The 62,125-nt window shown below is 37.1% G+C and overlaps 9 protein-coding genes and 1 pseudogene across 11 annotated transcripts in view; 4 read left to right on the top strand and 6 right to left on the bottom strand.

Moving 5' to 3' along the window:
* The window catches only part of LOC18591153 (carbohydrate esterase, putative (DUF303)), a 1,977-nt gene extending 602 nt beyond the window's left edge, over positions 1 to 1,375 (top strand). Inside the window, exons 1-2 of the mRNA XM_018125626.2 lie at positions 1 to 202; positions 908 to 1,375. The exon at positions 1 to 202 is cut by the window's left edge and continues 602 nt beyond it. Of these exons, the coding sequence (XP_017981115.1) occupies positions 1 to 202; positions 908 to 1,210 (505 nt within the window). The 3' untranslated portion in view covers positions 1,211 to 1,375. The remainder of the gene's footprint in view (positions 203 to 907) is intronic.
* Positions 1,376 to 2,454: 1,079 nt separating this feature from the next.
* LOC18591152 (putative carbohydrate esterase At4g34215) lies at positions 2,455 to 4,685 on the top strand. Its single transcript, XM_018125454.2, has 2 exons — positions 2,455 to 3,252; positions 4,302 to 4,685. Exons 1-2 carry the CDS (start codon positions 2,656 to 2,658, stop codon positions 4,500 to 4,502), a joined length of 798 nt encoding a protein of 265 aa, XP_017980943.1. The 5' UTR covers positions 2,455 to 2,655; the 3' UTR covers positions 4,503 to 4,685.
* A 4,088-nt stretch (positions 4,686 to 8,773) lies between these two features.
* On the bottom strand, positions 8,774 to 9,838 carry LOC18591130 (uncharacterized). Its single transcript, XM_018125456.1, has 2 exons — positions 9,705 to 9,838; positions 8,774 to 9,656 (listed from the first exon to the last, which is right to left on the bottom strand). The coding sequence occupies exons 1-2, from the start codon at positions 9,836 to 9,838 to the stop codon at positions 8,774 to 8,776; spliced, it is 1,017 nt and encodes a 338-aa protein (XP_017980945.1).
* A 1,711-nt stretch (positions 9,839 to 11,549) lies between these two features.
* Positions 11,550 to 14,221, top strand: LOC18591131 (D-3-phosphoglycerate dehydrogenase 3, chloroplastic-like; annotated as a pseudogene). The gene is made up of 6 exons (XR_016027820.1): positions 11,550 to 12,102; positions 12,436 to 12,812; positions 12,878 to 13,018; positions 13,053 to 13,120; position 13,205; positions 13,337 to 14,221. The product of XR_016027820.1 is annotated as a D-3-phosphoglycerate dehydrogenase 3, chloroplastic-like (transcript).
* Positions 14,222 to 15,516: 1,295 nt separating this feature from the next.
* ASPGB1 (N-terminal nucleophile aminohydrolases (Ntn hydrolases) superfamily protein) lies at positions 15,517 to 17,517 on the bottom strand. Its single transcript, XM_007017076.3, has 4 exons — positions 17,100 to 17,517; positions 16,588 to 16,821; positions 16,327 to 16,413; positions 15,517 to 16,231 (listed from the first exon to the last, which is right to left on the bottom strand). Exons 1-4 carry the CDS (start codon positions 17,259 to 17,261, stop codon positions 15,737 to 15,739), a joined length of 978 nt encoding a protein of 325 aa, XP_007017138.1. The 5' UTR covers positions 17,262 to 17,517; the 3' UTR covers positions 15,517 to 15,736.
* Positions 17,518 to 30,056: 12,539 nt separating this feature from the next.
* On the bottom strand, positions 30,057 to 32,074 carry LOC18591134 (cyclin-D3-3-like). Of its 2 annotated transcripts, none has more exons than XM_018125972.2 (4): positions 31,289 to 32,074; positions 30,996 to 31,197; positions 30,703 to 30,833; positions 30,057 to 30,595 (listed from the first exon to the last, which is right to left on the bottom strand). In XM_018125972.2, the coding sequence occupies exons 1-4, from the start codon at positions 31,772 to 31,774 to the stop codon at positions 30,317 to 30,319; spliced, it is 1,098 nt and encodes a 365-aa protein (XP_017981461.1). In that variant the 5' UTR covers positions 31,775 to 32,074; the 3' UTR covers positions 30,057 to 30,316. The 2 variants fall into 2 exon arrangements, with proteins under 2 accessions (XP_017981461.1, XP_017981462.1); XM_018125973.2 differs by having other exon boundaries at positions 30,057 to 30,592; positions 31,289 to 32,059.
* A 5,060-nt stretch (positions 32,075 to 37,134) lies between these two features.
* Positions 37,135 to 42,655, bottom strand: LOC18591136 (DCL-like protein). Its single transcript, XM_007017082.3, has 3 exons — positions 42,289 to 42,655; positions 40,938 to 41,052; positions 37,135 to 37,470 (listed from the first exon to the last, which is right to left on the bottom strand). The coding sequence occupies exons 1-3, from the start codon at positions 42,594 to 42,596 to the stop codon at positions 37,300 to 37,302; spliced, it is 594 nt and encodes a 197-aa protein (XP_007017144.2). The 5' UTR covers positions 42,597 to 42,655; the 3' UTR covers positions 37,135 to 37,299.
* Positions 42,656 to 44,751: 2,096 nt separating this feature from the next.
* On the top strand, positions 44,752 to 46,677 carry LOC18591137 (F-box protein At1g47056-like). The gene has a single exon (XM_007017083.3). The coding sequence runs from the start codon at positions 44,892 to 44,894 to the stop codon at positions 46,491 to 46,493; it is 1,602 nt and encodes a 533-aa protein (XP_007017145.2). The 5' UTR covers positions 44,752 to 44,891; the 3' UTR covers positions 46,494 to 46,677.
* A 2,837-nt stretch (positions 46,678 to 49,514) lies between these two features.
* On the bottom strand, positions 49,515 to 53,355 carry LOC18591138 (Mannose-P-dolichol utilization defect 1 protein). The gene is made up of 8 exons (XM_007017084.3): positions 53,067 to 53,355; positions 52,576 to 52,729; positions 51,760 to 51,832; positions 51,565 to 51,631; positions 51,289 to 51,348; positions 50,425 to 50,485; positions 50,268 to 50,309; positions 49,515 to 49,837 (listed from the first exon to the last, which is right to left on the bottom strand). The coding sequence occupies exons 1-8, from the start codon at positions 53,211 to 53,213 to the stop codon at positions 49,734 to 49,736; spliced, it is 708 nt and encodes a 235-aa protein (XP_007017146.2). The 5' UTR covers positions 53,214 to 53,355; the 3' UTR covers positions 49,515 to 49,733.
* A 601-nt stretch (positions 53,356 to 53,956) lies between these two features.
* LOC18591139 (elicitor-responsive protein 3-like) lies at positions 53,957 to 55,771 on the bottom strand. Its single transcript, XM_007017086.3, has 7 exons — positions 55,612 to 55,771; positions 55,416 to 55,520; positions 55,177 to 55,303; positions 55,004 to 55,075; positions 54,874 to 54,919; positions 54,483 to 54,768; positions 53,957 to 54,234 (listed from the first exon to the last, which is right to left on the bottom strand). Exons 1-7 carry the CDS (start codon positions 55,652 to 55,654, stop codon positions 54,200 to 54,202), a joined length of 714 nt encoding a protein of 237 aa, XP_007017148.1. The 5' UTR covers positions 55,655 to 55,771; the 3' UTR covers positions 53,957 to 54,199.
* Between the last annotated feature and the right edge of the window lie 6,354 nt (positions 55,772 to 62,125).

Raw genomic sequence — 62,125 nt, forward strand, 5'->3', positions numbered from 1 at the left:
AGGGCAGTTTCTGTATGAGCAGCTGGTGAAGAGGGCTCAGATGGCCCTGCAAAGCGGAGGAGTATACAGAGCGATGCTCTGGTATCAAGGGGAGACTGACACATTTAGTCAAGAAGATGTTGAATTATATAAAGGTAGATTGAAAAGGTTTTTCAATGATCTACGCTCTGATCTTCAGGCACCTATGCTCCCAATATTCCAGGTACCATTTGTGTGATTGTTTTTTCCTTCATTAATTTGATTTTCTTTGATTTTGTCTCGTAGAATAATGAAATCTTATTTTGCTTTTGCTGTTTCAATGATCAGTTTTATTGAAAACTGAGTCAAAAGTTTTGATTAGATCCTAGATGGGATTGCTTCGATACCTTGTTCGGTATCATCTCTATATAAAAATGCCTCTCAGTAGTCAGAATTGCTATCATACGTTTGCACAAAGTTCAGGGAATTGGGTGGTTTTCCTAGCTTCTTAGAAGTTTAAAATCTTATACTAGTTGGCAACACTACGTGATGGACCCTAGATCTTTCCTTTTTTTGGTATCAGTTTTGGAGCATTGGAAAAAAAAACATTATTATTGACTTGAATTTGACCTAAACATTGAATCATGATTTGTATATTCTCCTACAACAAGCATTTCAGATCTGAGGTTGAAGGAAAGTCCGAAGAATCCAGGCAGAGTGGCTTATGCGATAGAGACAGGACTCTGCTATGTAAGCAACATATAAATAACTCATAAAGGCCACTACCCAACTGCTTCAGATAATTAAAACTATACAGAAGAGTTGGAGGGTATATACAATTAAGTTGCATATTGCTACAACAAACCTAAGGCTGATCATGATTAAGAAAACAAATTTCTCTTTGGTAAATAAGTAAACATATGACTAATATTGGTAGTTGCTTTGGTAGGTGGCTCTAGCATCAGGAGAAGGACCTTACATTGAAGAAGTGAGAGAAGCCCAGTTAGGAATAGGGCTTCCGAATGTGAAATGCGTGGACGCTAAGGGACTGCCACTCGGACCAGATGGTCTACATCTCACCACTCTGTCCCAGGTGAGACTTGGGGAGATGTTGGCTAATGCATTCCTTCGGTTCACATCCAGCCCATTATGCTGCAACGATGCTCCAACCAATTTTTCAAGTTTCGTTCCTTATTTTTTAATATTTGCTCAATTTTTAAGATGTCTTTGGATGATCCTTAATTTCATATAGGGATAGGTTCTAAATTTTTTATTGTTCTCTCTGTTCATATTTAGGATAAGAATAAAAAGGAATTATATATGAACTGAGAATCTGAGATTCAGCAATGGCTGCTGGAATCAATCTGATGGTGTTAAAATTGCCAGTTACCTTAACTTATTCAGCAACAGTGATTGTTCGATGTGAATAACCTGACCATTGACAGACTGACAACCAACTTCAGATAACATCATTTTGCACCAAACACATTATTTTTTGTCCGGAACTTACCAGAGAATTCGTAAGTGATGGGACTGGTGTTTTAAATTTTTTTTCCAGTGGAGGTCAAGTGCATCTAAATTTCAATCTCTTAATTTGTTTGTTTGTATCTTTGAGATTGGGTCCTAGAAATTTGGCTCTTCACGGAACTTCAGATAGACAATTCGCAATGTCTTTTAGTATCCTCACTTAAGACTTACTATTATCCTTATTTTTTTAATTACTAGTATCGTTTCAGAGGGAATCACACATAGCAAGAACTTTATCTTTAATTATATTTCGTCTGTGAATTGAAATCTTTTAATGCCCTGATTCAAAAAATAAATGTATTAGAAAAAACCTGTCCATATTTCAATCTTACTTTAAACAATAATGCAACAAAATTTTTAATTTTTAAATATCAATATTTATATTAAAAATTAGTAAACATGTCAGCCTTTTGTTTCACTTTAAACAATAATAAAAGAAATTTCATCATTTTATGATTCAAAAGTCCCCTATAAATTTCAGGAACCTGAATATAAAAAATGTATATGTTATTGGACTCAGAGTTAGCCTTTTATAAATTTGAGGGGATGACCTCAATCTATACAGACTCAATTCGAACTCAAGTTTGGGTTCAAATGTCTCAATATTACTCAATCCACTTGCATCTCAAGTTATATTCGGCAAGCTAGTCATGCTACTCCACCTCACATGCCATCTTCAACTTAAATCCAGGTATTATATATTATGTTTCCTTATAAAACATTTAAGTATTAATTATTGATGTATAAGAACTTATAATTACTAGTTAAGTTTCTTTTTTCGTTAATTAATGTGGCATTTAATGAATTATTAGCTTAAATAGGTTTAGTAAAAAAACTATAAAATGCCTCGACTGGTTTTAGGTTTTGCATATGAAAACTAGTTTTAGGTTATGGGAATCCATTCTGAAGCTTCACAATCATAATCAAGGGAAATAGTCCAAGTTGCAACTTTCTCTATCATTGTGCGAAACTGCCTCACTCAACTGACCAAAGTGTCACATTAGGCAATACCTATCCATCTTTAATTCAAAGCTCCTCGAACTTATTACTACTATTAAGTAAAAACCTACATTTTTGAGTACCTTCACTGTATATACGTTAGCACCAGCAAGAAATCAGTGTCATAATTCTACTCCTAGACTAAAGATATCAGGGAAAAGAAGAAGTGTAATGGTTGTCCTTTCAAGCAACATGTTCAAGTTGGTATCATTGTTCTCTATGTTGCTTCTTGCCCGTTCAATTTTAGGGGATAACCCTGCTCAGGACGTCTTTATCCTAGCAGGACAGAGCAACATGGCAGGCCGGGGTGGCGTTGCCAGTGGCAAGTGGGACGGAAGTGTCCCGCCACAGTGCCAACCCAACCCTTCCATTCTCCGACTCACTGCTAACCTCACTTGGGAAGAAGCACGCGACCCCCTCCATGATGACATTGATGTGGGAAGAATTTGTGGGGTTGGACCCGGGATGGCATTTGCTAATGAGCTTCGAACTCGTGGCTCGGGGATTGGCGTGTTGGGTCTGGTCCCTTGTGCTGTTGGTGGGACTGCCATAAGCAAATGGGCAAGAGGGAGTCATTTGTATAATCAATTGGTGACGCGTGCCAATGAGTCAGTGAAGGATGGTGGAGCGATTCGGGCCATTTTGTGGTATCAAGGAGAGAGTGATGCTGGTACTAAAGAGAATGCTGAGGCATATAAAGGGAAGTTGGAGAAGCTCATTCAGGACTTGCGCTCTGATCTAAACCTACCGTCTCTCCCATTTATCCAGGTTTTTACTTAATTTGTTCTCTCCAGTTGTTTACTTAGATTTGTCGCTAGTTTCGTTTAGTTGTACTTTTTCGAATTCTTAGCTGTGTTTTTGAAGTTATAGAAAACATTGATGCTCAATGAATTAAGATTTCTCATCTACCAGCAACATCTCTTTCGGGTTGTTGCCATGCATCCAGAGATAGTTGGCCATAAATTTTACGGAACAACTCTTTTAATTCTGTGAAGGTTTCCATTTCAGTATAAATGCTGCAAGCACAAAACATGTGGATTAATTTGCATTTTAACTGTGCAAACCATATCTCTTGGCCTTTGCCAGTAGCACTAGCAGCATTTATTGCTTGAGAAATAGAAGGTCTTTGTTGGTCCATATTTGACTTGTAAAACAAATTCACACATATATATATGCTGCGACAATTTATTTTCCAGATTGGGGGCTTTGGTTGTTTGATTTGAACAAAGGTATAATTTGGTGAAGCTTTAATTCTATTTGATAAATTTTCTTGCCACTTGTTTGTGTATGTGAACGATGTCCATAGCAGACTATACACGACAGATCATATCTATATGTATCGGAGAAATCAGATAGAGACAGCAGTCTAATTTTGTTCAAGTGTTACTTCGTATAACCAAATATTTTAGCCATCAAAAGTTGAACTAGTGCAGTTTTTATTCGCCTAACAAAAAGATTGCTGCAATACTTTTGAAACAATATCAAGTATTCACTTAAGTTTATTCTTAAGTTTTGCTCTTGATTCAGTACTTAAAGGAAAAAAATATATATATACTTCTAATGTGGACTTGATAGATCAATTCCAGATATTGCTCTCAATAATTTAGGGTTGTAGAACAAGTATTTCACTACAAAATTTTGAGTAGAGAACATTAATTGAATAAGGTACGTGATTCTCCGTTTGGCCTAACAGTTGTCTAAGTTTTGATTTCAGAAATTATTGATAAAGATATCCTTATTTGATAGAATAAGCATTTCACTAAAAATTCTTAAGCAGAAAACCTTGAACTTTAATAATGTTGTGCATCAACTTTCAGGTGGCACTTGCATCTGGAGAAGCATTTGTAGAGATAGTGAGAAAAGCTCAGATGGAGATCAACCTGCCCATTGTCAAGTGTGTGGACGCCAAGGGATTACCTCTTAAAGCAGATAATCTTCACCTTACAACAATGGGTGAGGTCAAGGTGGGTCTGAAGTTGGCTCATGCCTTTCTCGATTCCTTTGTCCATTTGCGCTAAATTAATCAAATCAGCGGAAAAAGATGAATGTTATATCATGTTACTATAAAGGAAACCAATTATCCGATATTGTGGAAAATTTTGCTACATGCATCTTTAATTAACGAGGAAGGAAAAAAAAGATAGGACGTCTAGAGGGTTTAATTTGTTTCAAGCTTCAATTGTACGGTATGTGACTTTAATTTGGTTCCTTATTTTAGATAAAATCTTTCCTTTATTAAAGAAAAAAGAACCTTAATTTAATCAATTTCTTTGCTTATATTGTGTCACTGGTTATACCTTGAAATGTTATTGGCTAGTAAATAATCCACCCAATGGGGCTTGAGAAGATCTATAAATTAGGAGTGTGATGATCACTTGGAAAACATAAAGGTAGTTAAATATTAGATTTGGTGTATGAATCTTGAATATATTTAAATTGATTGATTTGAAAGTTGAAGTTCGTGTTCAAAAGAATGAATTTAAAAAAATATTGAAACTTAATCAAGCCGAGAGAAAAACATGAAAACAAAGACACAATGTTCTTTTTTCATTGAGCATATATTTCCGGTAGTTACAAAACAGTGAGAACAAACAAAAACAAAAGATGAAAAAGGGAGAAGAAGAATCGGGAATGTCCCCTGAATTTCATTTCTCTATAAAGTTACTTTTACAATTGTTTTTCACACTATTTATATACAGACACTACAACGAAATAACAGCATGCTAACTAAACTAACTTTAATAATCTATTTACAATATAAACATGATTAATTTATACTTAAGACTCCCCCTCAATATGAGTGTGTATGTTATGCATACTCATCTTGCCAGAGAGTGAAGAAAAAGGACCAGGTTGGAGAGCCTTGGTCAATAAGTCTGCCTACTGCAACTTGGTATGAACATATGTAGGAGAGATGATACTTGATAAAACTTTCTCCCTTATGAAATGGCAATCTATTTCTATGTGTTTGGTTCGCTCATGAAAAATTGGGTTCTTACAAAGATGTAGTGCAAACTGATTATCACAATGCAAAGAAACAGCTTGCATATGATTAATGCCCAAATCTTTTAGTAAACACAGTAACCAAATTACTTCACAGGTAGTGGCTGCCATTGCACGGTACTTTGCCTCAGTAGAGCTGCGAGCAACAACCATTTGTTTCTTGGATTTCCAACTTATCAAAGAATCACCAAGGAAGACACAAAAACCTGTGACAGACCTCCTAGTATCAGGACACCCTCCCCAATCACTGTCACTATTTGCTTTTAATTGTAAAGAAGATCGAGAAGAAAGTAAGATGCCTTTCCTAGGAGCACCTTTGATATACTTGAGAACTCGAAAAGCAGCATGTAAATGACTTTGAGTGGGTTTATCCATATATTGGGATAATATATGAACAGCATAAGAAATGTCGGGCCGAGAAAAGGTCAAATATAGAAGCTTACCAACAAGCTGCCTGTAATTAGTTGCATTAGCCAACTGATCAGTGTCTGTAGCTTTATTTAACCTATGATTGTAATCAATAGGTGTAGTGATAGGCTTGCAACCAAGAACTCCATATTCTGCTAACAAATCAAAAGCATATTTACGTTGACAAATAGAGATGCCAGCTTCAGATTGGGCAACTTCCAAACCAAGGAAATACTTTAATTTGCCAAGATCTTTAAGCCTAAATTTGGACTTTAAGAACTCTATAATTTGCTCAGTAGCATTGGAAGAGGAGCTGGAAATAATGATATCATCAACATACACCAGAAGGACTAGTATCTCATCATCAATTGTCTTTTTAAAGAACAGGGAATAATCAGCTAAAGATTGACAAAAGCCAAACTCCAATAAAACACTTGTGAATTCTGCATTCCACTATCGAGAAGATTGTTTTAGCCCATATAAAGACTTGTGTAGCTTGCAAACTAACTTAACATTAGAAGGAAACTCCCCTTAATTTGATATCCTTGTGGCAAAGTCATATAAAATATCCTCATCAAGATCGCCATTAAGAAATGCATTATCAATATCTAATTGGGTAAGAGTCCATCCTTTGATGGCAGTTAAGGCTAAAAGCACACGAACAGTTGATTATTTAGCAACAGGGCTAAATGTCTCTTTACAGTCAAGACCCTCCTTTTGATTATAACCCTTTGCCACAAGCCTAGCTTTATATCTTTCTACTGTGCCATTAGCATTGAGTTTAACTTTATAAACCCATTTACACCCAATTGTATGTGCACCATGAGGTAAAGGTACAACTGTCCATGTCCCATTGGCTTCCAAAGCATCTAATTCAAATTTGCATTGCATTGATCCATTGATCATACTGAATGGCTTGATGATAATGATTTGGTTCTGGAATTTTAGTTAGTAAGGTGGTAAAGGCTTTATGGGAATGTGAGAGTTGCTGTGGTGATAAGTATTGGGAGATGGGATGGTTTGTGACACTGTTAGCATGAGAAGGTAATTGACAATCATAAGCTTCAAGGTATTTGGGTCGTTTAATGACTCTAGGACTTTTCCTAAGAGCAGGATTTTGATTTGCAAAAGAAATTTCAGAGTCACAGTTTGGAATAGGATCAATAGAGATAGTGTCATGGTTGGTTTCAAATTCAATATTAGTTGTTGAATTGGAGGAAACAGGTGCTGAAATATCAGAAGAAAAACTGGTGGAAGAATTTTGAACAGAAGCAATATTACTAGGATCAAAAGAAAAATCAACAGAGGACAAAGTATCACAATGTAAAATACAAGGATCATTAAAAGAAGAATGCATAGATTCAGATGATGATTTGCCCTTTTGAAAAGGAAAAATGGACTCATGAAATACAACATCTCTGGATATGAATGTTTGATGGGTTTCCAGATCATATACCTTGTATCCCTTGATTCCTATAGGGTAACCTATGAAGATGCATTTTTTAGATCTGGAATCAAACTTAGTTCTATCTCTTTTGAGGGTGGAAACAAAGCATAAACAACCAAAAACCCTCAAATGTGAATAAACTGATGATTTGTTGTAAAGCAATTCATATGGAGATTTATTTCCTATAATGGAAAATGGTATTCTATTGATGATATGAGCTGCAGCAAGGACTGAATCTCCCCAGAATTCTAAGGGTAAGGATGATTGAAAAAGAAGTGCTCTAGCAACAATCAAAAGGTGTTGATGTTTTCTCTCAACTACCCTATTTTGTTGGGGTGTATCTACACAAGATAAGTGATGCACAATACCCTTAGCAGAATAAAATTCATTAAGTTGGAACTCAAGTCCATTATCAGATCTGATCTGTTTGATTGATTTATTGAACTGGGCGTAAATAAGGTTGTAAAATGCTGGAATGATGGTTTTGACATCTGATTTAGCACGCATTAAAAAAATCCATGTGAATCTACTAAAGTCATCAACAACTGTTAAAAAATAATGGTGACCAAACAAAGAAGTAGTAGAATAAGGTCTCCATATATCCATGTGAATCAATTCAAAAGAAGAAACAGTAGTTTGAATATGAATAGGAAAAGGTAAACGTTTTTGCCTTGCCTTTGGACACGTTTCACAACATAAACTTTCAACAGAGGAAACATCAGCACAATTTTCATGAATAAGTTTGATTCTATTCAAAGGAGCATGGCCTAACCTAAAGTGCCATAAATCAAAATTTTTAGGCAAACTTTTACAAGTATTGGAAAACAACTTGGAAGGAAAGGAAATAAACTGTTCAACTTTAGCTTGACTAAGAGTATATGCATCCCACTTGTCCTGCATAAAGTATAGTCTAGAAATGGCTTTAGCAAGCCCAATCATTGTCCATGAACTTAGTTCCTGGACAATACAATATGAATCAGTAATCAACAGTAAGATATTTTTGGACTTGGTAAGTTCAGTAACTGAGATCAAATTGAATTTAAAGGAAGGCACCAACAGAACATTCTTTAGTATGAGTGATGAGGAAAGCTTGACTTTGCCTATATGTGAAACTAATGCCTTTGTTTCATTTGGTAACTGAATGTACATGTTATGTACGGGTTTAGAGGAAATAAATTTATCTAGAGAACAAGCTATATGATCTATAGCCCCTATATCCATAATCCAAGATGTATTACAAACATTTGGGATTGCTCTAGAAAAAGAAAATGCACTGTGTGCATTAGATGAATAATTGTTGCTATGACAAGAATAAGAATGTAATGCAGCAAACAGACAACCTAATGACTCAATGGGCAAATTATCGGAAGAAATATATAAAGGGTTTAGGATTATACCAGATAATGTTGAATTCACGAGAGAAGTTTTCACTTAGGGTGGATTTGTTGGTTCTTCATTCTCACCATCAGCAATATGATCATTGATCAATGACATTAGCTTTTGAATTTGATGCTTAGAAAGAGTCAGTGAAGACAAAGATTCAGTTGATTCATCACATTCTTCCTTCGATGTAACAGGGCCAACATTATTAATAGACCATACATTTCCTTTCTTAAGAGGTGATTTTCCCTTTAAAAACTTGAAATCTGGTGGGAATCCGATCAATCTATAACACTTGTCCTTAGTATGTCCCTTCTTATGACAGTAAGAACAAACAACATCCACCTTAGACTTAACCTTTCCTTCTGTCATTGTGGCCATGGCAGAGGACTCTATGATAGGCATAGTATGCAGATATAAATTCCTTTGTGACTCATCCCTAATCACCAGATTGTATGCCTTATTCAATGAAGGAAAGGGTTTCATCATCAAAATTTGAGATCGAAGAGCAGAGAATGACTCATTTAGTCCATTCAAAAATCTAAATACCGAATCCTTTTGATATTGATCTATATAAGTTTGAAAGCAAGCTGAGTTACATATGCCACAACTACAATGTGGGAGCGGTCTGTAAATCCTAAGTTCTTCCCAAATGCAATTTAACTCAGTGAAATATGCATCAACAGATCTTGTACCTTGGGAGATGTTGTAGAGATTAAACTGGAGATTGCAAATTCTTGCATCGTCTGGTTGAGAGAAGCGTTCCTTCAGAGTTTCCCAAACCTCATATGCTTTTCTGATGTAGAATACCGTAGAGGCTATAGGTGGTGAGATTGATTCAAGAAGCCAGGCAAGGATGAGGCTATTGCATCTTGTACATGGCACAAAGAGTTTATCTGATACATCAGGTTCTGGAATCGAGCCATCTATGAACCTAGATTTGTTTTGAATGGAGAGTGCTAGCAAGAAAGATCTGCTCTACGATGAGTAGTTATTTGATGTCAGCTTAGGAGTGATGATGATGGAGCCATGGTGGTCTGAGCGGTGGAGATAAAACGGTGACAATGGATCTTCAATGGGTGAAGTTGACGATCGAAGGTCAGAGGTGGAAGACATTGAATCTGTCATGAGGCTTGAGAAATTTGCAGAAATTGTAATGGGTATTTGGAAGGAATATGAATGATCAAGAAAAGAAATCTAAAGAATCTCAAGAGATATGAACCTGGCTTTGATTCCATAAAAAAGGGAGAAGAAGAATCAGGAATGTCCCCTGAATTTCATTTCTCTAGAAAGTTACTTTTACAATTGTTTTTCACACTATTTATATACAGACACTACAACGAAATAACAGCATGCTAACTAAACTAACTTTAATAATCTATTTATAATATAAACATGATTAATTTATACTTAAGAAAAGACCAATACATAACTAAACAATAAAACCACCAATAACTGTTTTTCTGTAGCATGATATTAGTGGTTGAAATCCTAATATTCACAACTCAACATGGTAAATTCATGTTGCTAAATTGACATAATACTGAAGACAAAAAACTGAAAATAACCAATACATAAACTGCTACTTTAGACTAGTCACATGCTGTTGCCCGTGACCTCATTTCCACCCATTCAAAGCATCATCAAGCCATCATCCATTGAAGTTGAGATATATTCTAGTTTTAACAGTGCAGCTGATATAAGTAGTACGTATACAAAAAGACGGCATATTGTTTTTTATGGTATAATTCAACTAACACCTGTTTGTTTAATGTAAAGATGAAAAGCGCAGAAGACGGAAGAAAAGATAGAGAAAAATTGGGTCTTAGCTTTGAAAATTTTTTAAAGCACTAGTTTGGAGCAAGATTGATTGATTAGAAAAATAAAAAAAGGTAAACTGGGTAATTCAAAGGACAGCTTACCTACCCAACGTGTTGTGGTCCAAGATTCCAATCTTGTGTGGAATCATAATACTTTAGCAGCCGACATGATGAAAAGTGTCCTTTACTTCGCCCGCATTCAAACTAAAAGTCTACTAGGATTAGGATGTCTGTTGAAGACAACGGCAAGAAAAATACAGTATTTGCTCAGACTCCTTGATACATCTTTTCGGGAAAAAGCTGTGGACAAATTAAAGTAGAAATTAGGGCGGCTTAAAAAAAGGAATATCGCATTCATCAAGCACTTCAAAGAAATTAAGTCATTAATTCCAAAACTCAAATTATTATCATTCACATAATTAATTCATCTTTTATATTGACATTATTTGACCAATTAAAATACTGCTTATCTTGAATTTATATCCAAATTCATTTTGTTCAACCTCGACAAAAGTAGAATATATAATAAGAGAAGACTATTTTTCTTATGCATGGAATTTTTCATCCATCTTAAAATAAAATCCTATAACTCCAAACAAAACGAGATATAAAAATCAATTTCTAATTATAATGTTTAATTTCGATTTATTTGATTCCCAAATCAAACCACCGTGCATAATCCTCATTGGTAGGAATTATATATACAAGTATAGAAAGATGTTAAGTATCAAGGAACTTTTTTGGTTTATTAGACCAAAAAATAATTTAATACATTATTGGACCATCTTGTATTTGATTCTCGGGAACAATCAATCATGAATTCTTAACATATCTTTACAGAATATACAAATTTTAATCACAATAATTAAGTGAATGCCAAACTTTTTTCTTTTTTTTTACCTGCTATTGATTTTTCTTTTCAGTTTGACTTAAACCTCATTAAAAATTGACACACAAAGTTTTATCTATACTGTAAACAAGACCGTCAACGTGTGAGAGAAAGCCAGCGAGACAGAGAGCCACCAAAGCCATGTCCGCAGTATCTTCATGGAACCTCACGCTCTCTCCCAACAAAAATATCTCTCTCTCCTCTCTCGTGGCGCCCGTCTCTTCACTCTCGCGCCATCTTTCCTCGCTGCCAAAAACCCAGAACCCTCATAGTCGTGGCCACAATCTTGAAGGCCAAACCCACCGTCCTCGTGGCCGAAAAGCTTGGTGACGCAGGTATTCAACTACTTAAAGCTTTCGCCAATGTGGACTGCTCTTACAACTTAAGCCCGGAAGAGCTTTGCACCAAGATTTCGCTTTGCGATGCTTTAATAGTGAGAAGTGGAACCAAGGTTACTCTGGAAGTGTTTGAGTCATCAGGCGGGAGGGTCAAGGTTGTGGGTAGAGCTGGTGTTGGGATTGATAATGTCGACTTACCGGCTGCTACGGAACAAGGGTGTCTCCTGGTTAATGCGCCTACAGCCAATACCATTGCGGCTGCGGAGCATGGGATTGCTTTGCTCACTGCTATGGCCAGGAATGTTGCCCAAGCTGATGCTTCTGTTAAAGCTGGTTTGTTGTTTCTATAAATTGCATTGCGTCTCTTTTTTTGGATTGGTTTATCGGGGGTTTGTTGTTTTTTTAATGTCATTTAGGCATTTCTTCAAGCGTATTTGGGTGTTGCTATCAACAGAAAAAAATGTTTGGAAAGTTTAAATCTGAAAATGAAAATACAAGAAAGAACGAATGACTTGAAAGTTAAAAATTTTGCTTTGTTCTTTTTTTTTTTCTAATATGAGTAAGTTGAGCGGTGAATTGAGTTTGTGGTGATACGAAGTTGAAGGCTTTAATTTCAGTGTTGCTAATTTGACTTCTTAATGCTAAGTAGAAGTTTGGTCTGTCCAGGGAAGTGGCAGAGAAATAAGTATGTAGGGGTATCCGTCGTGGGGAAAACACTGGCTGTAATGGGGTTTGGGAAAGTTGGTTCAGAAGTAGCTAGGCGTGCTATGGGACTTGGCATGCATGTAATTGCACATGATCATTATGCTCCGGCAGGCCGTGCTCGTGCAATTGGAGTGGAGCTGGTTACCTTTGAAGAAGCATTGTTAACTGCAGATTTTATCTGCATGCACATGCCTCTCACCCCTGCTACATCAAAAATGTTCAATGATGACGCTTTTTCTCGAATGAAGAGAGGGGCTCGAATTGTCAATGTTGCTCGTGGTGGAGTTATTGATGAGGAAGCTCTACTACGGGCCTTGGATTCTGGGATTGTTGCTCAGGTTTGTGCGTATAGTCAGTTATATACTACATAGTTGGCGAGTAAATTAATGTTGGTTTTGTGCAGGCAGCACTTGATGTGTTCACAGAAGAGCCCCCTCCAAAAGAAAGTAAGTTGGTACAGCATGAAACTGTGACTGTAACTCCTCATCTTGGTGCTAGTACCACGGAGGCTTCGGTATATGCTTGGCCATCTATTTTGGCCTCTGTCCTTTTACTTCATCATATCTTTGGCTTTACAGCCTTATGATGATTGTGTGATCAGGAAGGTTGCTGCTACAGCTGTAAATGCCCCCATGGTCCCTGTTCAGTACCATCTGAAATTTTAAGTTATTCTTGTATATACTTTCTATTTGGATAATGATGGTAATTGGGCTACCCTGTCTGATTTCAGAGTGTTGATAATTGATCTTACTAACATAATGCAATCATTGATAACTTGATGGAGCTAGTCAACAATTTTCTTGGATGTTAATCTTTGTTTGGCAATCATGTGCATTTCAACGTTTCTTGTTTTAATTCACAGGTTCAGTCAGAACTAGCACCATTTGTTGCACTCACTGAGAAGCTGGGCAGATTGGCTGTGCAGTTGGTTGCTGGTGGAAGCGGTTTGAAGTTTGTCAAGGTGACTTATGCATCTGCTAGAGGTCCAGAAGATCTTTGATACTCGGCTGCTACGAGCTACGGTTACCAAGGGTCTGATTGAGCCTATTTCTGGTGTTTTTGTCAACTTAGTCAACGCTGACTTCACTGCTAAAAAGAGAGGACTTAATTTAACGGAAGAGCGTATTGTGTTGGATGGTTCACCTGAGAATCCACTCGAGTTCATTCAGGTTCAAATTGCCAATGTGGAATCTAAATTTGCTGGTGCAATTTCTGACTCTGGTGAGATTACAGTGGAAGGAGGAGTGAAGGATGGAAAACCCCATCTGACCAAGGTTGGATCCTTTGGTGTCTGTGTAAGCCTGGAAGGCAGTCTTATTCTCTGCAGGCAGATTGATCAACCTGGTATGATTGGAAGGGTGGGCAGTATACTAGGTGAAGAATTGCACCCAGGAAACAAGCTGTAATGACCATTGGTGTGGATAAGGAGCCCAGCGTAGACGCATTAAAGAAAATAGGAGAAATTCCAGCAATTGAAGAGTTTGCCTTCCTAAAGTTGTTATATAGTCGATACCATCATGCTCGGGTCTGTTTATTACTAATTTGGGCACTGTTCTGATTGAATTCCAACCGCTTTATTGGTTGGATTGTCAAATACCTGAAATTGCAGGTAGGTGCCTTGAAATGTTCCCTTTTCACTTAAATTAATATTTCTCCTACGCTTGTTGAGTAGTGTGCTCTGGAGTTCATGAGGAGCACAATGTGGAACACGTCTATCAAAATTTACTGTCAGGAAGTTCAGCATGGATTTTGTTGCTTTATCAAGATTTTACATGCATATTGCAGATGTGCAACTCACATTACGCAAGCCTAAACCCAAGTTCTAAGGTACTGTAGAAGCAACTAGCACAATCTTTGACTAAATTTGGAATCTCGAGTTTCTATTCCCTAGGCTCTTTTGGTAGCTGTCCTTTTAGCGTGTGGAATCTGGACACAGTCATATGTGGCAAATTTGAATCTTCGATTAAGATATAATTTCTTTTCTTTTGTTTCGTTTGTTGGATTCGATAGATGCAATGCAAGCAACGGGTGGAACAGGGGCACTCAAGACGCGCCAGAGTAAGAAACGAGGCACGTGTCCAACAATTTGGCACAAATTGCCACCGCATGTCGCACATGAACGTGTCCCAAATGAACATTGAACGGGCTATTCCAGTAAATAGCAACCTTTGGGCAGCAGAGAGTCCATATTCATCCTTGTGTTTGACATCTTGTTTCAAATTAAAGCTTGCAACATGGAAACAAAGGTATATAATTGGCTCCCCTTCTTTAGTTTTCCTTTGGTTGATAGATACTCAGGCTCTCAGCCAGCATACATTTTTAGCAGGGAACCAAAGAGATCAATGAACAAGGAGCAGTAGAAACCAGGGTGGAGACTGCAGATATACAAGCACCGCCGGGGGAAAACAAAGAACCCAGGATGAAGGACATGGAAGTGGTACACTTGACTCGCAATTCTGGCAACGAGGGTGGTGTCTTGGCTGGTTTAGCTGAGGCAGTAGCAAACGCCTTTCACTCCGCCAAGGATGCCATTTCAGGCCGTAGTCACGGTAGTAACAAATGAGTGATTACATGTTTCCACCCGGGATCATCAATTATGTATGCCTTTGAGGTAATAAATAAACAAGTTTCAGTACATGGAAATGACCATAGAAGGGGGTAAATTTTAGTGGTTTCAACTTTCAATTTTGAATACAATATGATAATATTAACCAAGGGGTCATAATTGACGCATGAGAGAAATTAATATCTCACTACTTCACATGGCCATTCGTTTGTCATGTGAGGTCGGCCATTTGAAGGGGATGGGTATTTCTAAGTGGCCGTTTTCCTTGGACTACAGCTGACAGAACCAGAATACAATTAGGGTAACTTTCGAAGGCAAGACGAATATTTAAGGTACATTTTTGGCTGTCCCACTCAAGATTCCCTCCAAGATTTAAGTCCATTTCCCTTCATTTTAAGGTAAAAAAGAATTGCTACTTTAAAGGAAAAAAATGTCTCGTACGCACAAGGATCTGATGGCAATAGTAGACAAAAGTCTAAAGCACCAACATGTCATGATTGATTGATATATGATACTAGCAAATTACAGTCCCAAAAGATTGGTCCTAATTGATTATTATTCGGGCATTTCAGTTACACAGTGCTTCACTTAATTTTGACCAAACAAGAGATACTGAGGAGTACATGAGCAAAATCACGGAAAGCAAATTCCCCTTGGGCCGCCTACTGCTAAAGGTTTAGCGCAAGCCGAGGACATTTACCACACACCAACCTCCATGAACCCATCCTCAGTGGCGCAGCCTCTGAACATCCCAGTGGTGTTAAACCCACAAGCTACCTCACCATTCTTTGACACAGCAATCAGCCCAGCTTTTCCTTCATCCAACCTATTTTTTATCACATAATCCACCGCCTCATGCAGATTCAACCCTTTGTATTCCATCACTGCCGCTACTTCCCTAGCCAGGGTGCTGCGGATGATCGCCTCTCCTTCCCCAGTGCATGACACCCCACACAAGTCGCATGCGTAGGTTCCCGAGCCTATGAGGGGCGAGTCACCGATCCTTCCCGTCATCTTGTTCATGAGTCCACCAGTGGAGGTGGCTGCAGCACACCGGCCTTCCTTGTCAACGACCACGCACCCAACCGTCTCTGGAGCATAAACGCTGATCGGAAGCCCGTTCATCTGCAAGGGACTGTCCATAGCTGCGCCGGCGCCGCAAGTGCCAATAGTTGGGATACGGTAATCAAACTGGTCAAAGGACAAAACCGAGTAAGACATGGTCCCACCACGTGACTTGCTGCATCAATGTCATTTCATGGAAATTAATGGGAAATCAAACGTACCAGGATTGAGTTTGCCTCTTTTGCCAACTTAAGCATCCCCACATTGTCTTCCGTAATGAAGTATTCATTGTCCACCAACTCCACGCCCTGCACAAAATCCAACCCATTAATTAAAAATATAAAGAGCAAAAGAGAAGAATCTAAACTTTCCTGTCACGCGTCAGAACATGAAAGCGTGTGGCTAAGCTATTCAACACGTGGATAACGGAATCCAAGATTCCGTGGGTTTGGACAATAAGGGCTAAACTGGTAAACTCAAACCTGATTCCTAGCGAACTCCTCGGCACCCGAGAAGGCCAGATAAGAATGTGGTGATTTATCCATGACAAGTCGGGCAAGAGAGACAGGATTCTTCACCGTAGTTAAACCCGACACAGCACCACATCTCCTCTTTGGTCCGTCCATAATGCTGGCTTCCATCTCCACGGTTCCATTCTCCGTGAGAGCAGATCCACGCCCGGAGTTGAACAAAGGATCTGTTTCCAGTTCTCTCACCTAAACCAAAACAGAAGCCAATTTTATCATTCCAGAAGAAAACGACATCAACAAAATAATCTCTCCCATTAACATATAAACTAATATCGTCACCATCATCGTTTTTCTCCAATAAAAAATAAAGTGAAAAACGATGTCTTTGCGTTTTCTTCATATTTAATACGGTAAACATGATCAAAGCAAAAAATATTACGACATTAGAATTTCATTAACTGAATATACAAGGGATGGAAAAATAATGAAACGAAAGGAATTGAAAATAAGAAAAAGGGACATACGACGAGTTCTACGACGTCAATGGCGGGGAGATTAGAGCGGAGAGCAGAGATGCCAATATTAAGACAACGTGTGAGGAGTCTTTTAGCCTCCTCTTGCCTTTCTTTAGGGAGGTTTGGGTCCACACCAGCGCCACCATGCACTGCGATAGCCCAGGCTCCCATTTTTCTCTCCGTCTCTTTTAACTCTCTGCCTCTCGCTCTCGCTCTCGCTCGCTTCTATGAGCCCACCTTACTACCCTAAAACTAACACCTTGGTCCCTTTTTATAGACTCTCACGGACTTGAACCCTCTTAGAGTTGAATTTTAATGTAAATTTCAAGTTCAGTTGTAGAATCAGGGTAGGAGGAATCTATCTCTTTTTCTGGTCTCTTCCCTCTATTTCTCTTCTCTCTATTCCGCTTGTTTTCGAGGAGAGCAAGGTCATTTATGAGGTTTTGTCAATAATAGAAGCATGGGACACACAACCCTTTTTATAAGGTGTTTCTTAAATTTTTACTATTCTGACTTTTAGGAATTTACCATCTTGCCACTTTAATTTTTTTTTCTTTTGTTCTTATTTGAAGTAAATACGACAGCATAATAAATAATTTAACTCCAACACCTAATAAAAACAAAGTAAAAGGATGCGAGAGAGAAAGAGAGAGAGATAATATATTAAATTATTTAAAATTGGGTTTTAGATTGTCCTATACTTTGATATGATTTTTTTGAATAGATTCTTGTATAGAGAGTTGGGGAAGACAAAAGAAAATTGTATCGAGTTCCTCCCAAAACTTGTCTACATCGCTTATAATTAATCATTTCTAGCCACATACCAGGGGAAAAAAAATTAAAGCTACTCCTATTTGCAAGGATTAAGATGTCTAATTAATTTGAGAAGCACTCATTTCCATGAGGTTGTCCATTAGACTAACTAATGATTTTTGCTTTTTTATGTGGGATTTGCATCACTTCAAGGTTGGAAGTGAGAAGGATATGACAGAGAATACCTAGTTTTCAGAATAGTTATGGGAATTGGGAATACAAGGAAGAAGCTACAATACAAAAATTGATGATTCCACCTTTGATTCATCACGCCATTTAAATCACCCAATACCAGCAAGATTTAGCATTAATTGCCTTTAATTTGAATTTATGACTCCTAAAAAATATTCCCATTTAGGAGGGACTTACGTGCATGTATCGGTTCTTTGTTGGTATACGAAGTGTGTAATAATTTGGTTGAATGAAAAAGGACAATCATCATTAAAAATAAATCAATTTTAATTTATCACATTTAATTAATTAATTAATTGAATTTCAACTTGTACTTATTTGTCTGCCTTAGAGTTCTTGTTTAGAATAAGTACCATTTAAAGAAAAGTTAATCTATGAGGTTTAATAAAAATGTAAAACCATGTAAATAAGAGTTCTAATAAGATCATAAGAACTTAGGTCCGCGACTTCTACAACAATACTTTTTTAAAAAATTTGACATGAGCAAAATTTTAATATTTTAAAGACATCTTGACAGCTAATGTATAACTAGTGTATAGTATTTTTATTTTCAATAAAAAAAAAAAACGTTTTCCATCAAGCCAAAATTTGAGCAGGCTTGATAGGGTTCGTGCATTGCTTAAGCGAGTTTGCTACTTCTAACTCCAATCTTCCTAATTTGAATAAAGCTGACTACTTTAATTATTGATGATAATAAGTAAAAAAATTAAATAAGAAAAGCCGAGGGAAAGGGCGGCCATTTGGCTTTAGCAGGGTTTGAAAACAGAGAGGCCAACAAACAAGCAGAGAAAAGCCCTGGTTTTAGGTTCAAACTTTCAAGTGGTCTAGCTGACCTTACCCCACGTTCTCTAATTATATAAAAGCCAACCTGCTAGGTTCAGGGTGGCTGGGTATAGGCGGCGGAAAAGTAAAAGTCTTGCGGGTCCCATGGTGGCTGGCTCCTGAGAGTGGGGGTTTCTATTCTAATGCGAATAAATAAATCATACTCATCACCATTATCATCATCATCATCATCATAATAATATGATAACAAAGATAAGATTGGTGATTGGTTAGATTTGCTTAAGATTGATGACTAATTTATTATATCATCGGATATGTGCATAGACCGTACACATACCTAATTCAAACGTTACTCAAAACAAAAGGAAATCAAATACAGATCAAAGCGTACATTTGACAGCCCAGAAAACTGTAACAGAAAGGGACGGCACGTCAGCTACACGATGTCTCAGTGTTCAGCTTCCTGACTAAACGCAGACGATAGACATCAAATTTTAGACTTGATTTGGTTCCTTTGCACGTAATAGATTAAATTCTAGGACTTATGGTTGGAATTCTTTATTCTGTTTTACAAGTAATATAAGGTTTGTTATGCGAAAATTATTACAATTTGGTGTAATTAATGAATATGTGAACAGGGATAGGCGGAGATCGTACAGCAAGTATGCCGGAATATTTTGCTCCTAATTCTGACCGCCTGAGGAAGGTCCGTTGAAAGATCAGTTTCACATGCCCTTTTTGAGTATGCCATTTTGGCATTTTTGTCTTTTCCTTTTGTTTTCCGCTTTATGGAATATAATACGAATGCACACTACCTTATAATTACAACCAGAATTTTAGCTACTCTGCATGGATGGCAGGAATATGTGAAAATGGATGGTATCCACTTTGTGGTGTGTATATGAATGCAATCTACTAATCTAGTTAAGGATGAGGTTCTAAATTTGTAGTGTTCATATCCTTATCCAAATCCGAGAGAAAGAGTAAATTTGTTATCCATTTGTAATAAAAAAAAAAAAGGTGTACAGTCTATAATCAACATAATATATATAAGGTCATATTTCACCATGAGGGGCCAAAAAATAGTCGTTTATTTGTCATAAAATCTAGCCATTGACCAACACAAACTCTCTCTCCATCATCTCCTCAATGTATAAGGTCTCCTAGTTGCCCACCTGCCCCAAATTTGGAAATCTCCAATGAACCCAAACTGTTCATGATCAGTTGTCTTGTCGTTGAAACTTGAAGCACTTGGAAATCTCACAGCCCATGTTTCCGTGAATTGTGACCAATTTTCATGTTGGAGAAAATTTCGAAGTGGCATACTATATATAAATCATCACCCATTGACGAGTAGTGCATTAACCAAGCTAAGCCAAAACCGACCACATAAATCCTATAATTGGAAACTAGCATATTGGAGTGTGGCGTGAAATTTGAGTCCCTAGTGGCACACAACTGTTTTTGTAGTAATAGTCAATGGAGCATCAAGGGGTGACTCAAAGCACAGTAAAGTTTCTTGGATGTTTGAAGTTCACGTGGGCCATCAAACTCAAGAACATTAGGACCTCAAGAACACGGCCATGTTCTTCTTCTTTCTTTTTTATATATAGCACGTTCCAGTTTTTTTTTTTCTTTTTTCTGCGAAGAATCTCTAGTTCTACAGCTATTCCAAGAGAATTTACTACATGTCAAAACTTAAAATTAATTTAGCCACACTGTCAACTTCAAAAGATACGTTAAAGACGCAATCTTGGGCTAAAACTTGATGCAAAGGTCGTTGTGTGGAGTGATGAGGAGCCCATGGCACCAAAAGAGGTGATTTATTAGGAAAATGATATGCAACAGTTGAAATGCATTGAATTGGGAAAAAGATAGTGGCAGCCACAAGTGTAAAGTTTGATAGCGATTTGTACTGAACATCCATGTACTCCCTTTGATCTAAGACCTCAAAACGACTTTGCCTGTTCTCCGTAGTCAATAGTTACGCAAGCGGTAAAAAGGAACAAAACCACACAATTGAATAATGGAGTTAAAACCGTAAAAGTAGCATTGTTGATGCTTGCATGAACGTAAGAAAAAGCATGAGGTCCAAGTTTGAGTTGATTAAAATCAACAATGGGTTACTATGCAGATCGCATAACCAAAAACTTTTTTGACAGAGAGCCAGAGCCAATGATACAGAGGCGTGCTGCATGGTGATGGCCAAACAAAGGAGGGCAAACCCGTCAAAAAGGGATATGGTGGCCGTCACATCTTGCCACAAGCTCTTGGAATCTTCAAGATTCTTTCTTTCTCTCTCTCTCTCCAATGGAAAGGACACAGCATTGTGCGCTCCAAAAGATTCGCATCACGGGTTGGTGTCAGTCGGGATCTCCACTTCTCCCGCTTGGGACATTGCCTGCAAAATCACTCAAACTTCATAATGTACTTTTGACTCTTTTGTACCAGTCAGCAGGAGTAGTTGATAAGACTTGTAGGGAGGCAACATTTTCTTTTTAATTTTGGGTCATTTGGTACTCGTCTTATTAGATTTGTGAAAAATTAAGAATAATTGATGACACTAGTCAATAACAACCCTAACCTTGTGGACGTGAGTATAATTAACAAAGCCATTATCTATAATATTTTACTCACAAATCAATGACATGCGTTTTTATTTCCTTTTTATTCATAAATCAATTATGATTTAAAAGTCTTTTTTTCTTTTGTCAGGCCGATTTTCAGGCCAACGGGAGTCGTGGATAATTTTAGCTCGAGACTTTCGCTGACATATCGGTAGTACGGTCAATAAAATCCATCTCTCAAAAAAAAATCTTTTAGAATAATTCCTAAATCACAACAAAATTAAAATTTTCATTGATAGTATAATCCTCCACAAAAGAAATAAACCCACTTAAATTGAACACAGAAACAATCGAAAAGGAAACCACAACCAAAATTGAGGTAAAGCGAGTTGACTCACTTACTCAAATTAATGCAATTACCCTAAAATCAAACAATTAATGAGACTCTCCAAGGATTGCAGCTCATAACAGCAATATCACAAACACATCAAATGCACAATCATAAAACTACTCGCCCATGTTTCCATATCTCTCCTCTTTCCGACTTTGATGAATTGTTTTGTTTCCCCTCAACCAACATACAACGCATCCTAATGTTATCACTTGGTCATTCTCAATGTTAAAAAGTTCTAGTGAAGATCGAATTACTCGGTATACATACGTAAGCTGTCATAAAACGGGACATAGTGATATAAATAAGTAAAAGCAAATGTGTTAGGAAGTGGTGGAGAGAAAGATTGAAACAATTGGTAGGTGCTGTGGCAGATGATGACAAAATGTAGAGCATAGGGGAATGGCAAAGTAAGACGAAGAATAAGACGAGGAAAGACCTCAGTAGGAGAGAATTTGAGAAAAGATGATTGGAGAGGATGTTGTCCATTTGAGCAAAAAAACGTCTCCAAATGAATTGACAAAACTTCTATATAAACTAAGTAGGAGCAGTTATTCCGTAACACTTACTGAAAAAAAAAAAAAACACACTCCAATGCGCATAATGAGGGGTAGGAGTTTTCTAATAGATATGTTGAGGTCACTAATGGTAATGTGTGTCACTTGTTTTTTAGGGGAGGGAAAAAGCAAAAACCACTCATAGTTTAAACAAAAAAAAAATTAAATTGAAGAATTTTTAACTATTTTCATATTTGAATCATCAAATCAAAATCTTATAAATTTTTTAAAATAAAATTAATTCATGAATTTTGACATACATTTGCCTGGATTTCCTTTCATTGTTTTCATGATAATATAATTATACATTTTACTCATTTTGATGGCTTTCAATATAAAAATATAATTTATAAATAATTTTATATAATGTTAAGAAAATAATAAGTTAATAATAAAAAATAATGTATTTGAAATAATAAACCAAATCATATGCTAGTTTGTCCGTTCTAAAATATTCTATCACCGAATCTCTAACAACCAAGAAACACTTGTGCAAAGGTAAAAGTGTTGGCTCATTTCTGATGGCATAAATTTCAAAAGACAATATATGCCCTCAATGAATCCTCCGAGAAACAGCCTCGTACCGCGAAAAGCAAATTCTGAGCATCGACAAGTGGCTTGGTTGTGATCCATATATTTGCAGGGAACCAAATGTGGATTTTAAATTGATGGATCACATTGGGTGTCTGAAAGGTAGCCCACCACTAGTACCAGAATGGTTTATGGATGGAAAAGAGACGGTTCTTATTGCATTGGTTTTCAAGAATATTCAAGTTTTCAATGTGTGAAATTCGTGATTGAAAAATGCTGTACATGCAGCATGCTTTTAATTTTAAGGTGACCCAAGAAAATGCTGTGGTTGTCACGTTTTGTCTGCATGAGTTATTATTCAAAAATTAAAATTAAATATGGAGGTCCCCATGGTACGGGAGCTAACGTTCGTGATTGTGATCAATCCATCTTTCGTGAGTTGTCACAGTTGTACATGTTGGGATATTTTAATCCCCCTGTTTCTGGTTACAAGCTTTTTGTCCATAACAAGACTCTTCTGTAATACTCACAAGGCTAATGTGTTATCAAAGTAACGAAGTAATCGTCTTACATAATTAATAAAATAAAATAAAAATATATCTACATTTACAAAATGCATAAATAATCGTTTTCAATTCAAACGGTTAAGTTTTTATACTCACATATAATGACAGAGGTATACTAGTCTTATTAAATTAGTATACTTTAATTTTACTGGTTTACAATGACAACATATATCTTAATCTAAAATTAAAATATCTTTATTCTAGTCTAACTAGAATTAAAATTAAAAATTATACTTAGACTCATTTTCCCATCTCTCCAATTACGTTAATTGGGGGACATGCTTAGCATTTTTTTTAACTAATCTCTCCAAATTTTTATATAAATACTAGATGTTGACGATCACATGTTACGATTTTATTAAATTGTTAATACCAGTCCACGAATTCAATGAAGGGAATTTATCAACCGTTTATAAAACCAACTACGAACTACACATGATATTTCTATCACACACATTAAACGTTTTCTTTTTTCTTCTCTATTCAAGTTTCTCTAAATCATTATCAAAAGTCTAAATCCCAAATGTTTAGCTCAACGATATCAGTAACTTAAAACATAAAACAACTCAGATGAAGAGAAAATCTTATATGACGTAAAACTGTATTGTTACATAAGTAAATGATATATATATATATATATATATATATATATATATATAAAGTTAATTTTATTTATAGTTTAATTTAAATTAATTAATAATATTGTAATATAACCCTTAACTGTTATTATAGTCTAACAATGTAATAGTAGTGATATTTTATATAATTATCTTAACATTGCTAAAAGTGTTAAAAATTTACAAAAATATTTTGTATACAACCAATGGTGTTGCTATGATAAAAATTTGTTTAGAATACAAAGCTGTAATACCAGAATTTGGGGAAGCAAATTCGTTGTTTTCTTAAAAAAAGAATCCACTACTTATGAACCAATTACAACAATACATTTATATATATATAATTTGTTGACGGTCACACATATTTAACACTTTTTTTTTTAAGTCAAATTTCTCTCTGCCATTTCTTACCTCAATTCTAAAGATATACAAAATCGGTAGCGCTAAAAGTTTCAAAGTTTTAACAAAATATTTTGCATACAAGCGCATGGTGTTGTTTTAGTAAGTTTTTTTTTTGTCAGAAGTGTGATTTTATAATTTTTTTTAAATTAAAATTTGGAATATCAATGAAACGAGTTTGACTTTGATAAATTATGCTTATAATACCAGTAAACCATCCATGACTTGCATGAAGGAAATGCACAATTTTTTTTTTAATTAAAAAAAATGAATCGTTGTTTACAAAGCAAAGCATATTAAAACATATATATAATAAACCAGTATTAATTTGGTTGACACGGAAAAAAGAAAAAAGATATGGGTGATTAATCCTGGATATTTCCTTTTGTTGCTATCACTATCATTACTATATTTTTGGATCTGTTCATAGTCTTCAATAAGAAAAATGGTAAAACCAGGTAAACAACGAGAATTATCAAAGTAAGCCACTGTTAGCTTATTAGGCAGTAAAAACGTTAACTAAATAGAAAATATAAAGAGAGAAATGCTAAAAAAATTTCTATCCGATGGAATGTGACACATACATTCCATCTTTATCTAAAAATTTATATATATGGATATATTATTTACATGAAATGTCATATATGGATATATTATTTACATGAAATGTCACTACTTATTTCTCCACTTTCAAACATGTCTTTTTTTATATATATATTTGAAAAAGAAAATTCATATTGCTAGACTTATGATCACAATTATATAAAAATACTTTTATCACATATAGAAGCTTAATGTATGGAGTAGTTATATATTGATAAATATAACCCACATGTCCTACTACTAACTAAGGTTGAGTTTGGTATCAGCTTTATCGATCATAACCAACCTACTTTATTGTTGAGGAAAGAAACACAATTTCTTCCGCTCCCTTTCAACCAAGAAAATGCCGAATAACTCGTATTTCTGCTTTTTTAAGAAACTTTTGAAATGTCTAAATGTTATGATTTCAAATACATAAAAAGCATTTACAGATTTCAGTATAAAGCACCGTAAGCACAGTGCAATTTGTTTCCTTGTTGGTGTTGGGGTCGAATTCTTTCGTTCTGGATTACCCCTGGCTTTGGGCTGCTCTGCTCTAATTTTCAGCAAAGCTGCAACCAACCTATTTGTAGGCCACCCAACTAATCGGACCCAACCTCTATTTAGGTTGGGCTTGGGGGAAAAGCTTGTAACCTTAGAATTGAGTTTTTCTTTTACATCATGATGAAATGATACTTGATAATTTAATTAACTTGGATGGCAGTTTACATCATGAGGAACCCAGCCCATTCCGTCCTCTAGTTCAGGCTTGTGGAAGCAAGTAGCAACTCAAAGTTTTCTATGTTATGAGTTGAGATGCAGATGCTAGGTATGCCACTTGGGCCACAAGTTGAGCAAGTTATCGGTGGGATGGATATTTGGAACTTATTGTGATCCTGGCTCAAGTGCGACGAAAATACAATCATCAACTCTGAAGGGAGTTATTGGCAGTATTAAATGGTTTTGGGCCTGATCAGAATCACCTAAAAATCTACCAGTGTCTCTTTCTTTCTTTCTTTCTGCCTGTATCGAATCATTCTCACATACTGCTTGTCTTAGCTATAACCGTAAATAGCTTGAATTAGCTATAATTAACGCTCATCTCGTAAGACCCCACTGCGAATTTTGCAGGACCACTGTACGCCATTCACCGTAATGTCACAATCTGTCTAACACTAGATGTCTCCCGTTTGGCTTTTCTTTTGATGTTTTCCTCACTAGAGTGAGTGTTAGTCATTAATTTTAATTGCCCCAATTAGAAAAAAAAATATTTAAGAGAAATGTTACATTGTTCCAACTTCAAATCATCTATCTCATCTACATCTCTCTTTCATAAAAGTAAAAGCTCATCTTCTAATTTTAATCTACTTTCTCACATTTACCTTCTCGTCTCGGATAGATGACAGAGGGAAAAGATGTCCCCAATGGACCCCGTGTACGAGCCTGGCCCAATGGGTTGGCCAGAAATAATATAGATTGTCTTACCATATTATCTGTCCCCTCCATGCAGCACAGAATACAGATGGTTGATTAACATACAAAAAAACCTAAATGCAGTGCTGTCTTTTACCGTCAGAAGATTGATGAATGTTAAGTTTGGCATTACCTGAGATGGTGACACCAAAAATCAGACAGCCACAGCCACAGCCCATCGGATACTCATGCCGTGGTGCCCTCCACTTATCAACTTTCTTTCTCTCTTTCAGCTTTCTCTAGGGAAACCAAAAATAACAACCTTCAAAGAAAAACGAAAATAAAATATGTAAATCCCAAGTCTCTAGTTCAGGATAGAATTGTCAAGCATCCTCCACAATTACACCAGTCACGCATGGAATGTGCATCCCCTGGCTAGAGTGTTCCATTCCATTCCCCAACTCTCATTCGAATCTAGGCAAAACTAACATCCCACTAGAGTGGGCCTGCTCCACCAATATATACCCTGCCGGTCCCTAGTTATTTATTTGTTTGTTCGCTTTCTTTAAAGGGAGGTTATGAATATTTTCCCTGATTTCAAAACATTGCCTCAGTCATTACTGATACAAATTCTTGATTATTTTTTAATGCTGTCTACAGACTACAGCATGATAATGATTTAACATTTAAGTTTTGGCGCCAGTGGTTAATGTGTCCATTTCTTATCTTGTCTACATTAGTGTTTGATTCCAGGACTTTCGATATTGGTTCATCCAACAATACTCGCCAAGGTTTTGAGGTCCCCCAAGTTCGACCATATCCTGAAAAATTATGCACATTTTACATAAAGGGTCGAAAGAATTAGGTCTTATGTTAAGTATCGACACACTAATGGTAACTACTTACACAGTAACTGGCTTAAATCATTGTGACCTTTTGTTTGCAATGATTTCTGCAAATAATGAAATAATGAGCCGTCTACTTTAAGACTTTGTTCTAGTATAATCGACATATATGGTGAATTATTGACTTGCAATGGAACAGGAAAAAAGGCAAAAATTAATTGCAGAAAACAGAGAGAGCCAAAGTCTAGAATTGACAAACTTCTTTTACGGGACTGATAAGAACAGTAGATGCTGGCTGCATGTGCTTGCGGGTTTGCAGTTTACTCCAGCCTTCTTGAGGCCATCAAGGTCAGAATCCAATTTTTCTAGTCATTTTTTTTGGGTGGGGGGGGGGGGGGCGGGGGCGGGGAAGGGGGTTGGTGTGGTGGGGTGGGGGGTGGTGCTGCATTTTTCTGAGCCTAACCATACGGCATTAAATATTAGAATTAACAAAGTCTACCAACAAATTGTTTCTTTTAAAGTATAAATGAAAGGCTGTGCAGCATAGCCCCACTAGCATGCATGGTCTGAAAATGACCATAATCTTTACCCAGGCAAAACGCAGAGGAGTGATGAGTCAATGTCTATGCTTTGATGGAGGGGATGATCAGTTTACCTAACATGGAAGTGAAGCTGCTTCCGCAGTGAATAAAGCCCGGTTTGTTTAAGGTTTTAAAAATTAACACATTAATGCTGAATAGGTCAAAAGGATGAGCTTTGGGGGTTTAAAAGATACACAGTAAATGACAATGTCCATAAAAGAAGAGAAGATGTTCACTGGCACCAATTTTCTCACTCTTTTTTAATGATCACTAAACCATATCTTATCATTTGTCTCTCTATTTTTTATTTTTTATTTAAAAAAAAAACACTCCTTTTTCTTTTTGGGTGGAAATACTACTCCACAATTCTACACTGCTAACTACCAAAAGCAAAGAACAAAAGATCAACAAAGACATAACAAACAAAATCAAAAGATATTGTCCCCCAATTTCAACATTCTCCACCTTTCACCTTTTTGCCCCTTTTTTTGAGTGTGTTTTTGGTGGATCTAATCGTGTATCTAAACACCTTTTAGTCTTCTGTTTTTGATGGGGGCTAAATCCCTGTAATTCCTTTCTAGCTGATCCCCTTCTTTACCTAATTCCTCCGTACGCGGCCTTGCATTCTCCATTGCAACCCTGGCTCCAACCGTGTATCACGCCTCATAAATATATGTACATGCATATTAGGTCACATTATAAACACCTAAAAAAATGATTAGTCACAGTCACCATCGAATTTCCATGAAATTGACACACTTTGATGGTCCATAAATCTACAAAATCTCAACACTATAGTTTATCATTTTGTTATGACTTGTCTCAACAAGATTAGGAAAAAATGAAAAAAAGAACCAAGTTTAAGTATGATTTGTTGTAAGAGAAACGCAAATTGTTATTAGGGGCACCAATACACGCGAGCAAGAACTAATGATACGGTCAATATGTGCGGAAATGAACCAACTTTACATTATATATAACCCCGACATTCGCGGTGCATAGTATATATATATATATTGCTAGATCTCATGATATAACTCAGTTTTAAGCAATTTAGTAAGAAATCTAGAGAGCTGTGAATATTGTAAGTTTGAGATTAAAGCCAAGTCATGATTCCCCCTTTAGTTTAAAGTGGTAGAAAGCACATGCAAAACCTTGTTGCTGCTGTCTTTTCTGCATCTTCAACAACTTTGAACCATGATAGGTTTAGTCCATTGAGAAAGATGGAGGGAATTCGCAAGACTTTGGGTGGGAAAAATCTTAAAAGTAAATGATACAAATTGATCATGGAAATGCTCTACTAGTTTCACTCTCTTCTTTTTCAAGGTTATCAGGACATGTATGCTCATGGACATGCCTTTCGTTGTCAAAAGGGTAGCTCTCATTGACTTTGCCCATTCCATCTGCCCCTGCTGAATATTCAAACTTACGCTTTAGGTGAGGTCGCAAAGTTCCTCTTACCATCTCCATTTGCTGACCAAATTGATGCTGGATGGAACAGAATCACTTTTATGCAAGCCCTTCAAACTTTCTACTCCACTGGCAAACAAGGAGCAGCTTATTTTTGCTCCTTTTTCAATGCAAAAGAAAATTAACAACCATGGTTTAGGGTATTACTATTTACTATTTTACAGAATATCAGAATGGACAGTGTTACAGCTGTTGGCTCTCCAGCCCTACTCAGGTGGTCACCAGGGCTAAATTTCAAAACAAAATGAGCTCTTCCAACGAGGTCAAACCCCAAAATTATTTAGTCACAAAATTTACCCTCACAAACTGCCAGTGGCCGACAGCATGTTCCTCCCTTCACATGTACAAACAAAAACTCTTCCCATGTACTTTCAATCCTCCCGCTCTTTGTTTCAGCCCTCCACTCAACCATTTTGATTTCCCCAGCGTATTTAAATCCAAAGATATACCTACACATGTAGTAGTATGTATGCGCATGAATAAGCAGCTCCGTATGTATTTCAATCATGTGTAAGAAATAAGACCAATGAGGGCATAGTTTATTAGAAATGTGACATTTTATGTTTTGATTTATTTTGAACTAGTGAAATTAACATTATGTTCATAAAACAAAAAGGCCTAACATTATAATGCAAGGACTCTGCATTGCTATGTTCATATTTGTTTTTTTTTTTTTTCTACTTTCACCCTGATAAAATGCAAACCATCTCTGCTTCCAAATCTCCGCACCAATCACCCTAAAGAGACGACCAAGAATCAGAAACTGAAGATCTGACTCAATTGGGGGTTTCTGAATTGGAAAATGCAGAGATGGTAAGCAATTTAACTTGCATCATAAAAAAGAACAGCAATATTATTACATAAGACTATTTATAGTCCAGGAGAGGTAAAAAAAGAAGCGAGGACTTGAAGAGGGAAATTAGCGAGGAATGCTGAGAAAGTCTGAAGGATCATGGCTTAGCCTTCGCAAAAGCTGCTCTTGTTGAGATCTGCTCTTCTTGGACACAGGCTCAGGTGAGGAAGACACAGATGATGCCGCTGCCCAGGAGTCGTTTGAGCTATCAGAACTAAACGACAAATCCATTACGCCATTTGGGCTTCCTGGAATGGAGCTAAACCTGCGCTTGTTTGATTGGTTGCCTTGGACTCTTGTTGCCAATTCTATTATCAACTTACAGCATTTATCTACCTTCTCCTGCTAGAAAGATAAATCAAGATTAAGAACCAGGATGAAATTTTGCACATTCAACATTGAAATTAGATAGATTGACAAACTTATTAAAAGCATTTAAAGGTAATCAATACCTTATCGATTCCCAGGATGCCTAATAGCTGGTTTTGGTATTCTACTCTAAGATTAGGTTCTACACTATCCACAACGTGCAGCATTGTAGCAGTGGCCATTACAGAAGGAAGGTAGCACATAAACCTAGAATCTGCCAATGAATTTAACAGGGATTAAGAAAAAGATGACAATTTGAAAAACAGAGAAAACAAAAGAATTGATCTTTATTTCATTTATACAGACTACAGAGTTTATCCAGTTTAAGTCCAATTGATTTGATAAACAAAGGAAAGATTTCTGTTTTGGTGCTAACCTGAAATGACAGAGAGCAGAATGCGGCCACATCTCCTAAGAAATTCCCAACAAAGATGGTCCTTTAGTCCAAGCCTCCTTGCAATGTAATCAAGAAATGAAAGTGGGGTTACAGGGTTCATCTTCCATTGAAGAGTGGACAGTACCAAAACCTCCATTCTTTGGATAGCTTTGGCTTCAAACACATACCTGTTCTCCTCCACCTGAACAGATCAACAAAAACACCACATTAATAAGCCGAATCAAATGACAAATGAATAAAACTACAACAAGCTTAGTAACAAAATAACATACTTGTAGATCCAATAGGAGAGGAACTTGGGTTTCCTCCACTTTGGCTGCAAGAGAAAGACAAGCTACAGCAGCTAGTTGACTCATCCATGGCTTCTCATTTTGGAACCGGAAGCTAAACAAGAATCTATCAAGATAGTTGACAGCAAGAACAGCAGTTAGAGCAGAGAAGGAATAGTGAGCATTGACTTTTAACATCCATTCCACAGCTTCACGGCGAGCCCCAGCTGGATTCCCATTGGTTTGAAGGCTATCGTACAGTTGATTTTGCTCTTCCTTTGAAAGTAAAGAGGAAAGTTCATCATCTTCCCAGAATAAGTCTTGTTCTAACAAGATTGGAAAAGGGTTTGATTTATTAATCCCGTTATTGTAACAACTTTCTTCCTCTACCTCTAGAAAATGGTCTTCTCCGACTTCTTCGTCCCAATTCTCTTCTGAACAATAAAGAGCATCGACAACGAATGTAGGGTTTTGATGATTCAAAGCCATTTTTCTCCACCAAAGAATAGTTTTTCAGATCTTGGTTTCATTATAGAACAGAGAAGAAGATAAAGAAAGAGAGGCCAAAAGACTCAGCTTGAGGCATCTCTCTCTCTCTCTCTGAAAGAGCAGAGGGTTGGAAGAAGCGACCAGTAGCCAAACGACGGGCCTTTGTTTTATGGGTTTGCTCTGCTGCAGCAAACAAGGGTTACGACTTAGCAGTAGTAAGTAAAATTCCTATTTTCGGCTTTGTGTTTTTTTAATTAGGGGAAGTCTCGTGTCTATCGTCCCAGACCTGAATCATGGGCCATGCAGCACAATTACTCGACACGTGACATTCGGTACCTTTCATCTATGGACCCCATCAACAAAACTGGACCCGTTTCCCCTGGATTTTCTTCTCCTCTATTTTTTTTTTCTGAATTCTGATATCACCTATACATCAGAATTCTGTATATAGGTATGAGTGGGCCACAGGGAAGATATTCTGTTCTTTATATACTAGCAAAACGAGTTTTCATTTTGAACATTTTCCCTGTTTGAGCGGAAGGATGGCAAAGTACACAGAGCCCAACACACGAGAATTACCTCTGATGCAGTGCCCCAAAGACAGAAAGCAAAAGAAGTGATGAGACGAGAGCTTTTTCCAACTCAAAAATAATTAATTGCAGCTATTGGTGTAGTAAAATTTTATTTTATGTGATGAGCTGGATTTGTTTTGTGTTTTGGGAGTCTCACTGGTTGGATCTTGATAGAAGATACATGTTAGAACATCCACACAGCATATTAGGAGTGGTAAAAGTTTTGTTTTTTCTCTGGGAAAGATAGATAGAGGAATATCATTTATGGTTGCCCTGAAAAAAGGCTGTCATCTGTAATGTGCCGCAGAAGAAAAATTCATAAAAATTGACTAGTGGGGAAACAAATTCTATCAGGAAAAACAAATACAATTCCCCTATCCGAAGGTTAAATGAGGGGCTCCAGCCCGCAGGTCCTCTCCCTCTGATAATGATTTTTACACCTTGGGGGCCGGGTACAACAAAGTATTTTAGAGTGCAAAAACGCAAAAATCATTGTTTCATCATTTACCATGCAGCCACATTGTTCTGCTTTGACATTAATTGTGGCGTCTCACCACTTACTTGGTTAAAAGATGCGCTATGATTCTAGCATCTTTAATCATCTGTTTATGCCAGATACATCTCCATAGTTGTTCCTTTAAACGCAGCCACCATATACAAACAGAAAATCGCTATACGGAGAAACAGGGCAGGAGAAGCCATAAGAATCAACTGAACCGAATCCTGATGAGGATGATGATGGATGTAACTAAGAGAAAGAAACTGAGAAAAGTTATGCTTTTTCCATTCATTCAAAAGCATATATAGGGTTTTTTTTCTTTTCTAATTTGATAGTTGGAGATAGATTTTACTTGAACTCTTGTCTTACAAGTACTAGTAATACTCCAGAATTTAGATAGGAAAAGGGAAAATGGATTTGATTGACCACTGTACTTGAAAATGAAAACTAGTAGTTGTAGTCTGGTACTGGTAGATACAAATACTTTCCACATTTCTGGTGCTGCATGTGGATGTAGTTTTGACTTGATAACATCATTTAAACCGAGAGAAGAAAATAGCCATGAAAAAACTGTCAACATTGCTCACAATGCCAAGTTTCTAATTGGGTTTAGGGTTTTCGAATGGTCGCTCTTTCATCCATTGGACTCCTTTTCCCTTGTCAGTAAAATTCTAGCGAGAGAGACAATCTTACAAAGCTTTATTATCCTGTTGCTAAAGTTGGATACAAGCCATATATAATTACTATTTCGTATGCCATACCAAATGGAAGAAAACACATGTACAAGTAAAAACCCACCCCTTTTATTGAAGGAGTAAAACGGGTGGGGTGGAGAAAAGAAACACCCAAAGGCAGAGGCCAAAGCAACAAGTGCAAAATCTAACGATTCACGAGTTGTCACCCTCGCATTTCCAAAAATTTTCAACGCACTTGATGCTACATTGTATCCCTAATCCTATCCTTTTTACAAATTGGTACCAGAGTCTCGCAGAAAAGCAACAAAAGGCATGGCATGCGCCTGGACTCTAATCTAGTACTAGTAGTTCTTTTGGAGCAGGCCAATTCAATGGCAATGTCCAAAAGCAGACGCCAAACATTAGGACGTCAATGCCATTACATTTATTCTTTTACATTTCTTTCCTTCGGGATCATTCTTAAAAGATAAAATCGCAAGGATCACATGAAAGAATTATGGAAATCCAATAACACTTCCCCATGTCAATTTACTGCCCCTGCTCCACCAGGACATCTCAATTCCTGCTTTCTTTCTTCTCCTTATTTTTTCCCCTGTACGAAAGTTGCTCTGCTCTCTGCACTACTCTTATAACGGAAGCTTGAGAGAAACCCTGTTGCGTTTGACTTCGAGTTTCTCGAAAATTCTTCCAGCCATGCAAATCCAAGGGATAAAACCACAAATGAAAATGCCTCTTCCTAATTCTTATATGCTACTGTACGTATTATGGCTTATGGAGAATTGGAAATCCAATTGCTCTACGTTGTTGTTTAACTTAGAGACGCGTGTAGGGGTTTCCACCCTGATAGGTTGCTTTCTTTCTTTGCTTTTCTTTCACTCCTACTCCTACTACTTGCTTCTTTACAGGCTCGATCCCCGAGAAATGAAGCTCTTGAGATGACTTAAAAAGAAGGGAAAAAAACAAAGGGGGTAGGGGTGGGGCTGGGGTGGGTGGGTTAGTGCCAGCAGGTAAGAGTGAGACAGAAATCAATGGAGGATTGGAAAGGAAGTGGTAGCTATGGTGGTGGTTGTGTTGGTCTCCAGCCCACCCCACAAAACTGAAACCATGAAACTGAGCGAATGGGTTATCCAATTTGCGCATTGTCATCTCCCATTCATTGCCTCTGTTTTTTTCTTTTTATTTTTTTCCTTATTTTCTCTGGGGTTCCCAAAAAACGAAAAAACAGATACGATCAATCTTCATTGTTTCATTTTCACCAGCGTGGTCAAAGTCAGAGAAAGCCCACACCAACTTCAGAATCAGAAAGTGTGGCTCGTTTTTTCCTCCATTTCGAATCATACGCAGCAGAAAAGCAAAGCCTCCTTTATTGGGACTCATGAACCCATAAGCTTGCACCCTTACACCTATGCATCACTAGACTCACCGTACTGTTAAAGGCCAGGTGCAAGGATCACAAATCTAAAGCCCTTAACAGAAAGAAAGAAAGATGTTTCAACTTTGATCATCTGCATCTTCCTCCAGTGTTCACCACCAAATTATTGTACGCCCGTCTGTACCACGAAACCACCATTACGGGGAGCATTGGGGCCCACAATGGACTTTCTTCATCCAGCTGTGTAGTGGAGGTCCACCAACCCGGGTAGCCTGAGTCTAATCATCATACTTGTCCCCGTAAGCATGATTCACGGCATAGGTTACACCAGCTTTAGATTATTGTTGAGGGTAACTCCCGAGTCCGAAGAGGTGGAAACGTTATTGGTTGCAAGAGTTGACCTCCATTGCCTCCTTTGATCATTACTTTCAATCTTTTAGTCAGCAAGTCACCACTTACAATCAAGCAAACCAACTTCTGAAAAGAATTATTCATACTAGTATTTAATTTGATCATGCTACTTGCATTTATCATTCGACATTCAGGTAACAAGCTGTAGAAGGTTTCACTTTTCTTACTGGCAATTACCTAAAACTCTCACCTCAAGTCATCGCAAACTCAATTTAGATCGATTGTGCGTTACAATTAGAGGTAGTTCAAAATCTGTGCTTCTCCCCTTCTCTTTCGATGATCAACCTCCCAACAGGTTATGGTCTTACAGTTGGCATTGCAGCATTGCCAGTCAAGAAATCCCAATATCATTTCATTTACTTAGTCTCAAGGGCTTTGAAGGTCCAAAATATGCATAGCTTGAATGGGCTAGGGGACCAATGGGAATGTACTGCCGAATTTAAGGATGGAAAATAAATAATTTTCACACCAACCTAGTTTTGCTAGGCAGAGGAAGCAAAGCAGCCAGGCCGACAACATTGACACCACACGACGTCCCCAATAATGGACTCCTTTGCCCAGCAAAGTCTAGTTTATAAGTTGATTCTAGAACCATATAACTAATATTCACTTATATAACTGATTAAGACCCAGTTGAAAGAGATGGTGGATCTCTGTTTCTTCAATCTACAAATCCATAATTAGTTAAGTATATAATCACACTGAAAAGCAGCTTGAGACTTGAGACAATTAAATAGTATTAAGATAAACTAAGCTACTTCAAAAGCTATAAACACATGCTACTTGACTTGAGGGATATCACATCTTGCTTCAACAGAGCGTGCTTTGACCATGGAACATCTACATAAAGAAACAAATGTCTATTTGTCTTCTAAAACGACCCACATTCATGCAGACAAATATTCAGAGTCCGCCAATGGTGTTATCCACCATTTTGACTAACAACAATAACAACTGGACAAAAAGCACCGGCTGAGCTTGACTGCTTTGACTGGAAAAGCCCAGTTTCAAGCCTCCAACTACTGCAAAGAATTTTTGGTGGCTGTGCCACCATCACCAGTAAGAAGATCAAACTTCTCAATTATTAATTTATAGGAACTCGAAATTGGTCCTTGGCGAAGAGGGCACTTGCACTCACTGGCCCATCACACGTTCGATCATTGATTCACACCACCAGTGAGGTGGTGCAAGGTGGTTTCAAACATTTCTTCTTTTATGCGAAATGTATTGAGCACCGAGGACCCTTTGTTACCATCTGATGTAACCCACCAGAGAAAACAGTCACTAGACATACGGTGAAAATGAAACAAATTCATCATTCTTCGACCTCCAAAGATGGAGAAGTGGATACTAGACTACTCGAGAATGTATTCTCATCGGGGATAAAAGCTTGCAGGAATACCCCCTCAATTCTCCGATAGCTATGATGAATGATGCACGTTGACTTCTATTATGGCATTTGAACTGCTACAACTGTGGCTAGAAGCGTTTAATTCTCATTGCTTGTTCACACTCCTTTTCTTCTAACATGTAACTCTAGGCGTTCAACCTTCAAAGATACCAGAAAGTTCTTCGAGAGAAATTAGACCATTCTGTTGTCTAACAAGCTCTCGAGACAAGTTCTGGACCTACAATAAAGTGCTTTGGAAATAACTTTATATATAAGCCCGGACTTAAGGCTCTCAAGAAAAGCTTGTTCCTACAACATAAACAAAGACAGACAAGGCCAGCCGAAAAGCAGATAGATGCAAGTCAACAAAGTGAGGTTCATTTCAATCATTTTCCTTGTCCTCGTTTATAAACAAACATGAAGCGCCGGTCAAGAATCACCTATTTCATTGACAATTATAGATCAAGGCTATATATAGGTCACTGACACAATTTGAGAATCTCTCTACCCAAAAAGAATATTTAAACATCTGCAGTGACACCAAAATCGTAGTTGAACACTGATATTAAAGTTAACTTTTCACATTTTAGCCACTACCACGTTTAAAATGTTTTCCAATAAATCTTTCTGCATGGGATGGGTACTTATCTCGAATGTATGCTCGGAGACACTTTTGGTATGAGAAATCTATCCATCCACCATCAGTTCTAACAACAAAGAGACACCTTGAGTGTCTAAATTGTGGATGCCGATCAACCTTCAAAGAAGGAGATAAACCACATTATTAGTTTGTTCTCAAAAGCCAATACAAATTTATGCCAAAAACATCTCAGAGAATATAGCGATCTACAAATTGAAGGCAACACTGTGCTAGCTCAGTTGCATCCAACCACAATAGCTACTGAACAATAAAACAGTATTCACTTTGATCAGTAATAGATACCAAATTAGCAGGCAGATGAAAAAAGTTGATTCCATGTCACAATAATAGAGGTAAGAATAATATCAGTCAAAAGGTTACATGTTGATCTATGTGCACAACAATTGCATACAAACACAAGGACAGACAAACATACATGCCTCTCTTGGACGACATTAACAGCACAACAAAAAAAAAAAGGAAATGAAAGAAAATTCAGATATGAGCAAATCCCAAAACTTGATATAAGGAAACAAACTAAGTAATTTAAATCATTGATAAAAATTTTAGGACAAGCACATAAGGGCAGCTGATTGAACTAAGACCAAATGGCATCCATTCAAGCTGAAAAGATTTGGGTGCTAGTCAAATTTCTAAGCATGGGAAAGTTTGAGCAACCTAATTTGTATGGTTTTAGTAAAATGTGTATTTCTTAAACATATGAGTGTGACAAGAGCAACCTAATTAGTATGTTTAGCCAAGGCCACTCAAAACTCTACATAGATAAGCTCAGCCTTATTGAGCCCCTCATAAAGGACCGTATCTGTAACTTATAATTAGAATTAGAAAGATTTCTTCCTCTATTTTGAAATTGCTTCTTTAGGCAAAATTGAGGGAGAGAGAGAGAAAGAAGCATGTAATGCAATTAACTAGCTAAAAATGGTGCATGATATAAATAGGGGCAGAGTGTTAATATGTGAAATAATTAACACCCTAAAACCAAGTGTTTGTCTCAAAAATGCTGGGAAGCTTCTTCGAAATGGAAGAACAATAAACAAAACTGTTGACTCCATATGTTTTGAATGATAACAAAGCATTCCTTATTTATTAATGTCTAACTTTATTACTTAAGTGTGAAGGATATAGTTTAATTCTCCTAACAAATCTATTAATTAAAGGCAAGTCAAAATTCTTACTAAATTTTATGAAAAGTTAATTAGTTAAAGGAAAAAAAGAAGGAAATGATTAGTGAAGACAGAACTTTAGTAACTAATTAACATATAGCCTTAATCAATTAAGGTATAACTGAGCGTTGGGTAAAAGCAAGACACAAAAGTTGTAATCAGTTAGCACCAGGCTTAATTGATTAAGAAGGTGTTGGAAGTTGAAAACAGAGACATGCTAATCGGTTAAGGAATTGGGCTAATCGGTTAAAGCACAAGACTTTAAAACCTTCAAGCACTAAAATCAAATTTGAAAGAAAGGTTGACTGTTGAAGGAAGCCCAGATGAAGAAATTCAAAAATAAAAAAATTTCTAATTGATTAAAATTGATTTTCATCGTTTAAGGTTGAAGGAAGTGAAGACTCAACCAGTTAAGGGAAGAGCTAACAAATTTAAGGAAAACTGCTGTATGGAGAAAAATGAAAACAGAAAGGTTTTAATCGATTAAAGCCTTCTCTAACTAGTTAACACAGTGTACACAGCTGCAAGACAATACAAGACAGAGAAGCTGTAATTGGTTAGAGCTTGTCTACAACCAGTTAACCAAAATCTATCTACCAATTTGAATTTAAACACTAGAGGACAAAATAACGGCTAGAATGGTATCAAAGTTGTTCCTAACAGCTAGAATCTATCTTGAACAGCAAAATCTATCTTCCCACGTATAAAAAGAAGGTCTAATGGTCAAAGAAGCAAGGGAGTGAAACACCAAAAGCCATTTTATCAAAAAGCCAAAGAACTTTCACTAAAAACACTCGTTCTTCATTTCTATTTCTGAAAAAGTATTTGACCTTGATTGTAATCTTTCTAGATCTGTGAAGGTGATCAGTTGTACTTCTTTTTCTTATTTTTCTTGAGAAATTAGAGTGTGGAAACCATTCTAAAGTATAATGTAAGTGATAAGAGCTTGGGTTAGAAGCTCACCTTGTAAAAGCTTAGTGAAAACTATCAATTCTACTGGTATAATGAAGTTGGGTTGAAAATCCTTGATTGGGAGATCAAGGTAAAGAGTATAGGTCAAGAGTACCGAACCACTATAAATACTCTTGCATTATCCACTTCTCTCTACCTTTCCTTACTTGGTGTCTTTTAATTCTAACAAATTCTAAACCTTCCTTTCTCTAATTGTACAAGCTCAAAAGTGCTAACCTTAAAATTGTTAGTGCTATTCACCCCCCCCTCTAGTACTCCAACGAGACCAACAAAAACCACCATCGCATTTGCTTCTATGTACATGTGCATACGCTTTGAAACTTTTTTTTTTTTAGTTTTAGCCTCTAAATATTTGCTAACAAGAAATATAACTTTTCCAGATATTGTCCGGTAAATGTCATTTTACTAAGCATGCAACATTGTAAAAAGAAATCCTTCTTCTGATCCTTAAGGTCTATGATCATCCAGGCATAAATGAATATTTCTACAACTATCCTTACTCTCCACAAGTTGATGCCAACTTTGTGGACAAGCAAAAGAAAAGCAAAATATATTAAACTTCTTGCTTGAGTATGAATTATGTAATTAGCAGTCCAAAGCCAAACGCCTGAAGGACACAAGTCATAATGCAAAAGTATGCGAATAATACACAATGCATCTATTCACCACTCACCAGAGCAAGAAGGCCGAAAACACATGTTTCTCAATTTTCAAAAAACTAGAGATCATATCATCAGAAGTATAAAGATAAAACATGTTAATTACTTTATTTCAGAAGTTAATGAAACTCTAAGTACTACTTTACATTTAGTGGGAATTCATGCCTCTAAAATAAGGATTACCAACCAAAAATTTCAAAACTTATTTGAGATAACCCAAGCCCAAAACATGGTAGAACTAAATGCATTGCAGTAAAGTCAAGTTCTCCACATACATCGCATAGTTTGCAAGATATCACACCAATTATAAAAGAAAAAAGATTAAGGCTCCATTTGTTTCATAACTTGTTGTTTTTATGAAAATGAAGCCAAATAAAAAATGAATAGCAAACAAAAGGCAAATAGAAAAAAGTAAAAGCATTAACCAAGTAGAGCCTAAGTAAAACAAGATCATTAATGGATCAATGAGCCACAAAGTAGAAAACCACAACTGAACTACAAGGGACAGAAAAAACTGCTTATACTTGCAATAGATTTAGTCATACAAGTAAATTCATAGCATATGGAAGTAAAGGAACTCAAAATTTTTAATCATCTTCAATATTTTAAGTTTATATTAGATATTCTCTGCATATGCAGCTTCTAAATTGGTCTACAAAGCAGACTTACCATGGAATGACTGTAAACTGCAGCCATTACACATGTTTGATTCTATAGCAACTCAACCAAAACACTTGAAAACCCCAAATGAATGCCAAAAAACACTCACCATAATAGAATCAAGTCCACATCCAATTTTATCTTCAGAATGTGGATGATGAGAAAGAAGCTTCTCTACCACAGTTTCCTCGTCTTCAACGGTTAAACGTTCCCCATCCATATACCTAATGGTAGGAAAAATAAATAGAAGGAAGAATCATAATGATAAGCTGACTATAAAGTATCTCCAAGTTATCTGTTAGCTTGATTTTCGATCAGAGGTATAAATCATAGGTTCTATGGTCTTAATTTTATTCACAATTTCAACAAATGTAGTTCGCTCACTATTTTGGAGAATATTTTTCATAAAAAAACTCAAAAGAATGTCATAAGATGTGCAAAAATATCTGCAGCTCCAGTGTAACTACTTAGGTCTTGAAAATTGATAAGACACTTCTTTTATGTTTTTCTTTCTCTCTATTACTAATTTGGGTAAATAGTGGAACTCCATGTATCATGTATTTCTATGTTTTATGTTTAATATATACATGAGCTATTAACAATTATGGACATTCATAAATACAAAATTTCCTTGATAAGAGAAGCTAATGTCGGATAATTATGGGATGTTAGTGGCAGGGTTTTGAAGGGAGATGCAAGATGATGAGGCAACATTTAAGTACACTTTGATTAACACCACTAGACTCTGCATTCCTACCAGAACAACTTCTTTTAAATAGGATTGGCAAGTATAATTCTCATTGAAGCAAGTGACGATAAAAATCATACTTTCGAATCATAAGTTACCATATTTAAACAAAATTTTAGAGCATTAGAAGATTTTATCACACAAGATTAAAAAAAAGCTCTTACAGTAATGGGAAAAAAGAAACAGCAATAGAACCATGCCAAGCTTGATCATGCAAAAGTACAAATGCAGGGCTTCATTCCCCTCATATTAGCAAAGGACTCGGAATACAAATTTCCATACTAACAGAAACCTTTCAACTTACCTTCTCTAAGACTCATATATGAGTTTATGAAGCAATCCTAACCTACAAGCCTTTGAACAATGTCAGAACTTAAATTGAAACTACTAGTCAGTAACAACGAACTAAAGCAACAATCTCTCTCATCATAAACAACATAATTGACATATTTCAGTCATTATGAAATTTGTTAGAAATTCAAGTCAACACGAACATGGATATGCGACTACTCTCCTTTACGTCTTTAGAAATGCAAGTTGCTTTTACTACTTGCTTTTTCTTTTTCTTTTTTTTTTTGGTGCTAAAATGCAACACTAATTCCAACATAATTGTTCCATCAAAAACGTATCATATTACTAGTAAATATTCAAATGTCAAAGTAACTGGACCCTGAATAAATAAAAGGAATAGGGCTAGGGCTCAGAGACTGACCTATCAGAGTGAAGAATCTCTTTAGAGAGCGAAATGATAGGCTCGATATCTCGAAGAATCTCTTCCTCTTTATCCTTCCATTTCCTGTAATCCGGATCATCCCATCTATGGTACTTGGGCGGCTCCGTCACGCTCAGCACCGTACTACTCTTCTCCGCAGAGGATACCTCCTCTTCGTGTCCAGCCGACTCTGCGGCGGCGCACCAAGGACGCCGCGGGGCCGATAGGAGTCTGGCAGCGAGCCGATTATAGTGTTGCAGCCGAAGCCGGAGCAGCGGAAAGCCTTTAAGAAGCAGAGGAGCGGCCATGAGAGAAAAAAGCGTTTCTGAGTGAAGAGTGTGGTCGAGGAACTGAGGATCACTTTAGTGGTTGCTTTTGGAAGGGATCGAGTCGAAACGGCGTGGTTTTAAATGATGTGGGCCACGTTGGGACTGGAATTTTCAGTTTTTGACGTGCCTGAAATTAATTTACCTGCGTGTGGACTTTGGAGGGTTGTTGGGTTGGGCCATATATTCGCTTTAGCTTGGTGGTGTTGGGCATGGTTCGTTCCTAATGGGGTGGAATGTAGTTTTCAAATTTTTAAATTTCAAAAAGGGTACCAATCCAATCACTCTACAATTTTTTATAGAAAATGGGAGTAGGTGCTTTTGGGTTGTTCTTGGACGAATTTAAAATACATGTTGAAGATTTGAGAAATCTTACAAAATTGTACATGAAAATAGCTTCTTTCTCTTTTATACATTTTATTTTCAAACACAATAATTTATTCATTGAATATAAATAATATAGTGAAAAATATAATACGAAAATTTGAGATTATAATGACTAATGCTCGATTGTAATACAAAAAATGGAAATAATAATATCATGTTAGTCCCCATGCCATCATTGACATTAATAATTATCCAACAATGAAATTAGTGTAGAGTTGAGAGGTAGCTCAAAATCAGGAATAAGTAATAGGATTACTCCACAAATTGTTTATTGAATCTTGTGTTGACTAAAACTATCAACTTATACGCTTGCATTTTGAATTGCAATCCATTGATTGATTAAAAATAGATGCAATGGGGTGATTGATATTTTCAATTATTCAAGGAATTCAAACAATAGCGACTTTTTAAATGTAATTAACTATCAAAGATCTAAAATAAATTTTGAATACACTACTACTATTACTAGTAGTAATACATTTTCAATCGTATTGAAAATGGCTGGCAGGTCATCTGCATCCCACTTTACATAGTTTTTTTGTCCCTCAATTTGAATTTTAAATTTTCTCGTAGATAACCCAATCATGAAAAGATATACTAACTGCTTCATTTTCTTTTTCCATCTTTTTTCATTTTTGATTTGATAATATAAAGTATTATTGAAAATTCTCTTCCAAATTTTATCATTAGCGAGATTTTACCTGTAATTATTCATTATTATTATTATTCATATGAAAACAAGAATCTCATTCGCAAATTGAACTTACGATTATTGTATATATTTTATCGAGTAACATGAAAATGTTTGGATATTCTTTGTCTTTTTGCTCTCAACTTTTGTAGTGATAGACATGCACACAGCTCTCAAAATCTTCCATACGATATTTATTTATTTATTTATTTTATTAAGGTAAGGTGCAATGGTTACGGTAACTGAGTTGGGGGCTGAGAGCATAACAGCTGGCGCTTTTAGATTGGCTAGTCAAGGGATTTGGATGGGAGTATTTAAAATTGTTTGGGATAATTTTGAATTGTTGAGCACATTTGTAACATTTCCCATTAAACTGGGGACCATTTTTGCCGATTAAATAAAAAAATTATTGTTTCTTTGATGAAATATATTTATAATTTTTATTTTTTTATGAAATTTAATCTTTAATTTATAAGTGAGTTACGTTAAATGTAATAGAAATTAATGGATCAAAAAAGTGATGAAGAAAAGTACACATACATAAATAAATGTTCGAATCTGAAGATAAACTTTGACATTACAGCAATTTATTCAATTGCAGGCCTTGATTAATATTCTCAATATAAAAGCCTTCCCTAACACCCACTCAGACGATACACGAAGATTCGTGTACAAAGCCGGAAAGAAAAACTAATTGTCTACAATCTAAGAAAAGCAAAAATTAAATATTAAAGATAATGCTCAGAAGAAGCCATCCCTTGTGCCCAACCTCACACTAATTTTGTTTATCCTTGGAATCATCTTCCGTTTGATTTTTTTTATTTTTATTTTCTTTCACTTTGACCCCATCAAGAACGAAACATCGGGGGTCGGCTCAAAAAACCTAGTATGAGGATGGGAACGGGGTATGAAAACTTACTAGTGGAGGAAGACTATTTTGTTCAGAGAAGGAAAGACGAAAGCAAACAAAGTTGAGAAAAGCCAAATGAAATCCGATTTTGAAGTCCGTCGTCTGGACATTTCCAAGAAGAACAAAACAGAAGAAGAGCCTGAAACGTGCTCCTGAGTTTACCTTTCCCTTAGTATTCCTCTACGGTCTTGCCCAGGATAATAACCCTGTGGCAGTTTCGTTTTTCGTTCTTCTTTTTATCTTTTTTTTTTTCATTTTCTTCTTCTTTGGGTTTAGCTAGTTGTCGTGGATGGGCCAATCAGCTTCGACGGCGAAACTCACGAGCCGTCGAGATTGCTACCATAGCCAACGGTCAAAGTCGAAATCAACGGCTCTGATCTGCCCGATGCAAGCTGAGGAAGCTGAAGATCTTGATCGAAGAAGCATAGATGGATTATCGGATTTCATCTCGGATCTACCCGACGAGTGCTTGGCTTGCATTTTTCAGTCTCTTAGTCCCGGTGACCGGAAACGATGCTCTCTCGTTTGCTGGAGGTGGTTAAGGATTGAAGGACAGAGCCGTCATCGGCTTTCCCTCAACGCCCAATCAGATCTGCACCCTCTGATTCCTTCCATATTCTCTCGCTTCGACGCTGTAACGAAACTGGCTTTGAAATGTGACCGGAGATCTGTTAGCATAGGCGACGACGCGCTTGTCCTAATCTCTGAGCGTTGCCGGAACTTGACTCGCCTTAAGCTCCGAACCTGCCGTAACTTGACCGATGCAGGCATGGCGGCCTTTGCTAAAAACTGCAGGGGCTTAAAGAAGCTCTCGTGTGGATCTTGCACTTTCGGAGCTAAAGGAATGAACGCCGTGCTCGACAACTGTCCAGCTCTCGAGGAACTCTCTGTGAAACGACTTCGCGGTATTGTGGAAGGAGCTGCAGCTGAGCCGATAGGGCCGGGGGTGTCGGCGGCGGCGTTGAAAACAATTTGCTTAAAAGAGCTTTATAATGGACAGTGCTTTGGTCCGCTAATTATTGGTGCAAAGAATCTGAAATCTTTAAAACTTTTTAGATGCTCTGGTGATTGGGATAAGCTTTTCCCTCTCATAGTAGATCACGTCACAGGTATGGTAGAGATCCATATGGAGCGGATCCAAGTCAGCGATGTCGGTCTCGTGGCGATATCCAACTGTTTAAACTTAGAAATTCTTCACCTTGTTAAGACCCCCGAGTGTACCAACGTTGGACTCGCAGCTGTTGCGGATAAATGTAAATTGTTAAGAAAGCTTCACATTGATGGATGCAAAGCGAATCGAATAGGCGATGAAGGATTAAACGCTGTCGCCAAATCTTGCCCTAATTTACAAGAACTAGTTCTTATTGGTGTTAATCCGACAAAGCTGAGTTTGGAAATGTTAGCTACGAATTGTCAGAATTTGGAACGGTTAGCTTTATGCGGTAGTGATACAGTTGGTGATGCGGAGATTTCGTGTATTGCTGTGAAATGTATAGCTTTAAAGAAGCTTTGTATTAAGAGTTGCCCTGTTTCGGATCATGGAATGGAAGCGCTTGCTAGTGGTTGCCCTAATTTGGTTAAAGTGAAGGTGAAGAAATGTAGAGGAGTAACTTCGGAGGGGGCAGATTGGTTAAGAGCAAATAGAGGATCGCTGGCGGTTAATTTGGATACAGGGGAACATTTAGATGCAAGTGCCAGTGATGGTGGGGCACAAGATAATGGAGTTGAGTTTCCTCCTGTGATGTCTGCTCAAATGGGAGCCCCTAGTATTGCTTCTAGCAGCACGGGTCGATCAACATCGTTCAAGTTGTTAGGACTTTTGAGTGGGAGGAGTTTAGTGGCTTGCACTTTGAGGAGGTTGGCAAGCAGTAATGGCAGTTCTCGGAGTTAATTTGGATGGAAGAGGCGAAGCGGCAATGAAAAAAGAGGAAAAAAAAAGCACTCTTGGTCTTGAACTGTTTACATTATTTTGTTGTAGTATCCGATTCTGCTGGTTGTGTATTTAATTCAATGATGTGTGCTGTTGATTGCCTTTTGAGTTGAATCTTCACCTTCAAAAGTGATAGTTTCTCTTATATCTTCCTATATTACTGTTCATTCAGTTTCAAATTCTTAGTTTCTTTATTTAGCCAACTCTCTACGGCGTTTTTTTCCTATTTTATTTGTTGCAAATATAATTATCCTAAATGGAATTTGAAAGAAAGGCATCCTGATATATATAGTTGGATCTGTGTGTTATTAGCTTCTGACTCTTTTGATGTATATTGAGTATGAGTGCATGATAGACGTATGCCCAAGTGCTACTTGTTATATTATGTAGGAGATGTATTTTTGTTGGGAACTACTTGATTGGACAATTTTCAGCATCAAATTGTTGAATATCAGGAAAATAATGATAGAAGTTTTCTGTTGTCCAGTCAATATATCGTCTGTTGCTGACCAAAGATAGAAGAGGGTTTCGAACATGACTAAAGGTAGAAGTCAGGAGTTAGAACCAAGTTGGACATTCTGATCTGCAATTTGCATTTTTATGCAAGTAAAAGCTGGGCTTCAAACATGGACGCCATTTTGATTCTTTGGAAAATGTAGTCTTCTGATGAGAAAAGGTATGATAGGTAGATTTTATGAATGCTATTGTTGTATGGCATTAGTAAATTCTCTGATGAATGTTTTTGTAATTTCTGTGTGAATGACTATTATTTATTGCTTTGTTGCTTTATGGGCCATTTTTTTATGGTTTGTGATGCTTCTGCTTGATTTTATTTTGCTATGACTTACTGATCTGCAATATTAAGTAGTTTTATTGGTTGGAAACTGCATTAGGAAATTTATTGAGGACATAATATGATACATTGTGAGAGTGAGGAAATGTGAAATGATGGCAAATGCTGTCATGTGTTATCTCTTTTTTTTTTTTTTTGAAAAGTTAGCTAGCATGTAATAAACTCTGCTCATTAACCAATACCTACTTGTGGTTAATTAATTTCATCTCACATTTAAGTATATGCACATGGAAAAAAGTAGTTAAAAGTGAGGAACTGTTACCAAATTACATTTGCATCATATACTTGCACTCTACCAAATTACATATGCATCATATAGTTGCTCTTTCTTTCTTTATCAATCCTAGCAGAGATGCTGAGAATTAATATTTTGTTTTTATTGATGGGGACACATAAACAGGTTTCTGAAATTTTTTACAATCTCTGGTTTTAGCTGTGCTTCTATAAATCTAGCCTGGAAATATTTCAATGATTATCAGCTTGTCTGGGTCATATTATATCTTGTCATCTCACATGAGGTACAGCAAGAAAACACATCATGATCAATGGAAAAATACAATTAGGCATATTATACAGATGCCATCAGCAAAGCTCCAATTTAATCAGGTGGGAGGTTTATGATTTTTGAGGCCAACTGCTTGGTTGATCGCCTCCCAACTGAGTCAGATTTCGTGAAGTCCACAACTCTTTACCGAGTGCTCCTGTAGTTTTGTTGGTGTTTGTCACAGCCTATTGTGAGGTACATTTACCCTAGTCATCCATTTGTCCTAGTTAATTTTATTATAGCTAAATTTGAGTACATAGTATGTCACCCATAACTAGATTGTGATAATCTTAAACTTATTTTAGTATTGCCAAGAAAGTCGATTTTCTCCGAGGTATAGTCTACATTACCCTTAAGGCTGCCGAAGGATAGAAGGGAACAATATAATTTATTCAGTTGGAAGCTAATTATATATCCTGATAGGTATATGAATCTCTGAGTGCATGGGTGAATACATATGTATACATTACATACATCCTTTAGTCCCTTTAAACATATAATATATTGCTTGTGAGTGTTGAAGTCTATAAATAGAGATTGGGTTGGAAATTTATGAAATGTAATTGGAGAAACTCTGATAATATTGTATGAAGATTTTCCTGGTGTGTTTCAAAGCAGACTCCCTGTTTTCTTTTGTTTTCTCTATGATAAATAGTGTGCTAACAGTATCTGATGATGACCATTTGGTTCCAGGGACAGGCATGTCCTGGTTCTAGGAAGTGGGTGTTTAAAAAGATTCAGTGCCCCACAAGTTTCAAGTTGCGTGTTTAGGGTAGGCGGGAATTTAAGTTAGGAAGAAAATTTGAAGCTAGGATTGAGTATTCAAGAAAATGTTTGTCGGGGTGGTAGAGGGGCTTTAGGTCTACAAGTCTTGGAATGAGAAGAGTTGGCATGCCCACCGCCCCGTAATTCCAAATCGTGAGTTGTTGTCATCTTTTGAATTCATATCCATCACAGAAGAAACAAAATTCCAAAACCTGGCTGTCAGGACCGGTTTGATTTGGAGCTGAAAGTCTCATCCCTCACGTTCCGGAGAGCGGAGGCTTTGCTTTTGAAAGCAACTGGAAAGGTTGACATTATGTAGTGCTTTTAATGTTTCGATTGAATGATATTGATATCTGGAATAGTGGAATTCCTAATATTTCCAAAAGCATTATTTATCTAATCACGCAGTCTAAAATTGACTTTTTATCTAACCATTTTCTTCCTGACGAAATTTGTTCTCGACTGACTGAAAAAGCATTGTTGCTTGCATGCATACCTATTATCTTAAAGATGGAGATAACACGACAAAGCCACTCTATATTGTGTAGTTGACCGCTAACTAAAACTAATGAACGCACCTACGCATAATGTGTAGAGTGTAGACCGTCACCATTCATCCAAAGATTCCCGTTCCGTTCGTCTGATGATACACAGTGAAGATCCAGATCCATAGAAATGAATGCGTACCCGATTTACAATGACATACATGATTCATACAAGCAGAATGACGCAACAAAATATAAAAAATAAAAAAGAGAAGCAAATTAAGTATTAAGATTCTCATTCAAAAATACCAAAAAACCAAAAAAAAAAAAAAAAGAGAGAGAAAAGAGTGTAAATTGATTTCACTAAAATCTCAAGTGCATCTTCAAGACTATCAAATTCATAGCGTTGGTAACATCAATTGAAACTTCAATACATCCAATGATCACAAGAAGAGGGATACTTTGCTTCCCCTTGAAACACTTTGTTTACCTACCGACCGCACCATCTCAACCTTTTACTGAACCATAGTCTTTAACTACAACATGCTATCCTTTTACTTCACTTTCTTCTCCTTCTGGACTTGTGGCTTTTGATATATAATAATTTGACTCAGGATTGTGCCATTTGTCAGGATACCAAGTACAGAGCCCAGAATAACTTCAAAGGAGTCAAGGACAGCGAAATGCACAATCATATATATGATAAATAAGCAAAAAACTAGCTCATAAAAGCTCACAAGGGAAATAGAAACGGTTCAGAGAACAGTGTGCATGCAGTTTTTCATAATATAGCATGTTTAGTTATGAGTTTATATAGTAAAAGAACTTCGCAACTGTCGAAACCTATCTTCTGTGAAAAAGGAAGAGAAAAGGCCTAGGAAAGAAACAGATTGCTTCTGAAGAGAAACAGATAAAGAAGAAATTAGAAGTGATGGTTAATAGATAAATCTAAATAACAGTTTTAGAAAGATGAAACTATCTTTTTCCTCTCTTTTTTTTTTTAAAAAAAATTATAACTTCAGTTTTAACCATACACATTGAATAGATTGGCTAAAATAATCAAAACTTAAAAAAAAAAAAAAGGATACCACTCGTTGGTGCTTTTTCCTGGATGCTGGTAAATACTCTCACTGCAAGAGAAAAACATCAATCGAACTTTCTTAGCTTCTGCCTCGCCATTGGCACAGATCAACACTACCTCTTTCAGCAGATACACCTATAGTTCTAAAAACAATATCTACTTACCAAGGGAGCCACCAGAATTCATTAAGCATGTTAAGAAGCTCAGCTCCCCAGTGCTTTTGTTCTGCTCAAAAATAATTTTCATTAACAGCATTAGAGAATTAGCTAAAAGCAAATTAGATTTGCATATAAATAAAAAAAATCACAGAAGAGGGACATGCCAATCAGACAGTAAGCAGAACAAACAGAATAACCCATTATCATCTTGTGGAAACTGACCAGACCATCGTTAAGCCATTTAAGTTCCCCCTAAGAAAATTAGTTATCTATCTAGTTAAATAAAGCACTTTACTAGATAGATTTATTCGGTTAAAGAAGTTTGCTGAATCTACGAAAGAAAGGAGCATCTTTATTTTACTTGGCATGGTAATAACTAGCTATGATCTCCTTTTATCAAAGGAAAGAAAAAAAAAAGAACCTTTTCTTTATCACTTGATGCAACTGTGCAATCAAACAGCTGAGTATTAATGGCCTCCCACCATCCTACACGGTACTTTTCTACCATAACAGCAGTAGATCAAGGCAGGCAAAATCACAGCTAGAGACAATGAGTCTGTACACATTACAATATTTACATAATTTAAGGGTTACAAAATACCATCTCCCTCCAGTGGGCACACATGCATGCACACGTACAAACAGGCAAGACAGGAATCATCTTGTTATACAGATCTAAAGGTGGTTGTAAATATAGATACGAAAAGGGTTTACAACTTCCTTCCCTTTAATTAATAACGGAATTGCTGAATCCATAGCAATTTTGAAAACCAAAATGCTGGTTACTTAATTATATGAAACTTGAATTAATAAATTTGTACAGTTTAAGAGCAGAATTGAAAATTTGTGTGGAACACGAGTTATACTTACAGAAAAGTTCTTCCATATCTGAGGGACCCTGGCAATGAAAAATATTGCATGCTGGGATGCCTGTAGCAGGTCATGTCCATGTCAAAATAGTATGTCATAAAAACTCTTATGATTGAAAAATTAAGCTTCTAAAAATTAGGTCACAGATATCTGATTGTAATACCATCTTCATAACCACATGTAGAAACCAGGAAAGAAAACATAGAAGAAAGGAAGAGAGTAGGTACGTGACAATATTTTCTAAATAAATAATGGACAGTAAAAATTGCTACTTACATATAGAGCTTCAAAAAGAATAGGATCAATTTGACCAGCTAAGACTGTTGGTGCTACAGCACAATATCTGAAATACCATCATGTTAAGGAAACATATACATATTTCTCACCTTCCTGCAGATTACAAGTTAAAATGCAAACTCCAAAAAACAAAAAGAAAAAAGGCAAACATAATAGAGAAAGCAAGCAGGATACAGTAATGCCCTGATCCACGTAAAGATACCCACAGGTTGTGAAAAGTAGTAGATTATAGCAACTAAAATTAGTGCTGTAACAGAAGAAAAGATATGTCAGAAATTTAAGGATGCAATATCAGTTTTTCAAAATATGAAACAATAATTGTATGAAAGTGAAAATGCTAAACCAACCAGAAGATGAACAGGGAACTTGGTCTGTGAAGATATGAGGTTTGCTTCACATTTCAGAACCAGGAGGATTAACCACCTCTGGAAGCTATTCTGGCTGGTTTTGATTATCACATATGCACAATATAATGTATATTAATTTCTAAATTCTGCTTCTTCTAATTTATCTTGCAAACATGCAACCATATACACACTCATGCATGCGTGCACATGCACCATATAACATAAAGCAGCAAAGGAAATGGGAAAGGTGCAAAGGCAACACGAAATTGGTTCATGATTGCAAGAGATGAATATGCATATCATACAAAACAAATCAAGTTTTCAGTGGCTTAATTTGTATAAATTGTTTTCAGTCCAAAATTCAGGTTTGGGTAAGAATGCCGGTTCATAATCCTGCTTATAGTCCAACCTAGAAATAGTTAATTCCAATGCATGCAATCCTGCATAACAAGACCGACTAAAACAATTTCCTTCAGCAAGGATCAAATGGCATATCACACCTAGCTGACAGTCAAGTAACAAACATGCACTCTCCAACATATTTTTGGAAACCTCAGCACGATTTCATGGATCCTTATACCCCACAAGAAAGAAGTTCTAGTAACATGCGAAATCACAGAAAAACAAAAATTGCTAGACTTACCTTGGATCAAAAGAAATGCCAACTCTCCAAAAGCTGAAAAGGGTAGTCCTTTATGAAGGCAATATGCCAAAGCAATGGTATAACCAACTACTTCAAGCTCAAACGCTACAACGCTAAGCCCTCTAACACTTCTATGTTTCAAAATTTTTAATATCTGCAATGGTTACAACAATAATAGCATTGTGACAAAGTTGAAAAGATCAAGTAACACATTTATAAGAAAAGAGATATATTGATCTCAGTAGAGAAATCACATGAAAGTTCATTAATTGATCTCGTATCTGCATAAAAATTCATTGCTTTACCAGGAAACTAAACGATCCGGTTAAATTTACCAATCAAAAGCTTTGGAATGTGGTATTTAATACCTGGGATCAGCGTGGAAAGATGAATTAATGATAAAAAATTTGATCTTTGAAAAGAAAAGAAAAAACCCCAAAGGCCAATTAAGTTAAATAGTGGTTTAGTAAAGAGAGAGAGAGATAGAAAACCTGAGGGAGTTTGACGGTGGTGGAAGCGGCGACGATGGCGTAGCCGAGGAGCTTGGAGATGAGAGGAAGCAAACAGTCCTTTGGAGGGAAATTGCCGTTTTTGATAGATCCAAGTGCGCACCTAAAATCGATTCCTAGGTAATCCATTTTCCTCTTGTTTGTTGTTCTGCTGTCTCTGCTCGCTGTTTCAAGCCCTTGCTTTTTAATTACGAAACAGAGCGGAGCAGGTGTGGAAACCGATGTTATTTAAGTGCTTCCCTTCATACGCTTGGGGAAAAGGAAAAAAGGCTCTATTTTTCATTTTAGGACAAGCAGGGCCCTAGGTTTCTTAGCTGCTGTTGTTATAATTATAAGTAAATTAGAGAGCTTGTTTTAATTAAACAAAAGTAGAATATTAATGCCTACGCCCTGCCCATTGAGTAAAGAATAAGTCAATCACATTTATAAGTTGATTAGATATACAAAATTATAATAAAGAGTTTTATCATGTTTATTCTACATTACATATTTTTTGTTTGACATAGAACTTTTTCCTTTGGAGTATTTGTACATATTTCATTTCTTAATTATGCTTCAAATCTTCCATATTGTCAGTTTTTAACACTTACGCTGAAGTGTGCAGTTATGGTTTGTTTGACCACTTCATGGGACATTAAATGAGCTAATAGAAAGGCTGAATTATGACCAAAAACAGTCCAGGGATATCTTGATCAACTTGGCCATATGCGTACTCATATTAATACCGGGCAGTCTAAATGGAAAAGTCAAATTGCTTGATCACCATTCATCTCACACAACTAATTGGTCATCGGTGTTCTATAATTTCATTTCCGATGCTTGAAAATACCACCAACTTGAGTAACAGGAAGCTGAATACAGCTACCACCAACTTGAGAAAACCACTTTTTATTGTCCACAATTGCACAGCAGAGTAAATTACAAGAAACCAATTTCGCAATATATAAAAAACAACATACAGATTCAAAAACGGAAATATGATCACCCAATGCAATAAAACTTTCCGCATACATCAGAATAATTACAAAGGCATTGTGGCTTCAAGCATGAATTCTTTTAGCTTCTGTTCATATGTAGACTTTTCTCTGCTTGCATGACATTAATGACAAAAGTGCTCAGTAGGGTGGTGGAGGATAGATTCCGGCCCGAGCTGTGGCAATAATCAAAATTCAGATAAAGCAACGGACAAACATGGAAATTTGGAGAATAATAATGGGATGAGATTCAGAGAGTGCCACAATCATAAACCCCACAAAGACTAAAGTTTCAAGATCTTGCATATTTGATCTTTAGGAATTAGAATGCATCAATCACACAGCAGCTTAAAAAGGGAATTGCATATATAATTACTAGCTAACAGAACTGTGAGAAAACACAGAATGAAGAAACAAAATGTACCTGGTGGGTAATAAGATGAGGCCTGAGGGAGAGGTGGGTATGTTTGTGGAGGATAACCTGCAGGAGGAGCCTGGGGAGAATAGCCAGCGTATGGAGATGGCGGATACGTTGCTGTACTAGTAGGATATGACTTGTAAGGAGATGGGGCAGCATATGGCAACGTAGCTGGGTAAGGAGCTGGAGGTGCCGCTGGTGCGTGACCATATGGTGAGACCTGGGTGAAGGGGGCAGATGGCGCATATTCTGGCATTGATGGAGCTAATTTTGCCTTGCATTGTTGAGGTTGCTACAATTGAAACCATGGTTATTTGGTCAGGTCTATATATTTATGTATGTATCCAACTGTAAGGCTAATGGTGTTCTGCAAGCACATGGAAACCAGGTAACTTACTGTGGCGTTAGAGTAGTGCAATATGAGTCTTACTTCTCCTGAATGCCTGTACCGAAAGAAATCTATCAGAGCTGTAAACAATGGCTGGGTCTTGGTGATAAAAGATTATACAAGCTTCTATTTAACTAACCTGCCAGTTTTGCTCTGAAGTGGCCAGGTGCAATCATCAAAACCTTGGGAAAGGGCTTTGTGGAGTTGAATCCTGTGAAACAAGACCACACATCAAGAACAACTCAGTTAAACTAGAGAGTTTAAAGGAAGTTAGTTTGTTCCTTTCAATAAAAACTACAGAGTGAAATTTACCTTCCACTGCCAATAAGATCATCAGCAACGAGGGTATTGCTGTTCCAAACCACTACATTCAACTCCCTGAGGCCTTCAATAAGTGTGAAAGTGAACTTCTCTTGGAAGGTAGGATTCTTACCTCCATCTAACCAAATTAGTTGGAAACGAGATTTGTTAATTTAGGAGCTTTACTTAGAAGATAATGTGCAGTTGCTGTCATATTAGCAGATTGGATGCCAAGAGAGACAGATATATACCTGTGCAGGTTTTGGTTCGGTACTTGGCACTTCCATATTCAAGACAGACATAAGGATCCTGTCTTGATATCCATTCCTTGTCTTCCAAGTTGTAACATCCAACAACTGCAAAGTAAATTAAACTCAGCGTGGGATACGTGTTAAAAAGTTGAGGATGGCGACTGGGAATAAGGCGCATCATATAAATGAATCATACCTGTAACCTCAAAAGGCAGGCCTTGGATTCCAGAGATGGACATGAATGCAAGTATGCAAGGACTGTGTGGTGAACAAAAAGCTGTGTCTTGAACAAAAAGCTGTGTCTTACCATGGAAATGGAAAAACTAGTACAAGTATTTATAGGGATGGAGGAAATAATCTCCCTTGCAAAGAGTTGACGAAACTGTTTTAGTCATCCTGGTAGCTGTATTAATCATGAGGCGCTTGAATTATTTATGGCAGATATCCATCAACTTGCCAAAGAATATCAGGTTTACACTCTAGTTGCTGAAACATATATAGAAAATGCGTAAAATAGTAATTTTTGTTTAATTAACACTCAAAAGTCAAAAGAAAGTAGGGTAAAAACCAGTTGGATCGAACGAACTATGACGTGGCAATCATAGTATAGTATGGTTACCCAAAATTCACTGAAAATGTGAACAGAGAATTGGATTTGTTATATTTATTCATATGTGTAATTAAGGAATTATAAATTTAATTGAAGGAATTGCAGCTCCGCTGGAAGTCGGGAAGGTCAATGGCTACATTAACGTTGAGATTATGGATTCAACTACAGGAAAGAAGGGGGCTTGCTCGTCGGTTGTCTTCCCCCAACGTTGACGATGAAGCGTTTCGACTTTCGAGCAAACTCATTCGAAGGGGGAAAAGTCAATGGGCACATTGTCAACATGCCAACTCAGTCTTGTTTGCCGATTCTGGTGATGATTGTTGACTTGGGTGATGTTTCGTAGGAATTAACTGGTTCATGCCTTATATCCTCTTCGTCTGCATGACCAATTCAAATCAAACCAGCCTCAGTGGGTAGATCTCTGTCTCAACTACCAATAGGAAGAGGACAGGAGCTTTGCTGATCGCATTTACTCGTTCGTTATGATAGAAGATGACATTTTTTAATGATTGTACGGGCACCCCTGTTTGATCTTGTTTGATTAGAGAATGAGCAAATAAAGAACATATTTACGTGTTTTAATTTCCAGAGTTGCCGATGAGTCACACAACACAGTGTACCAATGGCCCCGGCCCCCCTGGCCTTGCCGGCCTTCACCTTAACAGTCAATAATAAACTGCTTTTTCCTAACGCATAGGCATGGTCATGGTCCAACAACCCGTAAATGGTCCCACTTCACCAATCGCAAGCCTAGTCTGGGCCAAGAGTTGGCCATTTGACCCAAGTTTGATCCGATGTATTGAATGTGGGACTTGTTTGAACATGGGCCATTCTGGTGTAGGCTCAGTAAAAATTAAGCAGCCTAAAACTTGGCCTTCGCTTCTCCTTAGCAGAATTTCGGGCCGCTCGCAGAGGAAATCCTTCACTGTGTTTGGCGATGAGTAACTTAATTATTAGTTGATATCAGAAGAATTTTTCCATCCTTGCTAGAAGCAAAGAGTGGCATGCCAACGAATAAGAACCCGAACTAGAAATATTTAGTTATGTACCTAGAACCCTATTTCATCCTGTAGACACATAAATTAAAAAAAATAATAATAATAAATAAATTAAATAAATAAAATAATAATAAATAAATTAAATAATAAATAAATTAAATAAATAAAATAATAATAAATAAATTAAATTAAATAAAATAATAATAAATAAATTAAATAAAAAAATAATAATAAATAAAAAAAATAAAAAAAATAAAAAAAAATCGGGATGGCTGGGCGTACGCCCAGCCATCCCGTCGCCGTCCCATCCCCCACCCACTACGCGGGATGGGGGGTTCTGGCCACCAACTCCAGGGGTGCCAGAACCCCCTCGCCGGGTTGTCCAAAAAATTGGACAACCCGGCTCTTTAAAACCCTGCACAAAAAAGAAACAAGAACAACAGTTAGCCACAACAAAAAAGAGAAACAAAAAATCAAAAAAAAAAAATCAAAAATCAAAAAGAAAAAAATCTGATCGGGGTTTCAATCGGGGATTTGCTCCGGTTTGGGGGGAAGAGACCGGTGAGTGGTGAAGGAAAAGGGATCTGTGGAGTGCCGGTCACCGGCGGGAGAAAGCCTCCCGAACCCATTTGGGACGTCGTCGACCGAAGGAAAAGGGGGTGCCCGATCAGTCGATCGGAAGGGAAGAAGTGCGAGGAAGCCGGTGAGAGATTTGGGGGAGAGAAGACGGGACACCGGCGCCGGAAGAGAGAAGAAAAAGATTTTTTAGAGAGAGAAGGGAGGGTGCCGCCGCTAGAGAGAGAAAGTGAGGGTTGAAAGTGAGGAGAGAAGGAGAAAAAGGGGGTTAAATACCTAGGTTTAGGGGGGCAAAACGGTGTCGTTTCGGAGAGGCAAGCAGAAGCTGAAAGGACCCGGCCAAACGACGTCGTTTTGAGCGGCTTCGCAGGCATCAAAACGGTGCGTTTTGAATCTCACCTTGCGGGCTTCCAGAAGCAGGCCTGGCATAGTGGATTTGGGCTCCCACGGACCGCCGGGTTGGGCCGATTGCAGCCCAACAAGGTATAATCTGTTTTACTTGGGTCTAGCCCATTTTAATTTAAATGCATTTTATCATTTTTTAGGAATAAATATTTATATTTAATATTAAAAAAATAAAAATAAAATAAAATAAATAATAATAATAATGATGCAAATATACATATATATATTATATTATATTTTTAGATAAAAAAATAAAAAAATAAAAAATGAAAAAATAAAATATATAAAATAAAATAAAAAATAGTGATAATAATAAAATGAAAAAACAAATAAATAATAATAATAAATAATATAATTGGAAGAAAATATTTGAGTATTACCGCCAAAGAGGGGGCAAAGAGTTGCCTCTTTCGGGCGGATGTTTTCCGGGTACGAAGTTCGAGACGGATTTTCACCGAAGCGTCGGGATAAATCTGAACTCTAAATTTCAAAACCCATTAAGTCAAATAGTCATTATTGGAAAATAATATATGTAGAAAGATTTTGTTAATTCAAATAAATATTACTAAACAAAGTTAAATTAATCGTTTAAAAGTTAATTAATTAATTATTTATTAGACAAGCTTTGTAAACAAGTAAAAATTGACCAACAACAAACATGGATTTAAATAACCAAAAAATAAAGTATATATAAAAATAATAACTAAATAATAATAAATAATAAATAAATAATCAAAATTTTTTAAACAATCAATAAACGCGTGCATATAGATACCATCATTTTACACTGTCATTGCATGCCACTCATATTTTGCAAATGGCGCGGGAATCCCGATGATAGGATTTCCCCGAGGAGCTCGTAGAGACGAGTTCTTCCGGGGATATCTCTAGGTGAGGAGAATTTCGAGACTTCACCAAAGCGTTGGGATAGTCTTCGAATAATTTTCCAATAAAAGATTACCGACTCCATCATTTAAAATAAACAAGTCACGACATCATTCTACGCTTGCATCATATGCATACGTAATACCAAATGAATAACTCAGTCTGACAATTCAATAAAAATTTAATTAATAAAATAGGGATTAAACTAAGAAAAGGCTATATTAAGATAACTTAAGATTAAATGGTACCGTTCGTAGAACGGGCGTCACGGAGGTGCTAACCCTTCTCCGTGCGTAACCGCACTCCCGAACCCATCTCTAAAACGTGGACCAGTTCTCGTTCTTTCGACGGACCTAAAATTAATTTAGGGCTTCGTCGATTAAGAATCGAGTTAATAGGTGACCAATCACACCTAGATAAAAAAGATTGGTGGCGACTCCCACACCTTGTTATTTTAATTTTCGCCCCGCGTCTGGCGGACGGGTTCTCGGACCCGCACGTCACGACAGATGGCGACTCCGCTGGGGACATCGAGAGTCAAGCCATTAATTAATCATAAGTTATCTTTAGCCTTGAATAATTTGTTGTTTTCCCTAGCATCAATTTTGCATATTTTTGTTTAATGCATTTATTTATTTTGCTATTATTACTTCACTATTTTAATAATTGCGAGAAATTTAGGATAAGGGGAATGTGAAATTATTGGTCCAAGGTCGGTATATTCCTTCTCACACACTACACATCTTGCATTCATGCATAAGCCTTCCACCCGGGCTTTATCCTTGATTAGGAGGGAGTTAAGTAGCTACGCTCTCGTGAGGTGATAACCTCCGCATGGGCTAGTGAAGACTCCCACTCAAATCGAACCTAGTCCGTTTGAAGCCTGTAATGGGTGAGGACCGGGGTGCCTTACTTGTCCGTGTGGACGACAGTGAGGAACGATTTGGGAACCTTTAGCTCCATTTTCAACCCAAACTCAGCATGTAGAATGCCGAGAGTCGCCTTTGCTTAGGTAGAGCTTCACCCGTGAGAATATACCTTTTGACTAGGTACACATGAAGGAATTTTCATAATCCCCTCGTTCTAAATCCTTCTCCGCGAATAATAAAGGTATCAGGTTACTAATTACTTTCATTCATCTTTTAAAATTTTTGTTTATAGTGCTAACTTGATTTTCTTTGTCATATGCATATTTGCATCATAATAGGAAAAGTATTTGTCACCTGACAACCATTAACAGAGTAGATCCAATTGCATACATGGAGTCGTCATGGCCATCCTCCAGTTACGATGGAATTTATCAAGTGACTCAGCATATGGCGAGTACCCAACAAAGTGAAGGAGATTGCTTGTCAAAGGATCACTTCTCATCACTACCTGATAGGGTCCACCTTGATCTCAAACAGAACGACTTCACCGATTTGCTCAACATATGGGATAAGTGGGGGGCTACCACTCGAGCAAATTTCGATAGGAAATATGGTCACATTGCTCGACTCCTTAAGGTCCAGGTAGATGAACAGTTGTTGAAGGCCATTGTGCAATTTTGGGATCCGTCGTATAGATGCTTCGTGTTCAATAAGGTGGATATGGTCCCCACGATCGAAGAATACTCGGCTCTCCTGCAAATCGATCTCGATAATCCGGACAAGATATATTGGAGAGGGCAGAAGACCGGACACAGGCGAAAGTTAGCCAAGATGATGGGTATTACTTCGGCGGAAGTTGATCAGAACCTAAGGAAAAAATGGGACAATGAATGTATCCCGTGGAGTTTTCTACGTGGTTATATCATGAAGCAACGAGACACCGAGCAAGGACAGCTTGTGATGGCCTTGGCAATTTATGGGCTAGTGATCTTCCCCAAAGTTTTGGGACATATAGAAGTCAGAATTATAGACTTCTTCGAGCAAGTCGTCAACAAGGCCAATCCTTCGCCTTCTATTCTAGCGGAAACTCTTAGATCACTGAATTACTGTCGAAGAAAAGGTGAGGGACGATTTGTGGGATGTGCACAGCTTCTTTCCATCTGGATAGTGAGTCACTTTGAATGCAAGGTCGATAAGTTCAGAAAGCCATTTCATCCGCAAACCGCCCCTATCAGAGAATTATGTGAGAGTGAATGGCCAGAAAATAGGACTAAGGAGCAATGGATCTCTAGATTTCGGGAACTCATGAGTGTGGAAGTGACATGGAGAGCTCCGTGGATGCCGCATCACCCGGTCTTGTACAAATGTGGAAACGAACCTTGGGTACCGTTAATGGGGCCATGGGGAGCCATCAGTTACGCCCCAATTATGGTGATAAGACAATTTGGGTCAGAACAGTTTGTACCGATGACACACCGACTTAATACTTTAGAGTTTGCTTATGGAGAGCCGGGTTTTCTGAAAAGGATCGAGGAAATTGCGCAAGCTTGGAAGAAAACTAGCCGAGTTGATCAAGGGAGGTACACCGATGAAGTGACTACCGGATATCAGATATGGCATGACCAACGAGTTAAGGATGTGGTATATCCGAAAGAAGATGCACTACGTGGCCCAGTTGATCCAGAACCACGAGACGCTTTGCTCGAAAGTGAGTTGGCTCGAAAGAAGTCCGAAGCTGAAAATGCCAGTTGGAAGCAACGGTATGAAGACCTCCAAAAAGAGTGTGAGAAAATGAAAAGAGAAGTAAGTGAGCAAAGAAAGAAAGTCCGGAAAATGGAAGGGAAGTATGAGAGCCTGAATGATAAGTTTTCTGCCACAACCAGTGAACTTCAAAGGGAAATACAGGTGAGAGAAAATCAGGGCAATGAACTTCAAACGCACAATGATGGGTTAAGAAGACAAGTGCGATTTCAACAAGAGTCCATCCAATTACTAAGACAGGAGTATGAAGAGCTCGAATGGGTCATGACGACTTATCAACAGGAATATGAGCGCCTCAAGCAACAGAGCACCAGAATCCAAGAATGGGGTGAATCTTACAGACAAGCTTATACAGAGAAGTACAACCAGATGGATTACTTGGTTTGGCAAATGAGGGAGATGGCTTACAAGGCGAGAAGCATGGCTTGGAAGACGGACATATTAAGAAGCCAGATCTTTCCAGTTAGAAAACATGAGCAACAGTTGATCAAGTATTTAGATGAGGTGTATAGCCATTATAATAAGATTGGCGAATATTTCTAGATGGCCTTTGAGTTGTAATCTAAGACAAATATCTTATGCAATGGATGACTTTTGTTGTTGGGT

This window comes from Theobroma cacao, chromosome 8 (genome assembly GCF_053813885.1).
Source record: "Theobroma cacao isolate CCN51 chromosome 8, ASM5381388v1, whole genome shotgun sequence".
Classification (NCBI taxonomy): Eukaryota; Viridiplantae; Streptophyta; class Magnoliopsida; order Malvales; family Malvaceae; genus Theobroma; species Theobroma cacao.

Excerpts from the sequence above, each read along its gene's own strand:
- LOC18591152 (XM_018125454.2), top strand. The coding sequence starts at position 2,656 with ATGGTTGTCCTTTCAAGCAACATGTTCAAGTTGGTATCATTGTTCTCT. Across the intron at positions 3,253-4,301 it reads CGTCTCTCCCATTTATCCAG|GTGGCACTTGCATCTGGAGA; the intron begins GTTTTTACTTAA and ends ATCAACTTTCAG.
- LOC18591130 (XM_018125456.1), bottom strand. The coding sequence starts at position 9,838 with ATGTCTTCCACCTCTGACCTTCGATCGTCAACTTCACCCATTGAAGAT. Across the intron at positions 9,657-9,704 it reads ACATCAAATAACTACTCATC|GTTCATAGATGGCTCGATTC; the intron begins GTAGAGCAGATC and ends AAACAAATCTAG.
- ASPGB1 (XM_007017076.3), bottom strand. The coding sequence starts at position 17,261 with ATGGGAGCCTGGGCTATCGCAGTGCATGGTGGCGCTGGTGTGGACCCA. Across the intron at positions 16,822-17,099 it reads TTGACGTCGTAGAACTCGTC|GTGAGAGAACTGGAAACAGA; the intron begins GTATGTCCCTTT and ends GTTTTGGTTTAG. Across the intron at positions 16,232-16,326 it reads AAGAGGCAAACTCAATCCTG|TTTGATTACCGTATCCCAAC; the intron begins GTACGTTTGATT and ends TCCTTTGACCAG.
- LOC18591134 (XM_018125972.2), bottom strand. The coding sequence starts at position 31,774 with ATGGCTTTGAATCATCAAAACCCTACATTCGTTGTCGATGCTCTTTAT. Across the intron at positions 31,198-31,288 it reads CTCTCCTATTGGATCTACAA|GTGGAGGAGAACAGGTATGT; the intron begins GTATGTTATTTT and ends TGATCTGTTCAG. Across the intron at positions 30,834-30,995 it reads TCTGCTCTCTGTCATTTCAG|ATTCTAGGTTTATGTGCTAC; the intron begins GTTAGCACCAAA and ends ATTCATTGGCAG.
- LOC18591136 (XM_007017082.3), bottom strand. The coding sequence starts at position 42,596 with ATGGCCGCTCCTCTGCTTCTTAAAGGCTTTCCGCTGCTCCGGCTTCGG. Across the intron at positions 41,053-42,288 it reads GAGATTCTTCACTCTGATAG|GTATATGGATGGGGAACGTT; the intron begins GTCAGTCTCTGA and ends TCCTACCATTAG. Across the intron at positions 37,471-40,937 it reads GTGGACTTGATTCTATTATG|GTTGATCGGCATCCACAATT; the intron begins GTGAGTGTTTTT and ends CCTTCTTTGAAG.
- LOC18591137 (XM_007017083.3), top strand. The coding sequence starts at position 44,892 with ATGGGCCAATCAGCTTCGACGGCGAAACTCACGAGCCGTCGAGATTGC.
- LOC18591138 (XM_007017084.3), bottom strand. The coding sequence starts at position 53,213 with ATGGATTACCTAGGAATCGATTTTAGGTGCGCACTTGGATCTATCAAA. Across the intron at positions 51,632-51,759 it reads ACGTGGATCAGGGCATTACT|ATATTGTGCTGTAGCACCAA; the intron begins GTATCCTGCTTG and ends ATGGTATTTCAG. Across the intron at positions 49,838-50,267 it reads GGAAAAAGCACCAACGAGTG|TTATTCTGGGCTCTGTACTT; the intron begins GTATCCTTTTTT and ends ACTCCTTTGAAG.
- LOC18591139 (XM_007017086.3), bottom strand. The coding sequence starts at position 55,654 with ATGTCCATCTCTGGAATCCAAGGCCTGCCTTTTGAGGTTACAG. Across the intron at positions 55,076-55,176 it reads GATCTTATTGGCAGTGGAAG|GATTCAACTCCACAAAGCCC; the intron begins GTAAATTTCACT and ends CTTGTTTCACAG. Across the intron at positions 54,920-55,003 it reads CTTCAGAGCAAAACTGGCAG|GCATTCAGGAGAAGTAAGAC; the intron begins GTTAGTTAAATA and ends CTTTCGGTACAG.